Raw genomic sequence first — 69,656 nt, 5'->3', positions numbered from 1 at the left:
TGATGAGTACTTCCATTTAATACCTGAAGTACATTTTGCTGATAATACTTCTGTACTTTTACTTCAGGAAAATTTAGCATGCAGGACTTTTACTCAGAGTATTTTTAAAGCCTGCTATTTCCAGCAAATTGTCTTCAGTGCTTCTCCCACCACTACATACAATCTACCCGGTAATATTTTGGGTGAAATGCCTCAGCTACCCACCCCTAAAAGTATAACCGAATCCAAAATCTTGGTCAAAAGTGAGAAAACAAGAACAAACACGAAGAAACCTTGGCCTACATGTGAGCACCTATTAATGGACTAAAAGCATCCTTTCCAATTAGCCCGCTGTAATCCGCAGCTCATCCCTGTCTTACGCCCCACTTGTCCTACACCCGATACTTTGATCCAGACTTGGCGGCACCTGACGGTCTGGCCCTTTGTTATAGAGCACGCCGGGGCTAATCTCACTGACCCGGCGCAACCTTGACCACCCACTCCCCCGGCCTTGGGCTTGGTTCATCGCCGCCCCGGACACACAACACTTCCCGGGAGAGAGAGAGAGAGAGAGAGAGAGTGAGAGAGAGAGAGAGAGAGAGAGAGTGTGAGAGAGAGAGAGAGAGAGAGAGAGAGAGAGAGAGAGAGAGAGAGAGAGAGAGGGAGCCCTCTCTTGATCGTTTCATCAAACGCGTCCCTGCTGGGAGAGCATGTGCGCGCCGCCAACCGCCCACTCGTCCCAGCAGCGGGGATAAGGGGGAAGTCGATGCAACAGCGCCAACACAGTCAATGATCCATAAACAGGAGCCAATAGGCGAGCGGGTAATGAGGGACTTCATTTGAACTTTATGTAAACAATAAGGTGCAATACTTGACTTGCTGGGGAACGGGGCAGGGCTGAAGGTTGTAAACCCAGATAGATGGACAGCTAAAGCATAAATTGAACGGATCTGGAGTCTGCTTTCTCCGTGAGAGCTACAGGGGTTAGCACTATGGTGTTGCCTCATTTGCTTATGAATGCAAAGAAACTGCACTTATATAAAAATAAGCGCCCATTTTCAAGGCAGATGCTTCTGCTTTGAGTCCAAAGCCATGGGCAATAAAATACACACACACAAACACTTAAACTCAAACAGAGAGAGAAAGAGAGGAGAGAGAAGCACCTTTCACCGCCTCCCTCCTCCCCCCTCTATCTCTCGTTTTCACCCCCCCTTCCCCCTCCTCTCTCTTTCTCTCTGGAAAAAACGGCAAGGAGGCGCGACTCGCAGGGCCGCACATAGCTGATCAATATTCGATTTAGTTGCTAATTTAGGGCCTTTCTATAGCTGTCATCCCGTGATGTATGAGTCCTAACCCGAGGTCGCCGAGGAAAAGAAGAAGAAGAAAAAAAAGAGAAAAAAAATCAAACACCAGTCAACTTTTCACTTAACAATAGAGCGACTTGAATATTATTTATGGGCGAAAGACCCACTTTATGGGTGAATTGCTCCTATCGCTGGTGGGATGATGAAGCGCCTTGTAAGTACATGCCACACAGGCTCTGACACCGGCGTAAACAGACATGCAGGCAGGGGAGAAACATGTAAACACACGGGGAAGCATGCTGTTTTTAAAATAGGCGCAAACCCGTGCAAAGAGGGGAAATATTCATATCAACAGACGTCAATATCTCGGTCTCTTGGAGTTCACAATGCAATTTGAACGCACACATTTGATTAATGGCGTGTGTGTGATAAAGCACCCCCCCCCCCCCCCCCCCCCCCCCACACACACACACACACACACACACACAACCCAACCCCCGCAGTTACTCGCACGCACACGCAAGTTTGGGATGACACAAAAGATATCCTATTTGTCATGCGGACTAATATTATGTATTATGGACTTAATTGTTTTTGCACATTGCTTTACGCACACACGCACGCACGCGGGCGCCCATCAAATCTGAACGCGGCTGCTTTATTTTGCCACTTAATGTCTTCCCGATCGATCACTGTTCTAAGGATGTTATCAATAATTTGAAAGCTTGATTAACTTCAACGTTTCCATAACAATTCTACAACGTTTATCCTCTCTCGAATTTTTAATTAACGCTTGCTTAATTAGTTCGAGATCGTTTGGGAGTGAGATACTTTATTTTGGGGGGAGGAGGGGAGGAAATTAACATAAAAATCTCTGCTGATAAATTGATATATTATCAGGAAAGAAATGTTGTAGGAATTTCAAGGCGGAACGAGTCATAAACAGACATCCATCAAAATAAGACAGCTTGAGACAATGTATAATTCTTTGGCAGTATTTTTTAATTATTTAATGACTACACTATTCTAATTTCTCCAAATAATGAGGGTGTAAATTCTTTCTGCCTGAATCATTCATAGACAAAGAGACCGATTTATAACATGCAGCATAAACAGGAAACCAATTTCCTCAGGTGACAGAGTATTTTAAGGAGCAGTCAGCCTGGTAGCTACATATATGGCATGTATTATAGGTCTTGAACTTGCTCAAACCGGCATCATCTTGCTTAATTAAAGTGTGAGTTGTTGGGGGGGGAAGAAATAAAAAAGTAGGTAATCCACTGAAATTGTTGACAGAAATTTCTGTATATTTGTGTGGCAATTGATCCTTAAATGCAAGTAGTAGGCTGCCATGTAAACCATTGGATGAATAAAAGGCATTTTAATTAGAGTGATTAGTTAAGGAATCAATGAGCTGGCACTAGCAGAGCTCACAGGGAGACCTGAGATCAGTTAATGGAGCGGTAGAACACTAAAGTATGCTTTTACACCCCGGCTTTCACTACAACTCCATCTGTTATTGGCTGGTTCCTGCAAATGCAATCTTCAAATTCTGGAAGTAAGGGGTGTTGTTAAAAAAAAAAAAAAAGTAATTCAAGTGCTCCACAACACGAGTAATAAATATTATCAATAACGGATGAAAGCGTGTATTCCTTCTAGATTCCTTTCTCTAAAGTGTTTGACTAACAGATTATGCAGCTGTTTATGCTACATGAGCTAGATGTGTGATTCTCACTGAATTTAGAATTTTCATGCAGGCCCTACATCACAAGATCCAGTGTGTTTAGGAGTCTCTTTGCATATAAACTAGGATATGGGGAGTGGGAGTGTGTGTGTATTGGCTGCTGCCAGCTGCCATGCAGCCTCCAGGTTGTTTGGTGAAAGTGAGAGTGTGATTTCCCCAGACCCTGCTCTCCGGGGACGCCCGGCTCCCCCTGCCATCTCCCCAGAACCCCAACGGTTAAACGGACAGGTCATTGATGCGCCCGCACGCGCGCGCGCACACACACACACACACACACACACACACACACACACACACACACACACACACACACACACACACACACACACACACACACACACACACACACACACACACACACACACACAACCTCCCTGCTTGCCTTTCAATCTCCTCTCCCTAGATGGGCCCCCACTGCCATATAAAGGCCACATTTCCCTGGTCATTACCGGCAAGTCACAGAGAATCTCTCACCTCACTGTATGCACGATAATCAGATCAAACCTGGAATTACTGTCATTAGAAATACTGCAAGAGGCGAAACGTAAGGAAACGACCTCGTGAATAATAGGCCACACTGCCAATGAGAGTTGTAATTGTAAATCTGATTCTCCCCCTCAACCTCATGCTGTAATGAGCACCCAGCATTGTTTAAATGACTCAAATGAAATTGATGCCGATTCACCAAGCATGAATGACAGCTCATATGAAGATGTGTGCTGGGAATGAGATATGATGGGTGTGTGTGTGTGTGTGTGTGTGTGTGTGTGTGTGTGTGTGTGTGTGTGTGTGTGTGTGTGTGTGTGTGTGTGTGTGTGCACATTTTGGTTGCATGTGTCTGCATGTGTGGATGGTGGCAGCCCTTGAATTGGGTGTTTAACAGTGGTATTAATAATCTCCATGATCTATGAGCTCGTCTGGTGTCACTCAGCCATTAGAGACACAGTCTCTCTGTGTTCTCCACACCTCGTTTCCTCCCCCTCGCCCGTGTCGGACCCCCAAAATAATTGTGTGTTAATGGGTGAGGAGGAGGGGTAGGAGGGGTGGGTATGAGGGGGGATTAGAGTGCGAGGAAGGAGGATAGAGGGATTATCTGGGAGATGGGTCACTGTTAACAGAGGAGATGATTAGGTGTGATGACTGACCCTTCCAAGGCACAGAGACAGTCAGGGAGTTATGCAGCCATAATTAGGGGACAAACAATGGGAGGAAATGATGCAAAATAAACAAAAGCAGGAGGAGACACACCTTCAAGACAAGACAGATGTGAGTGTGTGATAATGAGACAGTAAAAGGTAATAGTTTGCCCGTAGTCCTGTGAGATGGGGAAATCCAAAGCCAGGTGAGGTACCCTAAAGCCATTTACAGGTCCTAATCTGGGTGGAATGAGCCGTGAGAGGAAGAAGGAACTAAAGTACACTGACTAGCAGGTCTCCCCTGACCCCTCTCCAACTCCCACTCTCCCACCTCTACTTTTCCTCTCCCTCGTTTCCTCTCTCCTTCCAAACCCGCTTTCCACCACTTCCATCTACAAAACAAACTTGTCTGGCATTGACGGGGCCCCAGAGGCTGTCAGCGAAGAAAGGTGGGAGTCACCCTCAGCCAAGAGAAAGAGGTAAGAGAGCGAATGAGGGAGAGGGAGAGAAAGGAAAGAGGGGGAGTGAGGAGATTGAAGCGTTTCTAATTTAAATAAACCCTTTGGCAGACTGAAACTGGCAGCAAGCTTCCCCTTTGCTCGCAAGGAAAGGAGGGAGAAGAAAGGAAAAGGGGAAAAGGAAAGGAGAGATAGATAGATGGATATAGAGATGTCTCCATGCTGGTTTGCTTATCCGCATGGGAGAGTTAGAGGCCAGAGGATGGGGAATGGGGGAATATAGAGAGTGGAGTGGGAAGAGATAGGGCACTAGATGGAGGAGAAAGAGAGGGGACACAAATAATGGGGGAAAACACTGACAAGATACAGGGGTTGAGGGAGGGGAGAATAGGAAAGAGCTGTGAAAGTTAGGTAACAGAGAATTGTGTGTGTGAATAGATGGAGGTGTGATCCATCTATTGGGAAGAGTTCATCCATCCTCCCCATGTGTAACACACACACACTCAAAGGAGGAGAGAGAGAAAGAAAGTAAAACAGGGTCTCTCAGCAGTGGGTCCGATCAGTCTCATCTCATCAAAACTTGGCTGAAGTTTTTTGGATGGATCCCAGCTCCAATCTACTTGGGCCGCCACACTCTTCTCCATCACACTGTCTCCCCCTGTCTGTCCCTTTGGCTCGTCACAGCAGCGGCCTGCTCACCGGGCTATACACTCCTAATAGGCTGCCATGGAGAGAGGAGCTGCAGCAACACAGGCTGTAATCTAAAGTCTCACTACTGAACGCCAGAGGATGCCCAGTTTGTTTGTCTGCTGGTTGTGCACAGAGGTGACAACAGGCAGACCATGAAGCTCTCAGAGTCAGAGAGGAGAAGTTGCTCCCAAAACACTGAAAAACTACAAAACAACAAATCAAAAGGCATAATCAGGGTTGTGTGGAGGGCAGACCCCGAGCTGGCACATCTGGAGATGAGCTGATGGATATTTTAAATCTGTGAGGCATCAAACTAATGAGAATGTAGTACATAAGACAGGTGTTAAGGAGAAAAGGTTGTGTGTTTTGAAACTTTTTGCTTCTGGTTTGTCTCACGCAGTCTGAAGGTCATCATCTATTGCCTTTTTATTTCCCACCACATCACTTAACACAATGTTTGATTAAGCACCAAGCTCATATACATATAGACCGGCTGTTTCAGGTATATTACCGAGTCAACAAAAGAATCGGGGCTTGACACGCCTGTTGACAAAAAATGACAAGATGCGATTACACAGTCTCTGGATTAAAGGTGTGTGTGTGTGTGTGTGTGTGTGTGTGTGTGTGTGTGTGTGTGTGTGTGTGTGTGTGCGTAAAGGCGCGACACGCATGTTGTGTATAGGCCCACAGGTAGGGGCACAGTCTGTAGGACGGATGGAGAGAGGGGAGAGAGAGGGAGGAGAGGCGGGGCGGAGGGGTGGGGGGGACTCCCGACCCCCTCCTTCAAACATACACACCGAGAACTGGCTCCAGCTCCGGCTTCGCTGGAGTGGAGAACCATAAATCTTCATATAGCGGCTGTTTTGATTAATGCAGCCGAGTCGAGCTAGGGGGCTGGACCTATCCCATTACGGCCTAATGGAAGATGGAGCGGCGCTGTCTCCACCACTAGGCCCCTGTCATTTGTTCCACTTTGCAGTCCATTTGGCCGAGAGACTACAAGCCACTCCATCAAAAATATTTTCAGAGTTAATTTCCGCCCGCTTAATTCGCCTTGATTCGGATTGCGTATCGAATGGCAGGATCGATTTTCGCCTGGCGTCTAAATTAAATAAAAGAGAGGGGGGTATACTTTAAGTCTGCGTTTTCTTTCTTTTCTCTTTTCCATTCCATTCTTCTACCTCTTTTCCAGACATCCTTTACCGTGGGCCTCATTCTTTTTTCACGATGCATCTCATTTCCTCCTTTTTCTCAGATTTTGATAGACCCGCGTTTGCAGAGACGGGGGTGGAGGCACAAATGTGATTGTAGTTACAGATGAAGGGAAACCTATTGAAAGAGGAGCTCGGGTGGATGGATTTATGGATTTGTCATAAATTACAAACAGACACATTAAGACTTAGACATGAGGGGAACACCTTTAATGACAGGTGGGTTAGAAAGACAGAAAGACAAAGAAAGCGAGAAAGATCCCATATCCTCACGTGACAGCTGCACAACGCGTAGATCCTGAAGAATACATTTGGAAAACATGGAGGGAAGAAGAATTGGACGGGTCTACACGGGAAAAGTGGGGTAAATTAGGGGCATCGGGGTATTGAGGGGTGAAAAATAATAGGGGGGAAAAGTACCAAAAAAGAAATGAAAAGAGGCAAAAAGCACAGTGACAAATTGGTCGAGTGTGTCGCGAATTCCCTTTTAGATTTAAAGCCGCGTGTAGCCTATCGTCATATCTTTCCAGAGTAATTTATTTTCTCATTTCTCTCTCTCTCTTTCCCCTCACTACCTCTCTCACTCTCTCTCGGTGAATTTATCTGGTAGTCACGTGGACAGAGGAGGCGGAGGGGGGAAAAAGTCAATAAAAGTCTCTGGCGACAACTGTTTCCCCAGTCGGTCTCTTGTCTCCTTCTTGCATTATCTCTCCTGCTTTGCTTTCTATTTGTTTATGCGCTGAAGCTGCTTTGCTCCTCCCCATTTCCTCCTCCATCGGCTGTGTTTCCTGTTTCGGATCCTCTCTCCTATCATAGGACTACAAGCTATACCTACTCCTCTCCAGAGAGGCCTATTGATTTTATTCTCCCACTAACAGCAAGCCCCACGCTTTGAAATTACAAAATCAGGAAGCTGTAGGATCCATCTCTTGTATCCAGCTCAGAAATGTTTCGATAAGCGTCAGAAAGTTCTCAGAGGCTTACAAGTTGGAGATGAAGGCCGGCGAGCTTTGGCCCGCAGACATGAAGCCACTTGTAGATTGCTAAAATCAACAAAGGAATTAAATTTGAATCAATCTGATTTTATTACACTCCGCCAAACCTACGAGCCCATCTACAGCCCTCACAGGCCAAAAGACAATGAAAGGAGGAAGGAATTAAGGAAGGGAGGATCATACATACAACGTATGACTGAGGAATAAATCCTGAAATCTGGGATCCACACTCCAAACCCCATGATATATATCATAATCCAGGGGATTGTGCAGATGCTGAACTGAATATCAAACATGGAAATCAGTGCCAATATTTTGACAATTTAATTTTCACTCAGTCTGACCATTGAGAAATTGATCTAATGCAGCCTTTAAAATCACAAAAGTCACTAAGATACGGTATATCACAGCATTACAGTCAGCAAAATACCAGTTGAGATAATGTCGCGCACTGGTGCTAGACCACTGTAGACCATTACAAGTCAAAGTCTTTCTAATTTTTACTTGTACTTCAGGTGTCAAAAGTAGAAGTACTCATCGTGCAGGCAGAACGACTCCTGTCAGCTCCATTTTCTTATATATGATTGGTTTGTTATGACTGATAGATGCGTAAGTCTGTTTGTTGTATGCTGATACAATACCTCCTGCAATTGCAAAAACGTGAGGGCAATCAAGGCCAACTTTCTAGATTAACCACTTCATTTTTCTACAAGAAACATGAGTTTAGAGAGCCTTCATTGTTTGTATATTTAAAAAAGAAATAATGGCAACAGTACAACCATAGCTTACTTTTTAAATAAACTTTAGAGGAAGTTTTTTAAAGAACCAACCTATCAGAACTATGTTTCGGGTGGTCTCCCTGGTCCACAGCTATTGTAAAAAGGCTCTGCATTATCAGCTGAAATTGCATTACTGGGATAAAAACAGGAATACATTTTCTCATTTATTAGCCAATAATGTATGAGCCACTAGTGCTTCCCCAATTACTGATGCATGAATGTATAAGCAGCTTTTTAATGTTCCACCTGGTGGTAGAGCGGAGTTAATTTGAACTATTGTAGATCCATATCAGCATATATGTCAACCAACCACAAGCTGCAGTAAGAAATGCCAAAGATGTGTTCGAGGTAATTCAGAAACAATGACACCGTTACGTAGTTGTGACTAAAGAGAACTAACAACTTTATTTTGAACTATAAAATGTCCTGCTCAGTATATATTCTGGATACAATTCTTAAATAAAACTAGTTTAAGGGATCCTTATCACAAATGCTTGTTTATGTTAAAAAGAATAGACTACTGGCAGATATATTATTATCAGATGATCAATTCTCAAATATGAATATCAACATCAAAAATCCAGTATCAGTGGGGCTGTTTATTTAATGTAGAGAAATGCATCATATATTAAATGCTCAAATAGGTTTTTTAAGTCTTAATACGCAAAGCACTGAGTAACTGCATCTGCAGAATAAATGCAGTTAGACGTACAATATTTGCATCTGAAATGTGGTCAACCAGAACTAGAAAAAACTGAAATGACATGACAGCATAAGTACCCTCGAACTGTACTCGAGCCAAGTACTGTCCACATTATTATAATGACATACTGCTAAAGTCCTTACAGATATGTGAGGCAACAACTAAGACATTACATACAGCATCTGACGGCACGTGCCGCTGTCCAGCCAAAGGGGTTGATAAAATTGAAGGGTCTCTGTGCTCTGGGTATCCTTGGGGGGTTTACACTTCCACAGCAAACAGGACTGATGGCCGACCCACCCGGCAATATGACTTGTTCACTCAGCCCCTCCAATATCAGTGTCTCTATTTCAGTCGCCACATCTGTTATTGTCTGATTCTTAAGAAAAAAGTGGCTGAGCAGAGGATAATGAAATCAAAGCCCAACACACACAGTCAAGAAGCCCCTGGTAAGAAACACACTGTGTCAATATTAATCTCTCTGACAGAAAGTCGAAATATGGCATCTGTCACACATCATCTTCCCTCTCTCCTGTCTTTCTGCGGAGTGGAAAAAGATGGAGAGGAGGTGGTTTTGGTGGGAGTGAAGAGGGGGAAGTTGTTGGAAATTGAGGACATGGACCGGAAAGGGCAAAGGATTCTGGGATTTTCAAGAAATATTTTGTTGTGTTTGTCTCCTCGCATTTGCTGTGGTATGTATTTGGAGCACTCAAACATTTAGTAAAATAAGTCAATTTGAAGGACAGTTGTGATGTGATGGCACATCAAGGGCACTTCTAACAAAACATAGTTGTTACAAGGGACTTAACCGAGTGAATCTAAACACAAGTAGAGATTAGAGTTTGAGCATATGTCAAAAAATAGACTAAACTATCTAAAATATGTCATATAAGCTCACATAAGCACACAGCTGTAATAGCTAATATAAGTTGCAGTTTTAATGTCAATTTTTGTGATCGATCTCTTCGACTAAGACTCAAAAAAGCTAAATTGATTTGCTTGCCACTGGGGGTGAGCCAATAATCAACACACAGTAACTACTGTAATCCAATGCATCTTGTGCGTCGCTGTCAGCTGGAGCTTCACTTTTGACAACCTCACTGAGACAGAAATTTGAAAAACCTAGAAATGGGCTTCAAACTGACTGGATCCTTTAAAAAAAAAGTCGGTATCTTTGGTATGCATTTGGTGGAAACTAGTAGTTAGGATTAACTGTATAGTCTTTTGTTAACGTTGACGTTTTTTAAATTTTAAAGTCTGGTGACATTTTTACAGTCAACAAATGCAAAGACCAAAACAAAGCATGACTTTATCCTACTAATAACTATTGGTTATGTAGCTACAACCTGGTATAGTTTGTTCCTCTGTGCCATAGAGCTCCATTGAGTACAAAACTATTACATCAATTTAGTCATTCCCTCATCCACCGACTCGGTGCCATAAAATATTCACTACAGCAGCAATTCACAACTAAAAACAGCTCCCTACAAACCCCAAACCAACACATTGTTGGATTCAATCTTTTCAAAAACTTAAGGTAAAGTACTGCCTTTAGGCACTTTCTCACCTGATGCCTCACTAGCACATAAACTCTAATATACATGACACAAACAGACTTCGTAATAATGCATGACCTCCAGATCCAAGCACATATCCTGCAGAGTGCACATTCAAGGTCAAAGTGTGAAAAGCAACAAGTCAGAGAAAGACGTGAGCTTCCTGACTGCAGGGCAGCAAAACTAATGTTGCTCTCATAACAAGATGCTTAAAGGCAGCGATCACAATGCAAGATAAGGTATAAGGTGAGGTATAAAATGTCCTCCCATATGTCGTCAGTTTTCCCTCTCTTGAGGTATCTCCTCCCCATGCACATCCGCTATCCTTTATCTATCCTTCAATCACGCAGGACTCTCTCCCCTTTCCAGCCTGTTATCTTTTTCTCCCACTCATTTCATCCAGAACACTTTCCTTTCTTTCATCCTCTTTCCATCTCGCTTCCTATTCCTCCCACCTCTCTTCTTCCTCCTCTTCCTCCCTGCCTGCCTCTCTCTGTCTTTTGGACATTTCTCTTAGTTCTTTCTATATCCCTTCAGCCTGCCTCTCCACCCCCTTTTCCCCCTCTTTCCCCTGTGATGAATGAGTCTGTCTGCTGGGTGCAGTTCATATTTACTGAGCAGGGGAGCGCACACTGTCAGTCTCTCGCGCCCTCCACATCTCTATCCCTCTGCTAAAGAGACAGAGAGAGCAAGAGGTTACAGTGGGATGAGAGGAGGAGGGAGGCCGTGGTCAAGAGATCCACTCCAGGAGTCACCACGACAGCGGCTGGCTTGGTGCAGAACACATTAGTCTTGACCAGCATAGTTTCTCAGTGCTAGCATTAGAGGTGGTTGAGGGAGAGAGAAATCTTCCTTACCTCTTGACCAACCTGTCAATGTGGTGATACTAATAGGGAATAAACAGTGTCTTTCCATCCCTTTGTGTGTAACTCGGCAGCCCACTCTCAGCACTCAATGCAACACAATTTAATGGTGTTTTCTCTCTCCTTCCTTTGTGTGAGCCATGCTTTTAGGCACATTTGGACTTGAGAGGGAGAGAATGTAAGAGCCGCTACCAGCTGCAGCTTACCAAAGGCCCACAAAATACCCAGTTTCATCTACGCCCACACACACCAGTGTGTTGCGGGGAGTCAAACGGTGTGTTTTGACCCATGTTTTGACCCCTTCATGAATAAGAGGAGTGGATGTGGGCCTGCCGGAGCCCAAAGGGACAGGCCAAGAGCCGTTGCAAAGCCCTGCAGAGCCACCATGTCTTCCCACACACTGACCTCCGAGGCCAGCCAACACCAAAACCACCGTAGCGTGACGACACCAGTGACACCAAGCGCCAACGCACACAATGTGTTCCTCTGCCAAATTGACAAAATATAGACAGTAAATACAAGGAAAATTGGATAGCTCAAATTACATCACAAAAAGAAAATCCCCTCAACTGGACTTTATAAGATTCAGTATGGGGTAATTTAATTCTCAGACTGCAACATAAAACACTACCAACTGCCTGTCAAAGGGGGCAGATTGAAAATGTTCTTGCCATTTGATTTTGGGGCAGGGAAGGCTAAATAAATGTAGGGTTTTATGTTTTGATTTGTGGATGATTCACAGTAGACTATCAGCCACCGTAGTGTATCTTTATCTGCGCTGATTAAACATAATGTCGCTGTAAACATTCATATCATGTAGCTGTATGTCAGAATGGACGGAGGAGAGTGAAAAAGAATCAGGGGAAAATAGGCGCAGGAGAGGAAAAGAGTGGAATGCTGCAAAGAGGAAAGGAAAGCATCACGCCATAATCATCTGAATATTAGGGAAAATTGGACACGGGAAAGGAGAAAATTGGAGATGGGAAAGATTTCTGAGGAGCAGAGAAAAAGCCTGAATGCATCAAATGTGGAAACAATGACCAGTATCAAAACGGCTGAAACAAATGTAGGCCCCTCTGGATAAATCACTGCTGTAAAATATCCTTTAGGAGGTTCTAAAAGCCATCGTCAGCAGACAAATGACAGGGTCAGAGGTCTTAGACAGGGAGCACTATCAGCTGGAACAACACTGTTTATGATGGAGGAGATATGATGTTGCTCTACGATGAGACATAAAAAAATATTTTCTATATACAACACTGACCACAGGCTTATTCCACATCATAGTTGTAACAAACTGCCCGAACTTCTGAGTGAGAGACATCTCCTGAGCTCGCCTATTCCCTGAAGCATCCTTTCCACAGCTATCCATTTCCCCCTGGTGCCTCAAGAGAGGAACTACTGCTGCTTCACCGCGGCCTTTCAGGGAGAATTCATCGGTCGACTCATCTGCTCCAAGGCTGATGTAGGCCTCAAACTGTGATGTATCCGGCTATCACCCACCAGACGATGAGATACATACACACACTGCATGGAAAGGGTAAACAGTAACACCTTTATTTGTCAGGATGCATTCTCTGCCGCCCGGTGTTTGTGTGTGGCGCAGCATCCCCCCCACACACACACCCTCCTCATCCCCAGATCATATTTGTCCATCTGCCTGCCACGCCGATGGAACATTCCAAAAACTGCTGCTGTGCAATCTATCTCAATTTTCCAAATCTATTAACTTTCTTTGTGCGGCTTGCCTCTCCTCGAGCCCGATCTTTAAAAACCGTGGTTGTTCAACAATTATGATAACTGCAACAGGGGGAATTAGAGAATCCACCCATTCATCTCTCTGCCCCTCCTCCGCACAGACATGACGCGGCTAAATGAAAAATGGACACGCTTTAAGAAGTATTGATTCCAGCTTTAAACAAAGGTACAGTCAATATTATTTACTACTAAATATATCTTTGTTATCTGTGCTGGAGTCGTAGTTACTGCTCTGTCCTCGTAATTGCGGACATAAAAATAATAGACCAATTCCCACTGAATTGACCGAGACAGGTTCGGTTGTGGCCCTTGTCCTAGTGATGCATATCCTGGGTGTAAATGAATGTGTGAGCAAGATTTTCCTTTGATGACTGCCTTACTAAAGGCAAATATATATTCTGCTCCGAACAGGAAATAAAATGCAAGAGACACAGTGGGATAAAAAATAAAATAAAATTGCAATGTTTTTCAAAGGTAACATGAAACACTGAAAAGGCAATTCATCTTCTTTCTATTATTGCTTTTCATGCATTTTAGAAATCGTGTTTTCCTCTTCAGTTATGTCATATAGAATTTTTTTTTCAGGCTTTTCTTCTTAGATATTTCCTGAGCCCCCTGGGGTACCTTTTCTTTTGTGGAAAATAGTTTTTTTGTTTGTTTGTTTTTTTAATAATACACATGTAATATTTTTGCACACCACCACCACACCAGACTTCCTGTCTGTTGTTCATGTTTGCACAGACACACTCATCTTTTTACTCATCTGTATAATTTATTGACAATTTTCAGAATACAATTTTCCAAAGCTAAAAAGTAGTACAGGATAATGTGGCTGCAACTAAACAAACATTAGTACCATACCAGTGTATAAAACAAGGAATAAAACAAACAGCTACTGAACCATCAATGAAGTTTCTTCACGTTCTTACCTTCAGAACGTGCAAACTGGCTTGCTTAGCCCACAATCACCACATTGGTACATTTTTAGAGGGAACCTCGGGAGATATTTCCAATTATTCTTGCTGATAAAGCTCTAATCACATTCTGTACAACTAAAGGCTTCCCCCTTTTAAATGGAGGTTTGTGTTTGCTTAAAGATCCCCTCAGTGCAAAGGTCTTCCCACATTAACAGCATGTCTAAGTATGCATAAAGGTGTTTATACTGATCTCAGAGGATTCTTTTTGCACACCTCACACTCATATGGCCAGATCTCCAGTACAAATTATTATGTTTGCGGATTATACTGCTGTCTGCCAGCACCTTTCCACACTCTTTACAGACATGAGGCTTTTCACCAGTGGGTTGAAACATGTGCTTCCACAGGCAGGTAATGTATATCAATATTTGCCACCCTCCTGACAATTTGTAACTACTGAAAGGGATTTGAGTGTTACATATTCAGGATGAGAAAAATTTGGTTTTGGTTTCCTTATCAACACACTAATGATGGCCCTGTCCCCAAGGCTTACAGAAACTCCTTCTAGAGCAGAAAAGGTGTCCCTTGAAGATATGAACTTTAACAGTGATACTAGGTTCTTCATATAATCAAAGCTGCGCGACCAGATTGGGCATGTGTGGAGTTTCTTGGGCAGAGCAGAAGGATGGGGCCCATTTCTTATGGACTTTGAGCTGCAATGGGGGAAGTAGCATTGCACAGGGGGAAGTTAATATCTGGAGTGATATCTTGAGGACACTTGTCTAACCATATCATAGCGCTGATCCTGGTGATGACACTTGACATACTGCTGCAGGAAGCCAGACTCAGAGAAGGAGTGTGGAGACGGGTGAAACTCAGGAGTCGTCTGCAAACACAAAACTGAAGAGAGAATAAGAGGGTACCAGCGAATAACTTGCCATTTAATGGACTCAGAATTTCAAAAATAAGTATTAATTAACGAATATATGGTAAAACACCAGGGAGTGGGCACCCCAGTTACTCATCTTGAAGAGTGAGTCCTTACTGCAGTGACTCAAGTTCGATTCCAGCCTGGGTCCATTAGGACTGTCATTCCCTCTTTCTCCTGCGCCCTTCCCTGTTTCTCTGCAGCTGCCATGAATATAATGAAGCACAAATATTACAAAATAAATCAAAAAACACAACCATACACACACGTAGGGAGCTGGGGAACAAATATTACAAAAAACACCTTTGATCCATATTTAAGTATAAGTCCCTTTCAGTTATCATCTTTGGCCAGTAGATAAACATCTAACCAAACTGGAAAAATACAGTTTTATTGTAAGTATGGCATACTGCATATTCTTGCTATTTCATATTATTATGCACCTTGGCATATCTGTCAGATTATGTCAGTGACTTGTAAGTGTCATTAACAGCGTGTGGGTATGTCTCCCACAAAACAAGCAGCAAAAGATGTATTAAATATCCCTTCTGTTGTAAAGTACCTGGCTATTTATAAAATAAAGCAATGTTCATTTTCAATTTGGGGAAAATAGGTGAGGTTGCCTACCTGTTCTGTATTCACATGAAACTTAAAAATCTTGGGATGATGAAATGATGAAGATGAGGTTCTTAAATTCTGAAGAATTTTCCAGTAATTCAGTTCTGATTTTTAACAGGGCAACAACGAGAAGAGTAGAGTAGTAGTTCAGTAGAGTCTAATGCAACAAAGACCGGGAGGAATTCTTGTTTTTTGGGTCAATAACAGTTAATTAACCCAGTCTGTGACCCTGCTGCAACTTCTATCTCTAGCAACTATAAAGTTTAGTCGTCTTAGTCAAAGAACCTTTCAAAAGCAGAGAATATCACAAGAAGAAAATCAAATAAACCACATGGTTCATGCTGAATCTCCACTGTACTAATCACTGCACTGTACTTTACAATGACCGCTTGTGAGGACGCATGCACCACAACCCATCTCTGTTTAGCAAAACAGATTTACATGAGCTCTTGAGCAAGTTGCCCATTTTTAGTAGTGATGAAACAGTTGAGGAGAAGTGACATTTGAGAAAGCGATTGACCAGGTATTGATGACCAACAGTATGTATGAATTCGCTCTGGTTTCACACGAGGTCACAGCAGGCTACTGTATGTGCCATGTGTCATTGACAGAGTGTATTTGAAACTTCATAGTTTCAGGTATGCAGAGATCAATTTGTGACACCAAGAAATGAAGCAAAAATAGCAGAAATTGCTTATTTATCTGCCAGAGATTAGCCATTTATTAACTTAGAACTTATACTTACTTATATAGTGAAGGAACAAGTCAGTGATGTTATAAACAACATGTTTTAGATATCGTTACCAGTATTAATTAGGTGTTTTTTAAACAAACAACAACAAAAAAAACATTCATGTGGGTTCAATAATCAATTAAAATTGTTAACAATAATTGCATCCTGAAGACAAATTTGTCCTGCTCCCAGCATAAATTCATATTCTAATGAGTAAAAGTGAGCTTGAAAAAACTCTTCAATGAGGCAGCTAGAGCACTGAGGAGGATTAGTAAAAGATTAGATGTGAGGTGGCTTACTTGTGTTGCTTTCCACTGCCTCAGCTTGTGGTGTCTCCTCATAGTGTCCAGTTAAGCATGGCTCCATCTCTCCCTTAACAAACGCCTCCAGGCCTTCGAAGTCCCAATTCCCAAACTTTGTTACATGGCAGATTTCATGTGTCTCAGGGTCTGCTGGCTCCTCTTTGACTTGTTTACAGTTAATATCATTTCAGCTCATGCTCTCCTGTTCATTTTTCAACTCTTCCTACATGGTGCAGTGCTGTTTTTAGGGCATCCTTGTCCTGTTTTTGCATACCTGATTGTGTTAATAACGGTGTGTCCTTCATTGGGCTGACAGGTGTTCTTTTTAGGCACCAAGCTGCCCTTTTGGTGCATTTCATTTTGCTTTTCAGGGGATTTTCTCTCAGTCTTCAACGCTTTCCTTTGAGGGCATCCTCATTTTTCACACCTGATCATGTTGTTAATAACTGTCCTTTATTGGGCTGTAAGGTATTATGTAATGCTGTCAATTTTTGGCTGTCGTCTTCTCCTTTTGGTAGTTTGACCTGCGTCAACTATAGTTCGGTTTGTGGACTGACCACATGACTTGGGAGAACAGATCATTCCGCTGGACAAAGATAGCTGTTCCTCATCCCCAGGTATGTTTTCAGTCTTTGGTCCCCCTTTGAGTGAGTGGATCCTCATCTTATCCACTACAGGAGTTCTCTCCTCAGTGTGTGCAGTCTTTTCAGGATCCTGAAGTCCTGTCTTGGCAGACTGGGTCATCTTACCTGCTGCCTCCCTCGTCAGCAGAGGAGAAATTCTCTGGAGACAGAGAAGACAGAAGCTAATGTAAGCTTGCCAAAACACCAGCTACTATGCAAATAAGAAAATAAGGAAATTAGGGTTCTTTGTGTTGCCCATTTTCTAGTTAAATTTACACTAGATTATACAACATTTCATGTTTTCATCATCATGCCATTACATCTCGTGCAATAATACTTGTTTCTTCAATATTAAATTCCTATCTTCTTGTATCAAGTCCATGCATATACAGTACACATTTTTCTTCTTTGTGCAATACTGAAAAACACTGTACTCTCTTGTATAGAACATATATATGCAGAGTTTAGATTTTTATTTTCTATGTTATTCCTCTCTATGTTTTTATACTTCTGATACTACTGCTGCTACCTGTAACTCCCAAATTTCCCCTATGGGGAAGTAATAAAATATCTTATTTTATGTAGAACACCAGTTTAGAATTGACTCTGACTACATATAATCTGTTCCCTGTAATGGCAGAATAAATATTTACTTTGCTAATGATGTTTGACTTAAGTTCTGTGTAAACACACTGAGGCTGTTGCTGTGTCACTTAAATCAAATGTTGTTTGTGAATAGAAATCACAGCCTCTCATAGCAGACTGATGCGTCCTCACATCATCCCTTCCTTGGTGTGGCTTGCAGAAATTACGTAAATGCCACTAGAGGTCTCTGTATCTGATGTTTTATGTTGCTGTAAGCTTGCTTTGGAGGCCACAGAATACTGCATTGTTACTTCTGCTAAAATCATTGTAATGTTTCTATAAGACAATACATTACAATGCATTCAGCTATGAAGGCCCCTCTCCCATAAGTGTGAACTAAATGTATTTCTATGTAATTAAAATGTGTCACTTCCCCTGAATTCATTTTAAATACAGAGAGGTTATTGATTTTATGACAAACTGAAGAGGCCAATTCAAAGTAAACATATGATGCACGACCACATACTAGGCCACACAATGATAACCTTAGATTTGTTTGCCAGTAAAGCACATGAATTACATATATTCCTGAAAACTGTTCTTTGAACTGTAATATTGACAGCAACTGACAAACAGAGTCAAATTCCTCAATAAAGCTGACTGTGATGCATATAGATATTTTTTCCTCTTTATTTTGTAAGAGCAGTTGTGTGCGTGTTGATTGAGAATGCAGAATTTGAATTCATTGGTCTGGTATATCTATTATTCAGCAGATAAGAAATTGTTTTTGAAAAGTAAATGTCAGTTTGTATAAAGCTCATGCTGATTCTGTAAACTGATGTGTAAAGAATAAAAGTGCTCTTACGTGATTTACTGACTTCCCTTAGCCCACCTGTCTACTGTAACATCAGCCAAAGGGAATGAGAAAACTGGACTTACTTGAGAACCACGTGTTCTGGCGTTCCTTGAATCGGGTAGGTTGGGTAGAGTTTAAGGTAACATCATGCTGTGTTTCCGCTGTACCAACACTTTAAACGTAAACTTAAAACTTGGTCCAAGAAGACAAGACTTTCCTTCAACCTGATTCTAACGGCTAGCTGAATGGTGCAGGTTTGTTGTTAGCTACGTTAGCGCTAGCTTGCGTTCGTACTGCATCAGCCTCAGTAGCTTCGTCTCAGTTAACTCAGTTAGTGACATGGTGAAGCCTGCTCAGGTTGAAATGTTTGGACCCAAAACTCACTGGTTTACTAACTCGAAAAGACCTCAGACTCTGACGAGTCGTTCGCTGTTAGCTGATTTTAAGACAGCGCACAAAAAAACTATGCTAACTCAATGCGCGCGCAACTTCAACCTTCAACCGCTTCCTCTGCCCGCTAAAAATAAGGGCAAGCGCGTTTTGTGTATTTGCGTGCCCCCCGCGGGCGGAGTTCTACGTTGGGAGTGAAGGAAATTCCTAATGTTTACTCTTCACGGTTGTCAAGCTAAAATTATGAATCCTACTCCTAAGCGCTGCCCCAGGTCTGACTTTTAAAAAATAAACAAATAAAACGCAACACATACTGATATTATGTCAGTTATGATGTCGACTGTTATTCTTATTATTTTTGTACAAGCAGTTCTCCAGTTTTCATTTTCTGGTGAAATATGGCCATCCTTATTGTAGGCATTTTACACTTTTGCAGTGACTTAACACGCAGTTTCATCACACACAGTGTTCATGCATTCATCAAACAATTTATTACATATTTACCAATAACACAACACTTATATGTGTGTGTGTGTGTGTGTGTGTGTGTGTGTGTGTGTGTGTGTGTGTGTGTGTGTGTGTGTGTGTGTGTGTGTGTGTGTGTGTGGATGTGGGTTAATCCATGATCTTAATGTCCTACTGAACTCTGCTGCCTCACAGTCCTTAAGCTTCCATTATAATAGTGTCTTGCAAAACCAGTTAGGCCTACCACTGGGAATAAAATAAAATAAAACACAAGGCCCGAGATAGTGCTGTAAAAAAGTTCCATGCAGTGTGAGTTCATGTGTTCATTTCACTTCACCTAATAAGTTAAAAGTCATCTGAGTCAAGAAGGTTACATAAAGTTCATATAAATAATTATATACAGATGAATTTTTTAGAAAAATGTAGTACTAGATGTATACAGCTCCTGTTATTACCACTTTAAATCAGCCTAGCAGCTAGCTTATTTACAGTCCTCTCCAGAAACCTCAGCGACATTTAGCCACGTGCCCAGAAAGATGATGAGAGCGCGCAAACCTGCGGAGGCAGTTGGGGCAGGAATATGGCTTCTCCCCTGTGTGAGTTAACATGTGTGTTTTCAAATGGCCTGACAGGCGAAAGCTTTTCCCACATTGTTGACATGTGTAGGGACGCAGGTTAGTGTGACTCCTCCTGTGCTTCCCTAAATCACCAGAGGAGGTGTAACGGCGGTGGCAGTCAGGACATTCAAAGGGCTTTTCCCCAGAGTGTATCCTCTTATGCTTCACCAAGTCGCCAGACTGCGTAAAACTCTTGTCGCACTCAGTGCATTTGTAGGGTCTCTCGCCGGTGTGGGTGCGTTGGTGGTTTCGCAGATGTGAAAGGCGAATGAACCTTTTGCCGCAGACTGTGCAGTGGTAAGGCCTTTCTCCAGTGTGTGTCCGCAGGTGTATTTTCAAAGCCCCCAGATCTCCGATCTTCAGCCCACAGTCCCCGCACTGGTGGGCTTTCTCACTGGTGTGGACTTTGGAGTGAACCCTCAGGTTTCTCTGCGTGTTAAAGTTCTTCCCGCACACATTGCAGTGGAAGGGTTTCTCACTAGAATGCGTCCTCAGGTGGTGATCCAGACTTGACTTGAATCCAAACTCCTTTCCACATTCAGAGCAAGAATATTCCTTCTTTCCAGAGTGTGTGGTTAAGTGGCTCTTGAGGTGATGTGCTCTTAAAAAGGCCTTCCCGCACACCTGACATTTGTGCGGCTTCTCCCCTGTGTGTATTTTCATGTGTTGCCTCCAACCACTGCGCTCCACGAACCTCCGGCCACAATCCTTGCAGACAAACGGACGGTCACCTGTGTGCGTGCGCATGTGATCCTCCAGGCTTTGAGGTGTGCAAAGCTTCTTGCCACATTCCGGACACTGCACACCAGTGTCCAGACAGACTGGCTTATCCTCATGTTCTGTGTTATCCGGTTCATGACACAAATGTGGTCCCTGACCCCAGGTAGCTTTGAAACTCTTCCCACAGTCCGCGCAGCTGAGATGCCCTCCTCTGGTTACCACAGACATGTTGTGCCATCGCTGGCAGTGATTCTTCAGATTCTTCAGGTACTGGAAGCTGCGTGCACAGGTTGGACAGGGGTGGAGCCTCCGGGGAGGGGCAGAAGGGTGGACCTCACGTACATGGACCCTAAGGTGAACTTTGGAGTTAAAGGTGCTGCTGCAGACAGTGCAGGTGTGTTTAGGGATGAGGCTTAGTGTGCGGCTTGAAAGGCATTTTTTCAGCTTGGCGAGATACTGTTTCTGATGGACCCACTTAACGTGCTTCTCCAAGAAGTCCAAGTCAGTAAAGGAGACAGTGCAGTGAGGACAGGGGAAAAACTCAGCTGATGACTCTAAGTAGGACAGAAAGACACACAGAAAGCAGAGCACAATTTTTTAAAAAAAGGACAAATTTATGATTTACACTTCTTCGTTACAAAGACAATCGAAACTATATTGATTTTAAGTTATCAGCTGCTATTTTTGACAGCCTAAACACCAACGGATATGGATTAATATAGTTTTTATTTTATATTTTAATTATATTTTGTTTAATAACAACATGTTGTGAATTTTGGAAATGCTCTGTTTTCAATAAACTTTGACTTTTGTACTTCAGAGCGCTCTGGACTTATTGGAAACTGGATCAGACAAGTCAGAAATAATCCAGTGCAGCCGCCACTGGAATCGAATTCTACAAATCATGTAGCACTGCTAATACCAGCATAGCCTCATCTTTATCTGCAACTGTCAAAAAAAACAGACGTTCTCCATAAACGACTGCCCCCTACCTGTGCAGACATCCTCCCTCTCCTCTGCCTCCTCTTCACTGTCTCTCTCCTCTTTAATCCACGACTCTGACTCCTCCTTGACAGCAGCTTCAGTGAATTCATATTCTGGCTGATGTCCAGAGTCACACTCCTCCTTTATGTGTGCCTGCTGATGGGGAACATCTGACCTGAATGTCACAGTGTCAGGCTTAGTGTCTAGGTCTCCATTGTGCTCCTCACTGATCGCCTGTGAATGCGGTTCCTCCTTGATTTGGATGTTAAGTCCATCTCCATTGATGTAAACTTCATGAGAGCCTTCCTCTAACTCAGATTCAGTTTTAACCGTGACCACATTTTGCTGTTTCTCTCCTCTCTTTGCTTTGTTTTGCAAGGACTTCTTCTTGGCAGATTTCACCTTCATGTTGTCAGCATTAGGACTGCATCTCTGTAGTGTGCTGTGGACCAGAGGAACACATTGCTGAGGTGAAGATATTAGAAGTATGGTGGCCGAATGAGATAAATGTATGCAAACAGACAAAATACAAGCAAATTAAGAAAACATGTTCATCAATTTGAGAACACGTGTGCAGAATTTCGAACACGTGCTGAAAATGCAGAACAACACGACAAAAGTGCTGCAAAGACACAACAAAACCAAACACAGAAAACGCATTGCAAATACACAAAACAACAAGTGTTTCCAGAGGACACTTAAAGGTACTGAATATGGAGCGCTCATGCTTATTGTTGCCATGGTTTGTAACTCGTGAAGGTATTAAAGTCAGTACGTGTGTCATCCGTTTATGTTGCAGACTTCTGCTACTGCTCTACTCGGCACATGCTGAAAGTGATGACTGCATGCACCTTGCAGGACCTTACCTAATATGTGTTTATGACACATATTAACCTTTACTATTCTACCACCACTGAGCGACGGCCTGTAGCCTGCATGATAATCATAGCATAGGCAACAGAAGGCCAAGCACTGTAATGCCAAAGTGAGAACTTCGGCTAGTGTTTCAAAGGCTGCACATCAGTATCACATTTTTTTAAGGAGGAGATTTTTTGACCTGTACATTGCCTCCACTTCCTCACCACCACTAATGAAGGAGAGGATGATCAGGTTTTGCTCCTGATGTTGGACTCTAGGAGTCACATTAAAGTGACTCAGTTACTAAAACCTGACGGGCTACGTTTTGGAAAGACATCCAGCTTTGGTTACTGTACTCTCACCACATCATGCAGTAATTATCTGGCATGTATTAAGTGAATAACGAAGCTGTTGAGCATGTCAAAATACATAGATATAAAGACAGGGTTTACATTTAACAGGAGTCTGCAGGCTATGTGGAGATGCTGTGGGGTCACTGTGTACAGTGGGACGGGTTTGCAAGTCTCACGGCAAACCGGATTGGCCTTAATAGTGTCTTTACCCCTTCCATTATAATGGGATTTATTTGAACTGAGAACTGAGAGCTGAGATAAGTCGTTTTCTCGAGATAAATTGTGTCGTTATCTCGAGAAATTGACCTAACAAGATAATCACCCCGTTATAATATTGTCATCTTGAATAGCGAATTTATTATTTCGTCATTAAGATAAATGAAAACACGGCCGTTCTCGGCTTCCGTACGCTTGTGCATTTGGTTGTGCTGTGTGTATTTGGAGCGCGTTAATGTATTTGCAGCATGTGTTGACTGATGAAGACGTATATTAATTTACTTGTATTCTGTCTGTTTGCATATTTTCTAAATTTGCCGTGGTTCCAGCTCTCTCGGCCAGCGCATAGAAGGCAAAGACAGCTATCTTAAGTACAAGCCAGTGTAAGCAATATAAAAATAAACAAGCGCTAAAAACCCTTTCTGTCATCTAACGTTAGCATCATAGCTAATCTACAGCAGCGGCAGCATTAGCGTAGCAGCAGTGCTAGCAGTTGGTGGCTCAGTTAACGCTACAGCAGTTTTCTCGGAGCTATGCATCTGTCAACGTCATTCAGCTTTTATCTGCAATAAGGGAAAGACTCACCTTTTGTAATTTATGAGATTCAGGCAATTATGCTTTTAAATATATACGATAAAGTTTCCTACCTGGCTGTTTTACTTGCATTAGTGTGCAGCAATAATAACACCGGAAGATTACGTCACTTCCTTTGGTTCTGGCCAACCAGCTCAGACCATTGATGTTCAGGTTACAGCCCACAATACAGTTAAAGTGACAGTAACAAAAGTCGGATCTTCAGACGACCTGCGCGGTATTAGTTATGATAAACTGACAGACTTGCCTTTGCCTTACACGAGATATGAACATGTCATACCTAGCTACAGTCAAAAAATCCAAAGATATTTAATGAGTAATTCATTTCTAGACGTTTTTCAAATAACCCATTAAATTTGGATGTCTCAATAAAATAGAAATTTGCAACTTATTATGTATTATCTTCACAATAAAATATTAAATCCAAATTCTGATCCTAATTATCTCACTTCAAATTATTTTATGTCAAAAATAAAAGGTTTACATTATGGCAGCTTCACTTCACTATTACCATTGCAGTGCTTGTCAACATGTATTTTCTTGATGTCATGTCCTCAGTCCTTTCAAATCACCTTCCAGTATTAACAAAACCACCTGCATGATTTTCTCTTCTGTACAAACACACTCTCAATCATGTTCCACAGACTTTATTTCAGCTGACTCAGGACAGAGAATCTTGACGCAATCTTCTTTTCAACACTGTTCCCTTCTTTGAAAGCAAGAAAAAATGTACAAAAATAAAGTATGTTAAAAAAAAAACATACACAAACATACAAGACAAAAAAAAACAGTATCAATGCTTATTTGTGGAGGGCTGTTATAAATAGTGACAGTATTTATTTGAGCTTTAGTTCACTTAACTATGCTGTGAGTATTCAGTTCATGACAAAACCTCTCATGATTTTGTCCATTTGATAAGAAGGCAGTAGCACCATTCTGAGTTCATCCACAACACCGTGTGCCAACTGAGGCTGGACGACATCCCCTCTTAGTGTTTCACATGAATAATGGGGCTCATTGCCTCCATGCAGTGCAAAAAGGAAAACAAGGAGAAAACAAAAAATACTAATGTCAACACCAAACAGTGAACAAGTAATTCAGTCTCACTGCAAATAAAAATGCTGTCAAGTCTTCCGAAAATCTCTCACCAGGAGAACGTCCAAATGCAACTCTTTCCATTATCATTGTAATTTCAATATAGTAACACTTTTCATGTTTGTTTGTTTGTTTTTTTAAAATTGTAGCTATGATTGGCTAATACAATCATCTAAGCAGGCAACTTGCCTGAAAAAAGCAGTCCAGCAAAACTAGCCAAACACGGACATACATTTCATGTCACCAAAATGTAATAAAATGTTTGAAAACGACACATAATTTCTTCATTTTTATGGACGAGTTCTGTTGTGTTTTACATTATTGTAGTGTCACAAACTGAAGACATATATTGAGAATATCCTTCATTTAAGAAAAAACAAACAAACAAAAAACAATTAATGAAACAAAAATGTAACATATGTTATTGTTATGTCCTCCAGGAGCTGCACCGCACATTTCCATCAACACAAGTATTAAGTGTAAGCCAGTTGACTCACAGACAAGGCAAGAAGTCAAGGCAGATGAGCAGAAAAACAATACCATGTAACAGAGCAGGTGAATGAATATGCAAAAAGATACTCAGGAGTCCATTTAACATAAAGCTGTAGCTTAGAAGCCTGCCATATACTGACTTATAATTATAAATCACTCATATTGACAATGATATAAAAACCATCTCACAAGCAACTTGGACTTTTTTCCTGCACTGAGCGGACAATCAAAATCTTGCACATTATGCTGAACCAATGTGAGTCTTTTGTTCTCAATGGCAACTTTGATTGTCACTTTTTGGGGTATAAAGCACATGTTGGTTCCATAGAGAGCGGATGTATTTTTTTTAACACCTCTGTTGGTCAATAGAAAAAAAATTCAGCTCCAGTCCAGCTTCAGTATTTGGATGAGACTGACTTGTCGAGCGTGCTCATACCTCCTTAGTGATCGCAGACAGGATGCAATATTTTTTTGTTGATACGTATAGCAGTTGTAGTGCATTCTAGAGACAGCTGGCTTGGTCATGTGAAGCAATGAAATACAGTATAGCAATACATAATACAATAAAAGACACTTAATAATTCATTATACAGTGTATGTACAACTCTGTTCAAAATGCTCACATTAACTGACTCTGCCATAACTCTTTCTTTTGGACTTTGTCTTTGCCTTGCGGCTTTCTTTCAAAAAATTAATTTATTATATATCAAACACTTTACAGATTTAACCCATCTCTTTAATCCCTGTCCTATTTAACTTATATCTTTGCTTACCCTACATAGCCATAGTGGTCAGGTGCTGATGCCCTAGCAGCCCCTTGCGCCCTGCTCCAGCCCCTGGGTGACCCCCTCCATTGCCATGGCCACAGTATTCTTGCAGGTTCTGACGCAAAGTAACCAGTGCAGAGCCCAGACAGGCACGATTTGGAGCCAAGACACCCCCGGGCAGCTGGAAGAGGACAGTGGCCACCCCTGCCATGCCGTCATCTGTGGGCTCCAGTGTGATGGGCCCGACCTTAAAGGTTGAATAGGAAAAGCCCATGAGCTGAGAGAGGAAGGGGTCGGAGCGGCAAAAGTGCTGGTAGCCGCTGTATGTGGATGGATGGTGATGGTGTGAGGCTGGGGTGCCAGCTGTGGTGCTGGCATAGTGGTGGGTGTTCAAGTAGTGCAGCGGCAGATGCTGACCACCGTTGCCCCCACCTCCCAGGGTGAGGTGATGGTGGTGGTGGGCTGTGGGTCCGGAGCCTGGGTCGTGTTTGTAGGAGACAGCTCCTGCCCTGCCCCTCTGGCCCACCACCACTCCTAATTTGCTTGTGCGGGCATGAGCAAGCGATACAGTGCTGCCCCCAACCCCTCCACCAGCTGAAGGGAGGTAGATGAGCTGAGGCTCCTCTGGCTCAAGGTATATGGTGAGTTTAGCAAAGGGCCTTGACGCCATCTTGGTCATCTCCTGAATGTGGCGACGCTGCTCTCGACGGAAGTCCAAGAACTGCTTAACCTTCCACAGCAGGACGCAGACAGACAGGAAGAGGAAAAAGCAGGAGAAGAAAACAGAGAAGAAGACAAAAAGATCAATGTGGGCTTGGTCCTGTCGCAGAAACAGCAGGCCCTGGGACTCCCCCTGTCTCTCGCCTGTTCCCACACCTCTCAGAGCGATGTAGAAGCGGCTGGATTTCAGGGAGTGCACCTCATGAGGAAAGGTGATGACCACACGATCTCGAACGGCGCGGACAATCAGCACTGTCTGCGGTTTCCACACAGTGATGTACGAGATGAGTCCTTCAGCCCGCTCCTCCCTAATTTCTCTCTCTGCCCCTGGTGGTTTTGCTTGGAGCTGCAGTGGGTTGTGGGAGAGTACAGGACCCCCAAGACTGGATGAGGCGTTGGCAAACACCTTTATAGGGGACGGAGGGGAATCCTTATCTGCACCAGTTGTTGTCCCTCGAGTCACTGCTTCCTCCTCAATCTTGATGGTGTGAATCCCTGTGGACCGGTCCACATCCACAATAAAAGTGTCATGAGAGTTGGACACATACACCTCCACCTCACCAAAAGTAACATCGATGGTGACCCGAATGTCCACGTTGGTGAACTTTGGCTGTGCAGCAAAAAACACAGTGCGCCCCTTGGGCAGGTTGCGAATGGTGGGATCATGGAAGCAGTTGGTTTGGGACGTGGGGTCAAAGCAGCACTCTGTGTCCACGTTGAACTGACGGTAGCACTGACGCCCATTCACCGGAGTGCCATTGAAGGAGTCTTTGCACTTGGCACACTAAAGAGAAAAGCACATCAAATACAAGTTGAACCCAGTAATGAATACAACAAAGTCACAACTTTACTTCGCAATTCTAAATATCGCTTTTATCAAAGCAGAGAAAGAAAATCCAAGGATATATTTTGCCTCCTTCTGCATGTAGAAAGTTGTCAACATTTGAAATAACCTCTTGCATGTGCATACCTGTTGCCTGTAGCAGTCTTTCCTGTCACTCTGAGGGCTGCTGAGACAGGAGGAGGTCTCTGTGTTGTTTTGGCAGGGGCAACCTGTACCATCATGTTCATTACACGTGTCTGCATGGCCGTTACACTGACACCTGCAATGAAGAGGAGAAACTCCAAACACTATGGACAAGAAATTCAAAACCCTAAAAAGGAGAAAATCTGAGTTTTGCTAAGTCTGCTGCATCTATGACCAATTTACTGATTGTGCTTTTGTGACATTTGCACATCCAGTTTATCTAATTTATAGCCATGGCGGCGACAGCGGCTCATGCACAATGCAAGGCTCAGCGTCTCACTAGAATTTGTGATATAGTTAATATTTTCATACTGCAGGGTTGACTACTGAGCAGCAAACACTACTCACTTGTCACACTTCCCCTGCAGCAGGAAGTATCCACTGAGGCAGCTCTCACACTTGTCCCCCACACTGTTGTTCTGGCAATTCACACACACAGCATTCTCCTCTGTGGGACCCTCAGACACCCAGTTCTGAATCTGACAAGACAAACAGAGATAGAGTAAGAGCACACTACTGTTGTATTTGCTTTTTGCAAATAATCAGAAGATTATTTGAGAGAGACAGCAGATACTTACGCTGTTAGGGTCCAGAGGGAAGAGCCGAGGGTTCTCAAGAGCCTTCTTATGTTCATCTCGGGATAAACACACAGCGCTGTTTCCCCTGCAAAACTCCCGGCATGGACGACAGGTGCCGCCCCCCTTGGCAGAGCCCACAAACAGCGGCTTACACTTCTCACAGTGCTTACCCTGGAAATGGAGTAAGGAGAAATCATCACCTGTGGACAAGTGGGAAAACTGTCTCCAATATTTGCATGTGTTTCACTGTAAGCACTTACAATGGTGTTATTGTGGCACTCGAGGCAAACATCTGGTTTGTTAACACCAGCGCAGTTGCTGTGTTTGTTACAGCTGCACTGTGAGGAACAGTTATCCCCCACAAATCCAAAGTGACACTGGCACACTCCTGGGGACACGCAAGTCCCGTTCACACAGCCTTGCGCACACACTGGCTCGCACTGACCAGAAATACTGTATAGGAGACAAACAGGAAGAGGAGATTTGGGTAAACCTTTTCCAGTTACTATGAAAAGTGTCTGAGGCATACATGCTGACTGCTCATCTTACCTGCTGAGTATGTAACCCTGTTTGCAGGTGCAGTGGTATCCCTGCGTTAGGTCGTGGCAGTCCTGGGTGCTATTGCAGTGGTGGTGGCCGTTGGCACACTCGTCCTCCTCTGGACAGTGGAGGAAAGACCAGCTGCTGTTTCTCTGGGGGCAAACGCCTTCACTCACACCTGGGAGACAAGGATGGAGTGGAAAAGCATAAATTTAGACTAACTGAAGACAAGCGTAAGTGAAAAAATGTAACACAGAACTGGTTATGCCCTGCAATGATCAGCTTCTCAAATGCATCAGCTGAAGATATTTCTCACCATCAAGTCCTCCTTGTAGGCAGCGTCCAGCCCCATTTCCTCCCCGAGTAGCACACCAGCCACACTGAGGCCTGGCAATGCACTGGGTGCACTGGGTGAGCTGGGAGCACTGGGGAGAGCAAGAGTCACCGCCAGAGAGCAGGCGACCACACTGACCCGCCTCACATCGTAGAGGCACGAAAGACGGGCTCATGCACTAGAGGAAGGGGAGAAAGGTTAGCTGCATATGAACATGCTTTAATTAACTCACAGAAAATACTCTGTAAAGCTCAAGCAGGGCAGTCTTACCTGCTGCAGAGCCATGCTCCACACACAGTGCTGCCAACCCCCATCAGAGCCTCTGGAGCCCAGACAGAGGCTGCAGTTCTGGAGACTGTGGCAGGGTGGAGGGCATGGCATGGGGGGAGAGGACTCCACCTGCATGGGTGAGACGTTGAGCAGGGCATAGCTGAAACACGTCCAGTCATAGGTGGGGTTCACACTCAGGATGCGCCTCGTCTCACCTGGAGAAATCACAACACAGCCAACTTTTTTGTCGTTTGTTTGATTTTTTTTTTTTTTTAGTGAAACACTTCATGAGAACAAGAATAGCCTAAATCTAAATTATCAAAACTCTGAAATTTCAAGGGCTATTTCATCTGATCTACACAATTATCTTCAAAATAATTAATCCATATGTTTCCAGGACTTTACGGACTGAAAATCAAAAAATGTAATAAAAAGAGGAGAAGAAAAAAAGGTTCCTCAACGCTATTGGCCATACCTGTGCGCTTGAACTGGCGAGTCCACATGCATTTTCCCGAAGCAGTGCACTTGGGGCAGTCAGAAGCCTCACAGCTGGTCTCAGTGCAGTTGCTAGACAGGAAGATCTCTCTCTGGTTGATGCGACAGTCATGTTCGGACGTACAGCTCACAGAGCTGCTGATACAGGCGCCCTCTGGACAGTTTGTGCACCACTTACACTGTAGAGCAGGCTGCGAAATTCGGTAATGAAGAGATTTTAGTTGACAAACAGTAGGTGTTTCTCTTTGAACTAGTGACTGTGTTAGAGCAGAGCGTTGTGCATGTTACCTGTGACGGACTAGAGAACGTCTTGGGGTGTCGGGCGAGGCACTCACTGCAGGTCTTAAGTCTGCGACACTGATCTGGCTGACGAGGGGTCGGGGAACAGGGAGACTGGCCAGTGAAGCAGCCCATTCTGATGGAGAGAGAGGGATGCATTTTATTTAGTAGCTGCGATAATAAGTAACTTAAAGCTCAAGAATATAATGCAATTTATTCAGAGCTGCTTTCAGCCAATGCATTACCTTTCAGCAGTGTCAGAAGAAGCACAGGTTCCCCTACACCACACACAGCTGCCTGTGGTGGTGTTGCAGGCCTCTGGTGTGGGCAGCAGAGCACAGGGGTCAGAGGGCACAGACAGGGTTAGGAGTCTGCCCAGCGTGACACCATTGAAGCCTCCTGACAGGAAGAGACGGCCACCCCAGCTCGTCATGGCAAGAGACACTGAACGATTTACTGGATCTCCTATAGCAGAGACTAAAGGAAAGCAATGGAAATTGGTTAGGTTATGGTATGACAAGTTGTGATTTGATCATAGTTGTAGCTGCACAAAGACATCACAATGGTCACCTGGTTGTATCCAAGTGTTACAGTTGATCTGGTACAGTGACACAGAGTTACTATAGTCCTCTGCTTCTGTCCTCCCCCCGACAATAACCATGGTGTCTTTGATCAGGGCTGCAGCGTGGAAGAATCGGGACAGGGGCTGCGTAGCGAAGAGATGGTACAGCAGATGTGTTATCTTTATGCAGTGGACTGATAGAAGATTAATGCTTGGCTTGTTGACATGAGGTCAGCCTCTTACCTTATTACCCTGTGAGGGGACCAGCAGAGACCAGGTGAGGTTGGGGTAGTACAGACTGTAGAGCTCGCCTGAGGGCTCCACAGTCTCGACGTGAAAACGGTAGCCTCCAAAGACATAGATGGCATCAGTCTGCTCATGGTAGACCGCCGAGTGGCCATATAAACCTGATTGAAGAACACATGAGGCGAAGCAGGTTTAACTGCATAAGAAAAGTCTGCTGCATTTGTCGAAACATTTTCAGAACGTAATACTGAATTTCTCTGTGGGGTAAATATTTTTGTACGTAAATAAATACTTTTTCACAACCCATAAAAAACAAAAAGGTCTCAAAAACCTGTAGGTGGTGTGCCAGTGTGGGCAGCAATGGTCCAGTTTCCTGAATGAGGGCTGAACTCCAGCAGGTGGTGGTTGAAGCCATTGTCCGGGGAGTAACCACCAATCAGCAGCACGGAGGAGTCTCGGCGTACAGTTAAAGTGTGGCCCGCCACTGGGGGCAGCACTGAGCTCTGTTAAAGGTGAAGGAAAATTTAATTTGCTAGAGGTAAAAAAAAACAAACAGATATTTTCAGCTATTTTGTATTTCCATGAAATGTCTGATCCTAACCGTGTGTTCTCTCCAGACCAAGCTGCTGAGATTTAGACTCCACGTATCCATGGCAACGCCGTTTTGAATGACACCGCCCACCACCAGCATGAAGTTGTGACTGGCTCCAGATCCAGACTCGTGAGTGGTCAGCAGAGAAGAAGCGTGGTGATAGCGAGGGCTCGGAGTCGAACCCTCTTCCACAGAGCTTGTCAACATTTGGGTCCAACGGTGCTCTGACACAGAATATCTAAAGCAACCGGGGACACAATGCGTCATTATGCACATACAGGACAGACAGTACAGCTGTTTTTAAAGACAAGTTTATGTCTGTTTAAGATATTTTAAGACCCAAAAACGTCTAAACAATTTCTTTCCAACAGGTTAATATGGGTGACAATTTTCTCCTTAGCCTTAAATGCACCATCTTCAATTCAATACAGAAAATAAAGACAATTTATAATCTTAATTTACTTGAAGGAGTTGTGGGAACCCTAAAAAGTGTCTTGACATTAATAATTCTCAGTGTAGTCTCAGTTTACACGTCCCTACCTGTAGACATTTCCCAGAATGCCCTCAGACAGAGACAGCCCTCCGTACATCCAGAGGTTGCCCTGAGGTCCCGACACCAGAGAGTGGCCCATCCTGTGGAGAAACCTGTGGGCCTGGTTCTGTGGAGGAACAGTGCATATGATGGATGTGTGTTGTGTGGGCTGGGGCGTAAGAGACTAAAACATTTCTTCACTGTTTGTATGTTGTGTCCTACCAATGTCAGCTGTGTGTCCAGCAGTGTTTCCCAGATCAGGCTGTTAGAGTCCCAGGGAACAGAGCAGTCTGAGCCAGCCCAGCTGTCTGAGCACACGCACACTCCCAGAGACTGACACACACAAAACGTGTTGGTTAGCAATCTAGGAAAATTTGCTCTCATCTTTTAGTATTTCAACAAGACAAATTATATCTTACAACTGTCATTTTCATATCTGACCATTATTTTGAACATGATCCATAGCACCCTTTTTATGGACATCCTCAGAAAGGATGATGCTTAGAAGGACAACAGGGAGCTGTTGGAAGTAAATAAACTGTCCTCCAAGAATATACAAACAAGGCTGACGACAGGTCAAGGTAAATCTCATCCACTCCTTGCACTGTGACATTGCTCATAGTATAATTGGTGCTATGGTATTGTAATAGTATTCAGCAAACATTTGATAAAATTGACATTAGTTATTCATTTCAAATGCTTATAGTCCCAGAAATATTTTGCCAAAAGGGCAACATGAAAAACAAAACCAGATGTAAATTTCTTCACATTAATCGTCAACTCTTACAGTGTTACAAGATCCTCTTCCTTCCGTGATTCCACAGTCCTGAGGGCACATGGGTCGGTCGCAGTGGGGTCCACCGTATCCCTGAGGGCACTGACAGAGCCCCCCTTGGCACTGGGCTCCACCTGGACACACAGGTGACCCCTCTTCTCCCTCATCAGTGCTCTGGTGACACCGCCGCACCCAGAAAGACGCATTGAAGCCTTGAGGTTTGTTTGAGGAGACGTTGGCCTCAAAGTAGACGGAGATCACACCTGGTGGTAAAAGTGACATGGTGACTTTGGATTGTGTGTTTTAATGGCCACTATAACTCGATTACTTTACTGAATGAATACACGAATGGATACCTGAGGTGGCCTCCACGGTGATAGGCTGGGCCCTTGTGGTGCTACAAAATGCCCCAATCAGGTTGTGATCTGAATGAACAACTCCATTCCCCAGGAAACGAGGAAGGCCATCGAACACATAGACGAAGGAGCTCTGTAAAACCAAACAAATAGGGGATGTAAAGAAACGCTATGGTGCTACAACACAGCTAACATGTTCATTTGTCAGTGTGTGTAATCAGGTCATGTTGGTACTCACTTTACAATGCGTGTGGGAGTCTGGGTGCAGAGTGAGGGCTACAGGGGGGCAGAGCTGTCTGGGCAGACAGGGTGCCAGGTTCTCAGTCACTGAAAGAACCCACAGGCAATGAGAAAGTCCTCCATTTCCCTCTGTTCCACTTCGCCACCCCAGAGAAGAGGAGAGAGGCATGGCAGAGGAGGAGGTGGAGGAGAGCAGCACAGAACGGCCCTGGCACTGGCGGTAGCATGTACCATTGCTCCTATTGGAAAGAGAAAGTTATTGGATTAGACTAGAGATCAATCAAAGACATTCCTGCTGTTTTCTATACTCATTAGTTTTGTTTTCAAACAGGTCACACACAAAAGAAATGAATGGTGTGATCTCCTTACCTGGGGTCTCCATAGTAGCCAGGCAGGCAGGACTCACAGTGTGGTCCCTGAGTGTTGTGTGTGCAGTAGCACTGGCCCGTCTGGTTGTGACAGTATCCTCGGAGCGGGTCGCCATGGCCGTTACACTCGCATGGCACACAGCCTCCACCACCAGCCAGAGCTGAGCCAAAGCTTCCTGGACGGCAGTGCTCACAGTGGGGCCCTGTAGTCCAATCTGAAAGACAGAGGAAGAATGTCAGCAGGGCATATTTCTAAAAACAAATTGTATGACTCTACCTCATAAACAGGCCTGGTTCAGCATGAGTTTAATAGATAGATGATTTCGAACAAGCTATTGGAATAAGGCATATAATGAGGTCTCACCCTGGCATTCGTCACAGATCCCTGGTGCAGTGATACACGTGGAATGGAAGTTGCAGCCACAATCCACATCACATTCAACACCACTGAGAACCAGAGTGGCGGGGTCAGACGTCCAGCCAAGGGAACATTCACACTCAAACCGTGGGCTGCCACTACACTGGCCCTCACGACACTCATTGTAGCACCTGTGGGAGGTGGGGGGTAAATTCCAAATTTACAAAAACAATCCTGTTGACTAAATGGGAAAGGTGAAAAGGATTTATAGGTTGTGAGAGATGACAGATGGATCGACAGAGAAATCCCTTTGAGGTGAACACTCTTACGTCTGGTTGCAGTGCAGCGTGCCGTCTCCCGTGTATCCTCTCTCACAGTGGCACTCGTAGGAGGTGGGAGTGTTGATGCAGGTGGCAAAGGGGTGACAGTTGTGGAGACCCAGCCTGCACTCCTCTACATCAGGGCAGGTGGGGTAGGACCAGATTGCATCTTGATCTTCATCATCAAAATGCTCCAGCTCCATCTCCATTTCCAGGGGTCGAGGCGGAGCAGAGGTCTGGGGCTCGGGACTGGAGGAGTAGGGCAAGGAGATGTGAAGTTAGACCAGAATACTTATCCATCCATATGCAGAAGCTCTGTTCTAGTTTAAGTTATCTGAAGGTTCCCAAAAGCAAAACCCTGGCATCAAATCAAAAGCACTTCAATTACAGCTTTTCTAAATGAATACAGCTGATGTTTTTTTTCAATACACAGACTGAGACAAGTGGATTTTATTTATCATTGAGTCTGGCAAATGTTTAAACTTGAACACAATATGCTTCTAAAATGTGTAAAAGGGAGGCCCTGTTAATATATACGAATTACCACTTTACACTCAATTTTTAAGGTATTTTGCCCTCATTATATTTGTAACTGTATTATGAAAAACAAGTTAAGGACCCAAGTTAAGTCATATGCTTACTGTATCAAGTCATGAAAATATAATAGGAGATATTTTACTTTGCAGCCCGTGCTTCAGCCACAGCCACGCTGCAGTTATACACCAAAGGGTCGTCCATTCCTGCCCAGTCTCCCCTCAAACATCTAAAAAGAGGGATGGAAAACATGAAATTTACATATCAGTAATTTGATTATAAAAACAATTTTTATTAGTCAGGCCTGTTGGCACTACGTGCAGTTTCTCCGTACAGTGCACTCATCAAAGTATTGTTATGTTTGTTAAACTTACTTTCCAATTGTGGGATTGTTGTAGTCACCACACCAGCCACACTGGAATGTCCGCAGACAGTCTGTGCACGTGTTTAAAGCTGAACATTGCTTACACTGGGGAACCGAATGAACACTGACGAGCAAGAGAATTAAGAATGGAAATTAGATTATCAATCTCAGGTTCATTTGACTGACAAAATATCCCTAATTGCACTGACACAGCTGATTTTTTTTATATTTAGTCCAAGAAATGTGAGTGCACTACTGCATGTCTCCAAGTTGAAATCACCAAAACAGGAAAGCAGGTATGTGCTAATGCAACTGCACAGTTATTCTGTGTTAATGCTCAGCTAAAATAAAACAAAGAAAGTCTTAAAAAGGTCCTCATTTTACCTGTCATACCAGTCCCTGCATTCTCCATAGGGGTATTTTGTGAGGTAGGCAGCAAAATAGAAGCAGGCCTGGGCTGACTCACACCATGCACACTGGCTGGAGTTAGAAAGGCACTCACCACACGTCCTTCTCCTTTGCAAGACAAAAAGATGACCAGAGAGGGGAGGACAATGAGGCTGAGCTGTAGGTTGTTGTTGAAATCATGCACGATGTGTATTTATCTGTATTAAAAATATAGTTTTTCAGCTCACTGGTTGCAGACTTTAGGACACCCCCTTGGGTCACGTATGGATCCATCTAGTCTTCCCCGTCGACTGCACTGGTAGTCACCTTTCTTGCTGGAGTTTATCTGCCACTCGCAATAAGGGTCCTGCGGCCAAAGATAGCTTTGCATGAGTCAGGAATACAGTGGCTCTAATTTAATCTGTATATTATCAGTGACAGAGTAGCACTCAATGTTAAAACCTTTTGACATCTGTATACCTGAGTGCAAGCAGAGCAGTCTCTGTACTCTTCACACAGGGTGCAGTGCTGGGGTGCCAGCAGCAGATGGCGCTGACCGTCTCCCTTGCCTTCCCCTTTCTCTGCCTCAGGGCAGGGCTCCAGGTCTGGGCTGTCCCGGAGTAGGCAGCGGGACAAAGATGGGCACCAGCCACAAGACTGGTCTGACAGACAGGCCAGACAAGACATGTACCCCGAGCAGGAACCTGAGCGGAAAGGCTCCAAGAACAGGAAGGAGATCTCCTAGATTACAGAGAAAAGAAGATATGAGGTAAGATGTTTTGTCTCCACTGAAGGAAACTCATTGTGCATAAAAATGACAGAAATGTGCAAGAACAGCAAGAGCTTATGCAGGTTAAAACTCTCTGCTTTTGTAAAGAAGCACAGGCACTCACACTCCCTCCAGGCAAAGTTCTGTTCCAGATTAGGGCCATCTCACTGGTCTGTCCTGAGCCCGAGTTGTTCAGGTATCCTTCAGCCTGAACAAGGTAATGGTTGCCCCTGGTCAGGTTAGAGAACAGTCTACTCCCATCCGTGCGAGCCAGCAGCTTCAACTCCTTCTCCTGCTGGGCTGCCCAACGACCCACCACCTCCTGTTCCGATTGTTGAAAGACGCATAGAGAATTAGGGATAAAGAGGAAGTGGAGAAATGTTAAGGAAAATGGAAAGAAATGACTTCAGTTATTTCATTTTAAACACAGAGGACCAGAGATGTAAATATGTTGGACATCAACAGATTTTCAAAATGATAATTACCAGAAACTAAAACGCTGCCTGTCAATACTTTCCAATTTCAGATGAGCAATGTGTTTTAAAATTAGAGTAATAATGAACAAAAACACAATCTGCACTTCATCTCACCAGTTGGCTGGAGTTGGGCCCGGATGCCATTCGAGCCTCAAAGTGGAGCCTCTGGATGCGAGCCCACATGGAGACAGTCTCGGTGGGAGCGGGTGCAGGTGGAGGCGCTCCCCACAATGGGTGGATGAAGCCCCTGAACTGTAGGGCTACGTCCATTTCTGTGGTGGGGCTAAGGATGATGGTGGTGCTGCGGAGGATGGACACCTGGCGAAGGGGTGTTGAGGATGGAGGATAGTGGAGGATGGATGGGAGTGGAAACACATCAACAGAAGCACTATTCTCTACAAACTGCTCCACAAGTTTGACAGACTACTTGAAAAAGGACTCTTCTCTACGAGCCAATTGCAAAACAGACAGTGAAAGAGAACAAAAAAAAAGAGAAGTGAGGATTTGAGTCAAGAAGTTAAAAAAGCCAACAGCACAAGGCAGAAATGAAGGAGAAAAGAGAAACAATCATAACATTTCTGTTGGAGAACTGCAGTGGAGTCAAAGTGTCACAGCAATATTGGAGGGAGGAAGGAGGGATAAGTATAAGCAGAGAGGGAAGTAGTTACAACCACAACTAGCACAGTTAGCACTTGAGATTTGGACTCCGTACCTTGTCAGGCTGGGAGTCGTTGCGGGGGTGCTGGAAGGTGAGCAGGTGCAGTCCCGGGACATAGTTCTCGGTGCGACAGGAGTGGAGGGAGGTTAGGAAAAGGGTACGCTCCCCCCACCAGCCGTACGCCCCTGAGATCTGGTCCACACGGCACGCACTTCGCTCTGTGAGACCGAGAGGGAGAGGTCAGCACACAATGAACACATCTGACCTCTGAAAATCTCATAATACAGCAGTTTCCTAAAGTGCACTACTGTACTGAAACGAGTGTGATCTGCGACTTTTGTGTGACGTGTGTTCAAAAAGAGTAAAACGACATGACCTCGCTGCACCAAAGGAAATATGCGATTGCACAGGCGAATCAAATCATGGTCTGAGTAGCCTGTCCAATCTCAGCTGAGTGTAGTCAAGTCACTGTGCTCGATCTCTGAAACACGCCCAACATAAGTCTAGTCCCTCCCATGTCAACTCCCAACATCCCTTTTTCAATCTGAGGCTTAGCCCTTCTCTTCTGCCCTCCTTCCTCCCTCCCTGGGTCTCACCTGACACTGGTAGGCAGGACTCATTCTGAACACACCAGCCAAATTCCCCAGGGGCACGGGCCAGAAAAGCTGGGGTGCCACTGAACACCAGACAGGACTGGCAATCAGACAGGAAGCGAGCCAGGCCCAGGCAACCGGTGCTGCCACACTGTGGATGCAAAACATGGATTAAGCATTGCAATAGTAATCTTGACTGATATTTACACCAACACATCAAAGCAAGACAAATGTTTTGGTTGTCTCACAATGTGGGAACAGATAAAACAACAAAGGGAAGTAGGCAAAGGGAAGTGTTACCGGATTAGTGGGCTGGTACTCTCGACAGCGGCCTTCACACCAGCTGCACTCTGGGTTCTTAAGGCACATACTTTCGTCTAGCGCCTCAGCACAAACAGCATCCTGGTAAGGCAACACAAACACAAAGAGGCTTTTCACAAAAGCTCTTCTTTTTTTAATCCGTCTCTACACAGCTTCATTTGATATGAATACAATGTGACTTCCTGGTCTCTTGGTTTATGACACTTTCACTCACCCTGTCACCTTGATCACTACTGACAAACAGTGGAACTTTGTAAGCCACCAAGTCCCCACGGGCAACACCACTGTAACCCCCCGCAACCAGTAGCACTCGTCCCTCCATCACAGCAGCAACATGCGAGTAACGCCCCCTCACAGCATCACCACCTTAGAAAGAAAAATCTAAGTTTTGTTGCCACTGTAGGTACAGATACACAACCATCTGTGTGTGTGAGCTGTGACAGGAGACAGTCTACAGGAACTCACTGAGTAACCATCTCTCCCCAGCAGACACCCATTGGTGACAGCCCAGATGATAAAAGAAGATCTCCTCGTCATAGCACTTCTCCTCTTGATAGTGAATATGTACATTCCCCCCTGGGAGAAAAAGGCAGGAAGAAGGCAGATAAATACACACGGGACTGCACTGATTAAAGTGGATTATGTCTACTCGTTTTCTCAACACTCACCGTAGACTACCATGTAGTTTCCGATGACAGTTGCCGAGTGGAAAGCTCTCTCTCTGGGGCCTGTCGCTGGGAAACGGGAACGGAACGACGTCCAAAAACGCCTGCCCACGTGGAACACGTCGGTGTTGTTCACCCTCACACTAAACCTTAGAAAAATAAAGTACTTTAAGTATTCATAAAAAGATGCTGTATATGTTTTTATTTACTTCTTGTATTATTCTCAAAATGTTCTCTGGCTAACAAGTTGTTTTATTATTTCAAATTACTTCTTCCTTCACTTCCTTGCTTCTTATCTTTCTCTTGTATTGGAGTGCTTAAATAATTTACTCAAATGAAAACAGTGCAAAGACAATATATTTAAAGCAATGCCTCATCAACTTCATTGATTTTTCTACATATCTACTACGAATTTGATGCAGCAACACATTTCAGACAAGTTTCAGACATGAGCAAGTAAAGACTGGGAAAGTTGAGGAATGCTCCAAAAACAGCTGTTTGGAACATTCCACAGGTAAACAGGTTAAGTGGTAACAGGTGATAGGATCATGATTGGGTATGAAAGGGGCATCCTGGAAAGGTTCAGTTGTTCACAAGCGAGGATGGAGCGAGGTTCACCACTTTTTGTTTTGATTGCTACATGGGCTCAGGAGCATGTCCTAAAATGGTCTGGTAAACTCTGTTCATGCTACGTGTGCAGGAATAGACTGAAATGTCACATCTGCAGTCCCCAAGCAGATACACTCTGAAACTAGGTTGCAAACTGTTCCCCTTTCTCATTAAGAACCACAAAGAGAGAAGTGAGTGCAAAATGTCACCACATGTGTTTTCTCTCTTTCTAGCTGTGTGTGTATTACTGCATGCATTATGCTCATGTGCAAGAGGGTGTGTACCTAGCAGTGGTAGGCCTGTGGCCTCCGTAAACCAGCAGTGTCCCAGATGGGCTGTGGAACACCATCGAGTGGCCAGCGGTGGCTGGGGGCTTCCCACCAGTGGGCTGTACAGTCTCCCACCGTCCAGAGCCATGCAAGTCAAACCGATACAGAGAAGAGGAAAACATGTCTTCCTCAGTGCGACCTGGGAAATAAGGAGACCAAAAAAAAAAAAAAAAAAAAAAAGATGCTACTTAAGTACAATTTCTCAATGAATCAATCTTAGCCAATCTGAACACAGACTGCAAGGTTACAATGTAATGTGAAACCCACCTCCAAATACATAGAGATAATTGTCTACTACAGCTGCAGCGTGATTGGCCAGTTTAGGAGCACCATGTGAATTTGAAAAGCCGAGCTGCTGCCAGTCATCTTGGACCGGTCGGTACATCCAGACATCATTGGCCAGGGAGCCATTGGCTAGCTCTCCTCCAAAGATAACCATGTTACCCGTCCACTCTACTGCTGTGTGGGAATGACGAGCCATCTGCCAACAGAGGAGGACCAAACAGTGCAAGACAGACGTGAATGAAAAGCAAAAGTCAAATAATAAAAGGGAGAACTGATATTAACAGGGACTGTGTTTACACATAAAACAGGTGATTGAGAGAAATCGGGAAGTACGGCAACACATTCATACGCAAAGCTACGGTACATTCTCACACTTCAGGCGTATTTGAAGCGTATCTGTCATATGATGCTGTACTGAACAACACAGAAAGAGGACAGGCTCCATAATGAAAACAACGTACACTTGTATTTTACAAAAGATCTACTGTTCAGCTGTGGAAACCAACTTTGTAACATTTCAGCTTGACTTTTCTTGCTCCACTTAGTTGCTACAACTAATCGTGTTTCCTTTCATCCCTCTGCAAAGAAATAAGGTTTCTCCAACAGAATCGCAGCTGTGTTGACGGAGTTTCTCTGAAAACATCTTGTTTACACGACATCTAAAGGATCACATTACTGCAGAAGGTTGATAGTAATAACCTGCGCGAATGTTAACAGTATATGAGATGCAAGAGCAGGTGTGTGTGTGTGTGTGTGTGTGTGTGTGTGTGTGTGTGTGTGTGTGTGTGTGTGTGTGTGTGTGTGTGCGTGTGTGTGTGCGTGTGTTCATGTGAATATCCACAAACCACTTACAGGAGAGTGACCATAAGACCTGCTTTCCCATTGGTTTAATGTGAAGTTATATTTGATCAAGTCACCAAGAGCTCTGTTCAGGTCAAACCCTGGAGGAAAACAAGAAATGATCAAAGACACACACGTCATTAATCATCAAAAACACAGTCAGATAAAACAGAAGAGTAAAAGTCATTTAAGGGACCACAGCTAACATGAAGACAGCAATATTGGTGTTGGTTAAAGTCTACAATAAGGTTAGGATATCGCTTCTTTGATGTCACTCTCACCGCCAAACAAGTACATGGCTGCAGTTGAGGACAGGTACACGCCAGCAGAACCTGTCCTGGGAGGTGTGTAGGGGTTTTCCTCACTCACGCGCCACCACTGCCCTGCCCCACTGTCATCATGGAGAGCGAGCTGGCAGCTGTGACCCATGAAGCCTGGGTTACACACACAGCGCTCTCCTTTCTGAGACAAAACATGGAGAATAACAATAGCTTAAGACCATTAATCAATGCTTCAATAAACTGCACAACCGGAATAATTAAGGCTCATTCAGGGAAGGGTGACTGACCCTTTGGCTGAAGACTGTTCGCTTTGTGTGTTCATTAAACCTTCCCGCTCCCTACTCTTACCTTGTCACACTGGCCATTCACAGAACAAGCCTGGGAGCACATAGGGGTTGTACATGCTGCTCCTCCCCACCCCTGATGGCAGTGGCACTTTGATGTAGAGGGATCACAGCGGCCGTGACCACCACAAGCTCCAGGGCACAGAGAGAAGGTGTAGGTTGCATTGAAGCCCAGGAGGTTGTAATTCGCATCACTGAAGAGATGAAGCAGCATCTGGAAAATGGAAATCAAATAACAGGCATGAAGTTAACATTTGCCATAGTTAGAATGCTACAGAGTTTCTTTCATTATGTCTTAATTGGTTACCTTCCCAGACTTGGCTTCAATAGGCTGAGGAAGGGTGTTGCCACTCAGACTGGCTAGGAGGGGGCTCTGGTAGGAGTCTCCATCATACACAAACAGGTAATCATAGGTACACTCTGTGTCCATGAAGGTGAAGTTTAAGACAATGCGGTGACTGTTGCTGGGAGCTGAAAGATACAAAAAAAAGGTAGGAAATATCAAGGCATGTATCCGCAATATCAACAAAAGAGTGAAAAGTAATACAGGCAAGCAGAAAAGAGTTTCAAGCTGCAACACACTGCAACATCAACAACACGCCCACTCGCTGGCTGTGAGTTTTCCAAACACTGGCCTGCTCTGCTCACACATAGACTAAATTGGACATTACATGGACTTAATACTAGGGAGCTGGCAGGTTAAAATCCGGTCAATGTCTGATTCAACTGATTTGGACATTTGTGTTAACACATGTCCAGGTAATGGCTGGGAAAGCTCAGGGTAACTGTGCACATGTGAATACAGCTTCAGTGTAATGACAATTGGCTGCATGTTACTTGTTTCATTGTCAACTTCCCTGTGCATAAGACAATATCTTAATTAATTATACCTTTGATAAGCCACTCGCAGTTCCCATTGACAGAGTAGTTTCCTGGCCCATCTGTGACGTAGCCTGGTGGTCCCCTCAACACCTGCCTGTGGCCTTTACAGTCTCCTGCCTGGCACTCAGGCGACTCAGCCAACAGCAGAACCACCAGGATGAAGAAGACAGGGACAGGGGAGGCCATCACTGGCACCGCCTGAATGAAAGAAAGCAAGAGGAGCGAGAAAATCATTTGGTGTCGGTCCAAATAAATGCATTACCACCAGAAATATGCAGACAAACCTTCTAAATATCATTTGGTTCAAGCACTTGATCGACCACATAAGATAAAGGAACTGTGCTGACAGACACAGATGATCCTATGGAAATGTAATGGTCAAAAAGGTTCGTGTGGCCCTTGCAGTCCGCTGTTCGTTCGCATTGATATATTCTGCTGCCTGATGCCAGGCAAGATTTCAACTGAAGTATGCATGACTCTTGTGTAAACTGCAATGCCGTTTAAGATGCAGAATTCAAGACTTAAAGGTAGACAAATTACAATGCTTGGTGTGCATTACGCACTCGGAGGCATCTCCTGTTTCTGATGAAGCTAACGCTGTTTACGTTATTAGGATGTACAGTAACGTAGCTCACTCACTAACGTTACCAGTGCACCAATCGCACCAACATAACTGCAATGTTACACGGAGGTTTAAACACATGCAGTGTTACACACAAACAACGCTATACTATACTATAGGTTATATATTGCGTTTCTTTTGGCTAAGAAGCTAAAGATTAAACCACCTAGTTTCGGCAACAAGGGGCTCTACGCAGGCTATCACAACAATGCTAACGTAAAGAGCTGCTAAGCTAAGATAGCTGACCGAACACCGTCAATGGCCAGGGGCCGTTAGCTGGCTAGTTCTTCGTACATTTGCATAATCGTACTCACCAGTTCCCGTCTCTTTGGCTTCATTGCAATTTACATTTTCGGTGACCCTTTAATGCGAGCTACCACATTACCTAACTTATCGTTAGTACGAGCTCTGGACTGACAGCTAGCTGAATTAGCTAGTAGCCACTGATTCGGAATCCCTGCAGAGGACAGCGGTCTGCTAGCTTGTTCGCCAGCTAGCAATAGCGGCTCAGCCAAATCCAGATGCGCAATCGTCAGCGGCTGCAGAATCTACCTGGATAAGTCATTCTTAACAGCACTTAATCGTTGTCTATTTACGGACTTATGCCTCCAAAACTCGACCATTACACTAGCAGGAAACGTTGCTAGCTAACAACAACGCCTTTTAAATGTGTCGACCCGACTCCTGCTGCTAAGTGTCCAGACAGATGCCCGTTGTTTTGGTGTTTATGGCTGGCGAGCAGTAAACGATGGTTGCCAACACAAAAGACGGCGCCGCGAGTGGCCTTTCCCACTACTGCCATCTAGTGGAGACGAGGAATAACGTTCAAACATCTGGATATAGTAAACCAAACAGAAAATAATTAACGATATGTCAGGAATATATAATAAACCTATATGGTGAGAGTAAATCAGAGCATTTTTAACTCAAAATAAATTTGGCAGCGTTGATATAGTTTGCTCCATCAATTACCTACATGCAATCAGCATTCCTTTATTGATCCCCGAGGGGAATGTAATCATCTGTGAAGGCCGTTCTGTGATCTTCAGTCAAACCTGTGCCCCAAGTGCAGTTCCTTTAACTGTACCTGGCTAGCAATAGTTTTTGGTGGTTCTAATTCATGAAACAAAACAATTTTGATTTTAACATAGTTTATTGATCAAGTGTTCATATGGAGGCGGCATATTCAGATTTGTTGAACATGGCTTCATCCTGACCACACTCTACAGTGATAAACAGCAATCTGATAAAATGATCCTAAAACCAACAAAACATCACGGTAAAAACTCTACAGAGGACAGCATTTGAGCAGAATCAACAAAATTATATTAGTGTAGTAAAGCAGTGAATTAAAGCACATTTTCCAGGCATAAATGGATCATTTTGATTAAAATAACTCACAATGCAGCTAAGGATACTGAATAACCGCTTTCTTTGGATCCCTATTAGCTTCCACAATGTGGTCACTGGTCTTCCAAAATCACAGCATCAAGAAGACGAGAAAATGCAACGTAAGCCAAATATACCCAGTTAATAGCTAAGTTACTTCCTCCAGCTAAGGCACATTTCTTTGATTCATTCATTGATTCTACTTGTCCCAGCCTTTCTTTCATCAGCATTATACTTTATATTTATTACAAAGCATTATATTGATGTTTGATTTTTGATCTCTGAAAACTTATTTTTGTGAAGCTTTTACTGTCTTTAATATTCTTCTAGTGATCTCATTATATTTTATGTCCAGTTTAACAATTTTATTATGTTTCCTTTCTTCTCTTTGGCGGATTGATTGATGTCGATGTTCTACGCAGATTCTGAATTCATCCTTGTCTGACTGGTAAAGTGTTGATGAGTTTACCTTGCTTTTAAAAAAGCATTTTATCTGAAAACCAACCAACCGACTGGCTCATCATGAGGTGTGCACAGCTATTTTTCCTGGAGCCAGAATCATTGGCGTAGTATGAAGCCCAGGGCCAAAAATAGGAAAAATCTTCTCATCAAACTTGTGTGTTAAAGTGACCAGGTGCTTTGCTGTTGCCCCATCCCAAAATGACACCTCTCCCTTATCCATGTTTAGCTTGACGCGGATCCTCTCGGGACGCTGCTGCACCTGCAGCTCTGTACGCTCAGATGTTAAGGCAGTGTACACCCCTTTGCTCAGTCCTATGGACCACACACCGCGGTTCACAGAGACCGTGAACTTCTTTTTACGGGCCACCGATTCTTTGCACACTCCCACAATCCATTTGGGGTTGTCACCAACAATGACATCCCATCTGTGTTTCCCAGAGGTGTAACCTTCCACACCCAGGACGAAGACGCAGGGATCAAAGCGCTCCGGGTTGTCAGGGGTGGTCAGCCGCTCTGGACTTTCCTTCATACTGGTCAGGTCAGCACTCAAGCACAGCCACGGAGAGGCCGTGTTCGGGTTCAACACCACAGGATCTGCACACAGAAACAGGCGAGATGCAACTATGTTTCAGCGCTAACATTTGTTGAATATACTAAGAATTTCAAGCCACAGTGCTTATAGGATGCTGGTATATCAAAGCAGTGTTTGCCCAGATCACTCAATATCAAGCATATGGAACAAAGAAACACAAACAGGTCCAACTCTGGTATCGATTCCCAGTACTTAAAACCACAGGGCCCTCCCATCTCCCACAGAGTACTTACCAGCTGTAACAGTGTGGCTGGTATTGTTTCACATTGTGAAATTGTAGCGGGAAGAACCACAGATGTGGCTTTGAGGGCTTTGCCCGGTGTTTATATACCTGAGATGCAGTCTTAAAAGTGAGCAGGTGTGTTACTGAGGTCAAATGAAGGCTGAGTGTGAAGACTGGTGTGTGGTCAAATCAAGAGCACCACAAGTAAGGGGGTACGACGTAGACCGCATGCCTCTGGCCCACATTTGTGTTAAGTTTACTTACTGTATTTGACATGGGCCTGCATGCTCTTCCAGATCTTGAAGCTTAAAGCACCAACATGGTCTCCCATATTCAAAAGAGAGTCGTCAGAGAGGCGAGGGTCTTCACGAGTCCACTGGGCTCTGGAACAAAGACGGCAAGAAGATGGTGAAGTCACCACGAGACGTTTTAAATCAACAAAACCCAGCAGAATAATGCAGGATAATGGATAATGCAGATCTTCATCAGAGATGAATGACAAAAACATGTTAACTATGCTGTGACTATGCAAATGAAGTTGAAATATCCAACAATCATGCAAATATATGGTAAATATTTGGTGAAATGTACTTCCTGGTATGTTGCAGTGGATATTTATGCTCACAGATTTTACGGCACAGTGAGATTTGCGGTTACTTACTGTCGTTTTAAATTCTGGAAATTCTAAAATAGAAGAGAGAGAAATTGAGATTAGGTTAGTAAAGGTCCTGAAAATGCATAAACATCAGAGACAAAACATGGTCCAGTCTCATGAGTGTCAGGGACGAGCTGCCTTCTCTTACCCGCACGAGGGGCAGATCCTCATTGCCCATCTCTTTCTTCAGAGTCTCAATGAGCTTATTCAGAGCGACTACGTCCTTCTCTGTGTTGGCAATCAGCTCCTGTATGGCTGCGATCTTCTGCTCCTCCTCAGTAGCCAGGGCACTGAGACGCAGAGATTCTTCTCTGATAAGCACCTCGCGAAGCCTCTCAAACTCCTCCCTGATCTGCTTCTCCGCCTGCTGGGCTTGATACTGCATTAAGCGAGGGAACAGAGTGTGTGTGAAATAAAATGAGCGCAGTCTACAGTGCGTTGTATGTCGTGGTATGTGTGGAAGCTTCTTGTAGCTGGATGAACAACGTGAGACGTGACAGTAACTTTACCTTGATGTGTTCCACTGCTTTGTTCAGTTTGTGCGTCATTTTCTTGTGTGACTCCACTTTCTTTTCAAAAATCTGGACTTTGAAACTCAGCTCCCTCTGCAGGGTGAAAAAGCAGCACATAACATTTTATGTTATTAAATAGTCCTGTGCTTTTCCTGTCATGACAAGTCAAAAATATATGCGGTATCAGGCCTAGAAGTCACCGCCAATATCAACTATATAGTAACAACAGCCTTATAATAAACATAGTAACCAAACAGTATCTCTGTAGTTATTGCTATGCAACTCAAGACATCAGAGGACCCAGGTCAGGAGCAGGACTACTGTACAGCAGCTGACCTGCATGGACCCAGGATGTGGTATGGAGCAAAGCAGTAAGAAAAAGGGGCAAGAAAAGACAACAAAAGTATCGAAAAAGGCCGAAAATGAAACCAGAAGAGAGGCCACACAGAAAAATCAGCAATAGACTGAAATTATGCAGGATGCACTGCAGCACCGAATCTACAAACATGTTAACAACAATAAGCTGTACTCTAACACACAACTGCGTGTTACTGAGGCTGTGCCATCGAGGAAAACATGTGTCTCTTGAGGGAGTATGTCTACCTTACAAATTGGCGCTCCATCCTGCAGGGACCACAGTCTGTGTGTGTTGTGTAGGGTGACACAGTCCACACACACCGGCTCCTCGTCCTTCTCACAGTACAGACTCAGCGGCTTCAGGTGCAGGTTACAGGCGTCCCCACTGCTACGCGTCTGGTTCGGCCACAAGTCCGGATGCTTGAGGAAGGTGTCACAGGCGTCGCGGAGCGCGCGGTTGGAGATGTCCTGGCCCTCCTCAAACGCCTTCCTGCACAAGGGGCAAGTCCGCTTGTACTGCAAACTTCTCTGCAGACACTCCCGACAGAAGCTGTGGGTACACGGCAGCAGCACGGGGTCCCGGAAGATGCCCTGACACACAGGGCAGGTCAGGTCCTGCTGGAGAGCAAGAGGCTGCTCCGGCATGTCTTCGTCCATACTGTCAGCCATGTCTTCACGGGCCCTCCTCACTGTACTTTCGCTTTTGACAAAACCCCAAACCGACGAATGTCTGTAGAAAAAAGACACACTTGTCTGTGTGATACGTCAAGGCGTCACTCAAAACAGGAAAAGACAGGGTCGAGGACAGGGTTTAAGTAAAAAAAAAAACCCCAGAAGTGTTCGATCACAACGCGCTGCCGGTTTGTTTCCGTCCCACGCACTTCTTTTCCGCGCCTCAATGTCGCAACAACACCGAGCAGGGTTCGTGCAACACCGCCCCCTAGTGGATCTGGAGGTCGTAACGGGAATAATTATGATCGCTTCTTCTGTGGAGGTGAGCGCACGTCTACACTTGTCCGCACACCTGCAAGAAAGAGGGTGTTATAATTCCTTCAGACCTTTATTTAAACTCGAAAATCATTTACAATGTCAGGTGATAATGGTGTATAAACAGACATAATTAATTACAACGCAGAGACACACTTTTACTCTCCACATTGACATTGGTTATGTACTGTGCATTTTACTTGAACAAACCCAGACTTTTTATTAAACGCTTAATATATTTTATGTTTTGCATAGATTTTTTTTGAATGTTTTGTCAGTTTGTATATCCTGGTCCTGGAGGAAAAAAGGGTCTCTCAGCCATAGTAAGAGTAACAAATAAGCTTACCACTATAGTTTATGCCTGCACAGGGAAGACCATGCCAACTTGTATTCCTGCTGGTCTCAGATAACTCAACAGTTGCTGCTGTCTGTGCTCCTCTCCCAGCACAGCACAGTGAATGAAGGCACCAGCTGGATTCTCTAACTGGGCTTTTTGAAAACTCACTCGGCGAAGCTGACCTGTGTTGGTTACTTCTATTCATCCTGCAGCTCATGTAATAAAGTATTTCTTCTTTTAGGGCAGCATGCATTAGATTGCTTTTTTTAAGCCTTTGGTGAGCCTTTTAGATCAAAAGCTTTCTGTTATCAGCGTCCTGTTTGCTGTGGCTGCTACTGATATTACATGTGCCATTTAACTGCCAGCACACCAGAACTTTTTAAACCCTCTTGCATTATTTGGCACACAAAAATTGAAGAGTATTTTGCAACAATGTCTTACATTCATGAAAATATGTGTATACTCTTTAAAAAAAAAAAAAAGACAAAATCTTAATCATCTCACTGACTGGCCCACATGGGTGTGGTGAAGTTTAGTCATACAGAGGCCGTTTTATTGAAGAGCACGTTCTGGGGTTGCACGTTCCAGCAGATGGAGCCAGGGTGACATTATGTAACACTGTGACTAACGTGATCACCTGTTACCTTGCAAGAACAAAACAGCCCAAACAAATCACATGCAAGGTTACCATGACATCAGGTGTGATGGACACGTGTTGTTTGTTTGTGTCTGTCCCTTAACGAATCTTTGCAACCATGTAAAACATAAACCATGAGTGTAGCTCAGATAAATCCACGTCCGTTGTCTTGGACGGTGTATGTGATGCCACCTGAAGCCATAACGAATGGGCATGACAGAGGCTGTTGAAATTTATAAATATTATGCACTAAAACTCAGACACCCCAAAATAAAGGACATGTCTCAAAAAAGGAATTCTTTATTCATTCCCTCATGAGTTTGTATTTTCGCCTCTCTAATCAAAGTCTACATCTTGCATGGTGACTCACGCAAAGTGTCTATAGACTTTGATGTCAGTCTGATAGAGGTATCAGGCTTTTCAGTGGTGCAGCTCCAATATGCAGCCATAGCACCAAATCTGATGCTACTGATTTGAAAATGTTCAGTTTATTCCTGTCACAAAGCAGTGAGCTCTGCACAGTTAGCACAAAATGCATGAAGCTACATTTCAGTCAGTTCATCCTTGACGCTTGTGCTTGTTCCTATCAGGTAAAAATCACTCAGTATTTTTGTTTATCATGTTTGATAAACTGTGCATGCTGCTGTGCTTAAAAAAAGGGGCGATCATATGATTTATGATAGTCAAAGCAGCAAATGTCACACAGGAAATCCACAAGGGCGCTGAGGGTTCTCTCTTTAAACAGTTTAAGTTGCACAAATCTGTTTCCGTGCGAGTCTGTCCCTCCCTTGGGGCTTTACAGCAGGGGATGTTTGTGATCTTAATGTGGGTGTTGTGCCTATGGGGAACTGCTTCACGAATACACTAAACTGGCACTCACACTGACACTTACTCTGCATCTCAATTGAAGAAATGTTTTTATTGGAAGGATCTGACAATGTAGTGGCAAGAGATTTTAAAATACCTTTTATATCCTTTTAACATCTCTTGGTGTATTCTGCCACTGTGTTGCAAGTGAATGAACAGATTTTCCAAAAAATATACTATATCCTGATTATCTGTATTGCAGTATAAAATTACATGTAAGCGTCACAGCCCAGCTTTAAGCTAGACAAAGGCAGGAGACCACACATACAGTAGATGCACCTAAAAATAAGCTTATTATTCAGCCAAGAGTCCTGTAACAAGAGAAAAATGTTAATACACCACACAGTCCACAGCTAGAATTCCACGCTGAGCCACCTAGTCCTTAGTTTTTAGTTCATTTGAAGCCAAAAGGTTGAAATGCATGTTTTCCGATCCCTAAACAAAAACTCCTCCAGCCATCCTGAAATGTCTGAATCATCTTTAAGAGCAGACAAGATTATAGTGGCTGTAAGCAGAGGTAAAAGGTCAGAGCAAAAACTGTGTGACAACATAAAAACAATCGTGTGTGTGTCAAGGCCAACTCCCTGACTCCCCTTCACTTACACAGACATCAGGAAAATTCCTGACAATGTAACACATTTAACCAAAAAATCTACCTTTGATATGAGGCAAATGTGACAAAAATATTGGCTTAAGTATGGAAGATATATTGCTTTTATATTTTATTTGCAGTAGCTCAGGTGACACAGACTTGGCTCAGGAACAGGAGGTGCTCTGCAAGGCATTGGACCCCTAACTGCTACGACCTGCGACTATATGGCAGCCCTGTCACTCTGACACTCCTCCAACTCTGCTATGTCTATAGACCCCATGTGTGTGCATGCATGTGTGTGTTTTGGGCCTGTGCATGTAATGCAAAACAACAGAGTAAAAAAATGTAATTTTCCCCAATGCAAGATTAATAAAGTTTTTTTTTTTTTGTAAGTGCACAACATTAGGGTGAGGTGGCAGCATGTGGATGGATTTTATGTTCTCCATCTTTACTTTATTTATGTTGTTTCATTTATTTTCTTGATTTTATCTCTATGAAGCCACATTATTGAATTGCAGTTTATCTCTCTTTTTGTAGTTATATGGGTGAGGGGGGAGCAATGGGGAAGGACATAAGAATATGTTTGTACAAGGGATTGTTGTAAGTCTAAAAAAACATGGAGTCTTGGTAAATTATCATACAACTAACTACATGAATCCAGTCTCCTGGCAGCTACTTATGGGGAGTGCTTAATCTCAGCAGAGGAGATCAGACTTTCGTTAAGCAGGAAGCTTGTAACAGCCAGATTTTTTGTGTCAGGACTGAAACATTGCGGTGCACTACCACTATCTGCATCATATTTGGTTTCTGATGTTAGTGGCACACTAACCTACAATGTCGTCAAAACCAGATGCTGCAAAGGGAAGGAGGGGTTCAAACTGAAGGGGATAAAAGAACTTTCTGCAAGTGTTCAAACAGCAATGAAAAGAAAATCTTCTCAAGGTTATTTGATATTCTGTTTCTTTATGTCATTGACATTCATTCATTTTTTTTTTTTTATCTCAACACCATCATTACAGGAAGTTGAAGGCAATGCACTACTGAAAGGTGAATGTACGTGTTGAATTGGCACACTGTCTGCAACTGGCTGTGTAAAATGCTGCTTCTGCTATTCATACTTAGCAATGTGATGCCCAACACTACCGTAAAAGATTATAGGAATTAAAACTAGCTGAGTTTTTTTCTTCTTTTCAGTTCCTCAAGTGACACGTTTCCATAGTTTCACAGTCTGAGGTAGATCCTAAAAGTAGGGTCACCATGCAGACGCTTTAACAGGTGGTGATGCAAAATAAAGACCCTTTTCCCATCTAAGACTTATTTAGTTAGGAGAAGAAAGGCCTATGACAATAGATTTTGTCTAGCCTTAAAGTCTGTTTTAGTATTAAGTCCCAAAAATCTCAGAAGCAGCCACACAGATGCTGCACATGCCTCTGCAGTTTTGGTATTCAACCAAAATGTATTCTCAATGATATCAAAATGAAACAATACACTTCAAAACCACAATGATTTTATCGACATTTCCATGCTTTGTTTATGCTTTCAAGTAATAAATCATCTTCCTACAAACAGAAACTGTATGGCACATGAGGTTTTTTGTACTTTAACCCCACCAGTCCAACACACTGCATTTCACAGCTCAACCCTACGTTAACATTAACATCAGGCATGCACGCTGTCTCCATTTCCTGCAAAACGATTGGTGTAAATGGCAATTCAGCGAGTTTCAAGTTGTGTTTTTTTCTCCGGTTGTGGGCTGACAAAGTCACCAGTTTGACTTTGATGGCCAGATGCTTGCACTTCCAGCGACATCTCTCACCACAAGAACTGCATATAAACACTGCAAAACAGAAGAGGAAAGAAAGGTGTGAAAAAAACAGGAACACAATGTGAACCTTTTGTGCTGGAGATGGGGGAGACAGACAGTTAAAACCCCATGCTGTCGCAGGTGTTGTATTTGCATGACAGTGTGCATGTATGCAAACGTATGAGATATACCGAGAAAAAAAAAAAAGGTGTGAAAAAGTCTTGAGGTTTTTGGAGAAGATCGCTGCTAATCTGAAACGGCCGGAGAGATTTCACACTGATATGAGGTATATAAATAGTATCAAGAATTTTGTAAGTTGTACCCAGGAATTATATTTACATTCAGTGTTAATTCCCATAATGCACTGTGTGTATCCTGGAAGTCTAACAAACATGTCGCCTGCATTTGCATCCTCATAACATGTGCACAGCTGACTTTTTAAGTATTTGTCCAGCATTGTTTACATCTGTGTTGCAGTCTTCTCTGTGCCTGCATTGTTGGCACATTGCTGCATATCTTGACCTGTTACGACACCTGTTGATCAGTGGATCAAGCTGATAAAGCAACAGAAAGAAGTTCATTCATTATTTTCATTCACTCTGAATGGGAGCGAGTTGCTGGTGTGTTTGCGTGTCTGTACTGTTCCAATACATCTGTGCTAATACAACAAGGACAGCTGTTGTTCTGTAAACTGGCAAGCAAGATAATAAAGGCGAACAGCAAAACACACATTTCATTGCTCTGTCTCTTGCTCTTTGCTTGTCTTTGTCTTTTTTACAGGTGGGTTTACTGGTCTTGATTTCAGGTGCATTATCCTTTCACGTATTAATTGCTCCATCGTAATTACACTAACTTTAAATCTGTTGGCTAAGCTTCTGTCTCTTCTTTAAATATGTACTAGTTCTGTGTCGTGTCACTGCTGTTATGGCAGTTTCATATGTTGTCTGCTGTGACCTTGCACCTCTTTTGCTATCGTGCACGGGAGACAATCCTGGGGGTTAATAAAATGATCTAATCTAATCTAAATGCGCAATGCAGAAATGTAATTAATGGCTTCAACATGTCTATTGAATGCTACATTATAAATCTTATTAAATTCTACTCATCGCACCAGCGAGCTGCGAGCACACACGACTGAATGACTTGCATTAATGTGTACATAAGTAAAACTGAAACACACAGGATTGATCATTCATGCATTGAATCTGTTCAAGTGGCGTGATGGTGGCTGGTCTGTAATGTGGTTCATAAAGGAAGTTGAAGAGCATTTCTGGAAAGTGATCTGAAAATAGTCCAAAAGGTCTCATGCGAAAGTCAAACTTTCTGCACACTGTTGTTCAGAGTCCAGAATAATTGCCTCTGTTCTTGAGCTTGCCAGTGACACTGAAATGATAATGAACATAAAGTTTAGTCACAACATACCTGCACACACCATAATCTACAAAGTCAGCACTCAGCACGCCGGGTTTCTTTTCAGCGCCAGCAGATTCTGAAACACATTATGCAAAACTGTATGAAACTGTGCTTCCATATTCAGTCAGGGTAAATTCAAAGGACTGTTATTCATCAGTTTCTTTGAAACAGGCACCATCATACTCACACACCATGACGTCTTCCAGCGCTTTCAGCATATTCATATCTTTACACTGATGTAAAGCACCTTTAGCAACACAAGACAAGAAGGCTGCATGAAGAGTCAGTCAGAGCAAAAAATAAAATAAATAAATAGAACAAAATAAAAATAAATGCAGCTTTATGAGGAATTAATAAATACGATTATGCTTGTTGTGGTTTTGGCTGCAGACAAGATTTCTGGTTTGTTCAGTGATTCAATAACTGAAGTGAAATAAAGTCTTAAATGTCTTTGTCAGTGTAAAACTTCATCATCAGTCACAAATATATGTTGTAATAATCAACTATCACATACATATATATTTAAAGAGAATAAAATAGAAATGTGAGGTTTAAATCACAGTAATTCTTTAATACAACAATAACAACAGTTTCCCTCATTTTCCCAAATGAGATGCATCGGTGCTCTTTGTGAAACGCTGAATGTTTTCACACCTCATGCGTGGTGGGAGGCTGTTTTCTCGCCCTGTCTTGTCTGTGGGCTTCCTCTGCAGTCGCTCTACAGATGCCGTTATTGGCAAAGGTGGATCACTAGGTAGAGAACGTGCTGCCAGAGGGCTTCGGTACGGTAAGTTATGAGCCCTATTCTCGCCATGATGCATCTATTCTTCTTCACGAGGAAGATCTTAATTCACGTCCGTATATCATTTATTATTGCTGATTAGATTTTTTAATTCAAATCTGTGAATGACACATGCATAATGCACTCAAACTGCTTTTGCTCCTCTCTGTGCACCTGTTCCGTGCACGTGTGTCATTTTAACCTTATTAACAAGTTCCTGATGAACATACGTTGAATTTTGATGGAGCACATTTGCTATTTCATTTGTTCACCACTTTTTGCTATTTGTTCTTACACCTTCAGTTGACAGTAAGATAGCAGAGTGTGATAGACTGTGATGTGGTTTGTAGCTTGACAACATGCCACTACATCAAAGTGCCATTCAGTAAAAAGTGGTGGCCTTTTGTGGAGGATCAAGCCATGAGACAATGATGGAGCTACAGCCAACATTACGTGGAAGCTAAAAAATTCGGTTTTTGAATTATTTAGCATGACCCAAGGATCATTCACACAAACTACAGACACTAGTTAATATACTGCATATTATTATAATTTATTTTTTAGAATTGCTTCCTTTAGCACATGTGCAGTTTGAATTTTGATTTCAGGATTCTTCTATTTATTTCAAAAATATTCCTGCTTAGTATTCTGCTGCCTGGTATTCTGTGTGAAGGAGCGGTATCGCAGGTCATTCCTTCCTGCAGCTGTCAGACTATACAACAAAAACTGCTCCAAGCAATCTGCAAATTATCTGTAAATCATCTGTAAATTATCTGTGCAATAATGATGTGCAATAATCTGGGCAATAATTGGTGCAATAACCTGTGGAATCCATCCTGTACATAACAGTCTGCAAATACAATTTATAATTTAAGATAATGTTTATTTTTATTACACTCTATTGTATATACTTATTGTTTTTACTTATCTATTTACTTACCTATCTATCGGAATTGAATTGAATTGAATTGAATTGAATTGAATTGCTACATGGACCGTGCACTGCAAACGGAGCGCTCAGGACTTCCTCACACACCAAATTAACATTTTCTGCCATTAGATCGAAATGCTTATGATGTTGGCCTATGCTCTTTTGTTTTCCATATTTCATTTGTCTGTTTTTGAACTAATATGTTGCTCTGACATGGTCTGATTCTGGAGTTTGTTATTTTACTGTATTGAGCAGAGCATTTGATTGAACTGTGAGAAACATGCTTTAAATCTTATATACAGAAGATAGATAGATAGATAGATAGATAGATAGATAGATAGATAGATAGATAGATAGATAGATAGATAGATAGATAGATAGATAGATAGATAGATAGATAGATAGATAGATAGATAGATAGATAGATAGATAGATAGATAGATAGATAGATATGTCGAAAGCTACACAGCACCCCCATGTGGTTGACACAGACTGCACAGGTCAAATGTTCAATCCAATTAATGTATAGATTTCTTCTTCTTCTTCCTCTCATGCAGAGTTTAACGATGGATGAAGACAAGATTATACTGTCTGGAGATGACTTTAATTACATATTTGAAAACTACAGTTATGAAGACAACTCGACCATTGACATGTATTGCTGTGAAGGGGGTGATGTGTGCGACCTGCAGGAGAGCATGAAGTTTGAAGCAGTGTTCATCCCAGTTCTATACTCTTTGGCGTTTGTTGTGGGTATCCTGGGGAACGGGATGCTGCTGGGAGTTCTGGTTCGGAGCAGGACCTGGAGTGTGACAGACACCTTCATCCTCCACCTGGGTGTGGCAGACATCATGCTGCTCTTTACACTGCCCTTGTGGGCTACGCAGTCTGCTCAAGATCGTGGATGGACCTTCGGCACCCCCCTCTGCAAGATCACTGGAACTGCTTTTACGGTAAGCGGGACAGATGCGCTAAAGTCTGCATCAAAGTGCACGATAGTAAAAATGAGCTGGTTGCAAAAAGATTTTCAAATTTCTTTGGCTGATTGCTTTGTACCCGCAGGTCAACTTCTACTGTGGGATCTTTCTCCTGGCCTGCATCAGCCTGGACCGCTACCTGTCCATCGTCCACGCTACCCAGATGTACTCCCGCAGGAAGCCCTGGGTCGTTCATTTCAGCTGCTTGGCAGTGTGGCTCTTCTCCCTGCTCCTCTCTATCCCTGACTGGATCTTTTTGAAAGCTGTGAAGGACGACAGACGAGAGAGAACAGAGTGTGTTCGCAACTACCTTATGTTTGGCCATGAGGCAGTTGCTGTCTGGCGGCTGGCATCACGGATGCTCTACCACACCGTGGGCTTCCTGCTGCCTTCAGCTGTCCTGATCTTCTGCTACTCCTGCATCCTGCGGCGGCTGCGGTGTGGCTCCCAGGGCCTCCAAAAGCAGAAGGCTTTCCGGGTCATCGTGGCTGTGGTGGTGGTTTTCTTTCTCTGCTGGACGCCGTACAACATCACACTCATCGCGGACACACTCCATTCCAACGTCACCCAGGAGACCTGTGGAGCCAGGACATCCCTGGAGAAAGCCAAGATAATCACCTCCTCCGTGGGTTACCTCCACTGCAGCCTCAATCCCATCCTGTATGCCTTCGTGGGTGTGAAGTTCCGGCGTCAGCTCCTGGACATCCTGAGGTCTCTGGGCTGCAAGCTGAAGATGAGCGCCCAGTTCCAATCTGCCGTGAGCAGCCGGAAAAGCTCCTTCTGGTCCGAGTCCGCCGACACCTCCAACTCCATTGCTATCTGAGAGAGAGAGAAACAAACCTGACCAAGCTCACAAACTGAATTCTAATGACATGAGTCATATAGATGAGCATACAACATGTGTTTCTGTACATTTGCTGTGTTATATAACCTCTAACAGGCTATGATCTCTTCGAATTTCCTGAAGTTCATTGTGCATTAGTAGCTCAAGATGAGCCTGAGCACTGGACAAAATCAATTTGTTTGTCCGGCACTTGAGGTCACACAGCCGCACTTGTAGGCAGCAGATCTACTTTTCTTGCATAGCACAAATATAACACTTCCCTTTTCTGACACTGTACCATTAATAGCCAGTATTATTACCATCTCACTTGCAAACTTTTAAATAATATATATTTTATACCACAATTCTTTTGTATATTGCATTTTTTTTATGTGTTCAAATAAAATCCTAATCATAAACCAGCGTGTTTTCAACATTACGTTACACCAGCACAGCCAAAAGGACATTTGTTCCACTAAATGTAAGAACATGTTACTGCTTTTAGGTGAAACAACATTCCTGGTAGTACAGAGAATTTAAAAAAGTTGTCTGAGTTTGGTTTCTGGTTAGTCCAAAAAGCTGTTCCAGTGAGTAGAGGGGTATTATACACCAATATGAGGTCTTGCCTGTTTCTACGTGCCTTTGCTCTGCTTATTACTTCCACACCAGCTGCACATTTTTGATGATGGCGCAATGCAGCTTCCACTGTTACTGTAAGCAAGGAGGCAGCCAAGATGCAATGCTGGGGTTTATCTCCTGTTTGTGTTGCATGTTTTCTTTTCTAACTATGAGTTTGTTTTCCTGTATAGTCCAAAAAAAGTCACTTTACTGTAGGCTTTTTGAATGAATGTAATCTTTACTGGCTGCTAAGCAGACTTTAGCACAATTCGCATTATATTTATGAAAGTATAATGTGTGCACGGCAAAGCATGTCATTGAGTGGGGAAATAGAGGGTAGATAAGTTTGTAGTGTGAAAACCTCCCAATTCAAACCTAGTTAGACCTAGTTAGATTATGCAACATCCCTTTCTATTTCCTCTCTTCTCTCTGTGTTACACTTCTGAGACATTTTAGCACCTTAACATTTATGGCACACTCTGAAATGTTCCCTGTGATAAGGTGATTTCAGACAAGAACTGCAAACCCACATGTAGCGGTTTCAGTGGAAATATCTTACATCTTTTTGACAGGAAATCGAAACAAAATGATATAAGGCAGCCGCATACCCTCACACACATGGCTCTATAAGAGAAGAGGCGGAAGGTGAGCAAACACGCAGAGAAATGCTGTGACTCACGGCAGGCTTTCCCAAAAGGACCAATATGGACGTGATTGACCACAATGTGCCACCACTGCTAACACCTCTGAATTTAGACTCAAGAGGCAAATTTGAACTCAACAGGGTGGTGCCGGTGTGAAGAGAGATGATCTCTTCATGTGTATCTACATGATAAAGCGTTTCCCCCAGAAGCAGCAGTTCTACTGGTTCTCAAACCCTCACAGCGAGCAAAGGGCTTGGCTCCCAGCACATTTAAACATGCTGAGCTTTGTGTGGTGTGTGGTCGAAAGACGCTCGCCGTCGCGATACAAAATATCTTTTATCCTTGATTTTTAAGGGGGAATCAATTGCCATTCTTGTTATCTTGAGACAAAGAAACAAAGTCTGTGTTTGCGCCGACAGCAGGTTTCTCACTCACACAAGAACAGCACACACTATCAGCTTGTCTATTTTAGTTACCAGATAAGCTCTGACGCAGGAAATAACAGCTCAATTTGATGCAACACTTAAACCTACTATGCTATAAATTTGACGTGCTGCGGCTGTTAGCGTCACTGGCATGTCTCAGATTAGAACACATTTGTGGCTCCAGATGAACTTCAACACCATTCTAGTTAAAGCGGAAACACATTTCAATGTGTTAGCTCTTGCCTTGAGCTCAGAAATCAGGTGCTCCTGCCAGGCCATAACCTGCACAGCAGCTCGGAGGTAAAAACACAGACTGAGTGCTTGGCACGGCATGAGCTGTAATCATTAACATAAAATTTGGATCTCCTCTTCTTCCCTCCAGTCGCCACCTACACTTTTTTTTCCCCAGTCAACTGCTCTCACAAAGCACGCCACTGTTGTCTCTTCACCAAACAGACGAGCCTTTAAATGCGTAATGAAAAGGCCACGGCAACCAGAGCTTTATTTTTCTCTCCTCCTCCTCCTCTTGTCTCGCTCTCTGTCACCTGACTGATGACCTCAGCGCCTGTTTGTGTCATCCTGTCTCCTTCAGTCCGCACATCCATGTTGTAACAATGAGGTCAGAAAGAACAAGGCTGTGGGATTCGCCGAGGGGGAATTCCCTCACTGTGGTGAAACAAAAACATCCGCACACTAACTGTGCAATCATCAAGATAACTTGTTAAATGAGTCTCTTTGTGATATGTTATCAGCCATAAAATCATAAACTGTGTCGGACTGTTTAATGGAAGATCATAATAGCACTGACAAGGACAACAGCTCCTGTTTCCCCCAGTTTCAAACATTGTGGCGTTAGCTTTATGATGATTGTTACAGCTACAAACTGGTCACTCACATAACAGGATTTTCACTACATAGAAAATCATGAAAAAACAGTTTGATTTCAGTAATAATAAAAATAATAATAATAATTCACAATAAAAATACAGGTATCTACAATTGAGTAAAAAAAAGCTCATGATTTTTTTTTAGCGTGACGAGCTAAAGTTGTGCAACAGTGATTACAAAATAAAAGTACAACAGTGTGTGACACCAGTGGCATGGCTGTGAAAAATTCACATGAGGGAGTCATGCTTATATAAATATCTATTTCTCACCATTAGACAGAACACAGTCATTTGCTCCCTGAACCCATGACATGACTTCACACTTAACTCCCTCCGGGGTGGAGCAGGTCACTCCTGAGGAGGGTGTTTTTGTCCACTCATCAGCACTGAGCTGTCTGCACCTGATGATCAACATCTGTCATCTGCTTCAACTGTTCCCCCTCAGGACCCTGGTCAGGCAGGACTTCCTCGCCCACGCCCAACTCCCACAGCGAGCTCTTAGTTTCAACTTCAGTACGTTTCAGCATGGCCAGAGTCCGTTTTCTGAAGTTTCCACACAGGCCAAGATAGAGCAGAGGTCTGAGGCAGGCGTGAAGGCAGCCCAGAGCAGATGTGACCATCAGAGCTGTTTTCAGGGAACCTTCAGGGTCATCAGGGTTGCTTCTGATGGTGTCCACGATGAGTGTGATGTTGTATGGCACCCAGCAGAGGAAGAAGACCCCTACCAGGGGCAGGAAGACCATGATGGACCTCTGCTTTTGGAGGCCTTTAGAGCTGCTCAGCAGCCGTCGCAGGATACAGAAGCAGCAGATGATCAGGGCGGCGGCAGGCAGCAGGAAGCCCAGCATGTGGTGGAGCAGGCGTGACACCAGCTTCCAGTCAGCCTGAGAGTATTTGTGAACACACAGTGTTTTCGGCTCCAGTGTCGATGTTTTCTTGGCCACCATGAAAACCCAGTCAGGGATGGCAAGGATCAGGGAGATGAGCCAGACCAACAGGCAGCTGATATGAGCTAACTGGGGCCTCTTCTTGGAGTACAGCTGGGTGGTGTGGACGATGGACAGGTAGCGATCCACAGTGACGCAAACCAGCAGAAGGATCCCACAGTAGAAGTTGATCTGTTAAAAAAGGAAAGGAACATTTAAGTTGTGATCTAGTATAAGACAGGAAATTCCAGCCATCTTTAAGACTCAACTTTCACTTCTCCCCTCCTCTTGCCTTTTCCCAGAAATGCTGAGATCCGTGGAGAACTTGCTCAAGAGTCTTGACTAAACAGGGACTGATGGCCAAGAGCCAAACACACAATCCATCCAAGAACAGCTCTCTGATATCTTCACTGAAAAGACCTCCCTACACACCACTCAGTACTTACATTAAAAGCAGCTCCACTGATCTTGCAGAGAAAACCAACGAAGCACCATCCACATGGCCGAGCGGCCTGCGCAGCCCAGAGGGGCAGCATCACCAGCAGCAGGATGTCCGCAACACTCAGGTGGATGATAAAGGTGTCTGACATACTCCAGAATCGCCTCTTCTGTACCAGGACGGCCAGGAGGAGTCCATTCCCCAGCAGACCTACAACAAACTCCACTGAGTACAGAAGCGGGATCAACACCGCTTGACTGCCCCTTGACTCAAAGTCCTCTTTATACATATAGTCCTCATCGTAGTCATAGGTGCCATTGTGGAGAAATAATCCATCGAGATCCACATCCATGTTCATCTGCTGTGGAGAGACACTGGTTAAACACAGCGAGAAAGCAACAGCGGTGCCTCAGAGGCCAGATGTCAGAAAGCACCAGCTTATAAACTTTCCCCCTTCAGTGTGTGTCGTCAGGCAGCCATGTGAGGGTGAATTCTTGAAAATCTCCCGTTGGCAAACCCGGCTGTGACTTTACAAAAATACTCAAACTCACATAGCTCACATGGTGCAATGTCAGTGCATGAAGCAACAGGGCAGCGGACTGAAGCGGAAAGCACGGTTCCGCCTGGTAACACACACACACACACACACACACACACACACACACACACACACACACACACACACACACACACACACACACACTTAAACTTTCCGAGGCTGTTTCATGCACAGTCTCTATGAGGTATTGTCACTTTTTACTGTCGGTGGAATAGATGTGCTAACACACCGCGAAACCAGAAGCGCCGATAGGTGCGAAGATGAGGCGCATTTCTAAGAAGCGTGCGCAGATAAATGCGCAGCAGCTATCCGTTTCCAAACAGACACTCGGAGAGAAACAGAAAGAGAAAGGCTTGAATGTAACGATGCATCAAGTCTACTGTTTTATCATTACAGTCAATAGTTTGCACATTTATTCTCTCACTTACCACAAAGGGCTTCAGCTGCAAACTTGGAGGACAACGAACGTCTCTGCGCGCTGAGGACGGATGAGACTAAAAAAGGAGACCGCGACCTGCACGTCGCCCTTCACACCGGGGTCAACAACCTCGGACGAAAAACCACCGTCGTTGTTTGTTTCTGGAAGGAAGTCGATCGATCTCCTGCAGCTTCCGAGCCCAAAAGCTCAGTAGAAAAACGCATGCAAACTTCAGGTATCACCACAGTCAGATTTGAAGGAAGGTGGCGTGTTGGAACTGACTGAGGGTGAATCCACCAAAACACACCCGGCGGGTAACAGGGCGAACTGAAAGAACCGACGGTGAGAACAGCTGCGCTTCATCAGCTGGAAGTTTTACCACACGGACGCACGTCGCGCACAGGCCGCCATCGAACAGCCTCTTTCATACACGGAATAAACTTACATACACTTTGTGTACTTCCCTCCTGGGATGTTTTGGTTTATCAAATGTCACCCTTCCACATTTCTCCACCTCTGTTAAATATGCCAACTCACACGAAAAACCGCGTCGCACGATGAACTTGCCTTTTCAAAATAAAATAAGTAATGAAATTCACCGCAGCGCCAACAAACACAAAGCCAAGAGAAAGAGGTTGAAAAGAGACACTACGCTTTGTTTTTCAGTAAGAAGTACAGGATTTGATAAAAATTGCAGTCTCCGTTTGACCACGGCTGTTATTGTGGAAAAAAGTTGCTTTATTTTGAAGGCTGCATTGTCTAGCTTCCGCGTACCCACTTTCCACGCCTGACTTGACGCGGGACACAAAGCAGAGTCAAACAAAGCGGAGCCGCTTTCCACTAGATGGCGCTAGTGTATTTGTATTTCCAAACCGAGCAACAGACACGACGACAGGCCTGTTCCAACCTGCAGGATAATTAAAAAAAATACGCAAGAAGTCTGTTTGTTGCCACTGTTACGTCATTACATTTCATACTACAATATACGTATAAATAATAAGCTTTTAAAATACACTTCATTGATAAAGATTAAAGCAAAACATCAGCCTGTATTTGGGGCCACATGTTCCAGATGTCAATGAGTAATTGACAGTTTCCACCAAGGTGACATTTCCCCTCTAAACTTCTTAGACGGATTCATTAAAATAACTGTTTTTTGGGAGGGCAACATTTCTACAATATTTCATGCACACAAGAAGATAGAAGAAAAGTTCAAAACTCAGTACAAATTTGTGCAACAGAACTTTTTTCTTCTTTCCATTAATCTTCTCACAGCTCCTCAGATTTAGCCTGTGGCCCTTTGGAGGGGTCAGAGCCCTTGGTTGGAAACCACTGGACTAAACTAACTTTCACATAAAGCAGTTACACCTGTGGATGCTTCAGTATTAGCAGTCTAATAGGGGGCATTGCACTGCAGAATGAGCACTTTTACTTAAGCAGGATTTTGAATGCAGGACGTTGAGTTGTAATGCAGTACTTTCAGAATGTTGCACTGGCACTTCTTATTTTATTTGACTTGAGTAAAAGATGTGAAGATGTTTTTCACGTCTTCTTATTTGAGCTCCATTCTTTGACGGCAAGAGTTACTAGTTAAACACATCATCATCTTATTAAAAAATTATGTATTGTGATAAACAATGCAACCTTATATAAACAGTAGATCTTAGCTCAAACTTGTTCAGGTTAAACATGTAAAAGCCACTGATGTATCAAGGCACCAGAAATGATAAAAGACTGATTGTAATAATGTAACAATATTCAAGAGGCCATTCTGAAAAATAAGAACTTGTACTACAGTATAAATACTTGTAATTTAGTCCTTTTTACATTGCAGTATCACTAATTTTACTTAAAAATCTGATCTGAACACTCCAGCCCTGAGTTTGATTTTGAATTTCTTCCAATTTGAATGATAATCTCAGATTAAACTCCACAAATTTACAGTCACTGGTACTTACACTAACCGTGAGAGCTGTCGGTGCAGCTGCATGTCGCGCTGGATGAAAGCAGTAAACTTGCAGAGAGAGAGCCTGAGATGTTGACGAATATATGAACATGAGACTATATTTTTATTTCAAAATATTTATCATAAAAAATTTTGTACAGAACAAATAAGATGGGTTTTATGAAATTCAAAATGAGTCATTGCATTAATTTCCTCTTTTTACAACACAGTTTCATTTTGAAGCACGCAGCTGAGAGAAAAGCTGTATACAGATGATGAAAAAAGAAAGAAAAATTCGATAACTTTTCAACATATATACCATTCAACATACAACCATTGTTTTACAAGGCAACCCTTACTTTTCCTGCAAAACATTTCCTGTGAAATATGACGTCACAGACGACTTCACGTAATTGCTGAACAAGCTTTTCTGTGAGTATGAAGAAACCTAAATGTTTCACAAGGTTTTTCACAATTTTTACCAAAAGGATAGCATCAGCATGTGGAATGTGGACTTACTCTAAGCCCCAATCTCACGTAATAACTGCACCACAGTATTCTTGAAAAAAGAAAAAACATGTTATGAGCTGCACTGTGCCAACAATTAGATGGCAGGCAGAAAACCTTTCCTGCTGAGAACGTTTATGAAGTCTTAATTAAAGTGAACTCTTCCTTCAGTTCTTTCTACTTTTCTCTCACCACCAACCCCTTTCACACACGCACAACCACACACACACACACACACACACACACACACACACACACACACACACACACACACACACACACACACATCTCCCTCTATATCCATGTCTCCCTAAACAGTTTCATACCATGACAGAGTAGGAGGTGTTCTCGCTCTCTGCAGAGCTGAAGGAGCCTGTGGTTCTTCGACTCCTCCTCACCTTCAGTCTCTCCATCCCCAGCAAGCCTCTCTGTCCCAGCAGCCCCTTACACATCCTGACCAGTTCTCTCCTGAACTTCACCCCGACGAAGCCGTACAGCAGAGGGTTCAGGGCGCAGTGTGACAGACCCACGCTTTCAGTGATCAGAGTCCCAATGTCCACCACGTGGCCGAACTGGCAACTTCCAGTCACCACGCCCAGCCTTTCTAGACTGTCTGCCAGCTGGAAGCAGTTGTATGGTGCCCAGCAGATGACAAACACAGACACCAAGGAGATGATGAGGCGGAGAGACTTGCGCTTTTGGCGGCGACTGGCATTGCAGAGAGACTTGAAGATGCGGATGTAGCAGTAAAGCATGATCAGCAGGGGGAGCCCAAAACCCAGAATCACACTGACCAGCCGCTGCCCCACCTGCCACTGTGTGGAGTTATCAGTGAACCACATCCGGCACAGGAGCGTCTTATGATGGCCTATAGTTTCCACCTCCGCCACCTGTTTGAAGGTCATTTCCACTCCACTCAGGCCCAAGCAGGCCACCCAGATCAGGGCACACGCAATCTGAGCATGGCAAGTGTTGCGCTTCCAGCCAGAGCTGACAGCATGAACGATGGCCAGGTATCGGTCAAAGCTGATGCAGGCCAGGAAAAGGATGCCACTGTAACGGTTCAGGGAGAAGAGGGCCCCAGAGATCTTACAAACAGCCAAGCCGAACACCCACTGGTGAGCCCACTGCACTGCGAACAAAGGCAGGGTGAAGGCTAGCAGCAGGTCAGAAATGGCCAAGTGAAGGAGGAAGGTGTCCGTGAGAGAGAAGGCACAGGCACCTCCGCTCTGAGAGTTTCGGTAACGCCGGATCACACACAGCACCAGCACGTTGCCCACGACAGCCAGGAGGAACACCAGACTGTAGACAGCAGGGGAGTACATCTGTGCAAAACTGTAGATGTCCTCCTGCGAGCATGGGGCTGCACGACTCTTGCTGATGTCAGGGGACGTGGTGTAATTGTCATAGTCCTCAAAGCTCTGCAGACAAGAGAGAGGAAAAGAGTTCTGTCAAACTCTTGAACCAGAGGAGTTACTCAATAAAAGTGTACTTCACAGCATTTCAGAGACTTAATAATGTGGAAACCAATCATTTTCTATTCCATTTTAAATTTTACCTGAGCCTTGCTAAGGGCAGTTTTTGACATAAAAGTCATAAGAATGAGAGAACATTAAATATAATCTACTTCAGCATTTCATTGATCAAAAAAGGAACTTTAAAGATAATTGATGTACGTGCCAGATACTGTACACCAGCTGAGTACCTCATCTGAAAATATCTGTTGGTGGTTCTCGATAACTGGTTAAACTTGCTTGTGTTGTAGAAAATAAAGTGTAAACAGAGACAGAAGTCTCAGTTGGGATTGTAAGAATGTCCACTTACCCAGTAGTCTTCTATGGTTGGTGTCACTTGATCCATATTTGTTGCAAACAAGGAGGCAGCAGAAGACCTGAAAGCCTCCAACAGTCAAGAGAGCGCACTCATAAAACACATTAGCTAAACATCCTTTTTCACAGCCTATCTGTGCCACAATCCTCCACATGAGGGAGGATCAGAAAGAAGAAGTCATGATTTCAGGAACTAAACCCTAGCACATTTGTGACCAATGCAAACCTATGGAGGGAACAGATGAGTGTCAGGGAAATGATGACAAATATATTCAAAACATGGCTACAGGCAGATATAAAGTCCCATCAGACAGACAGTGCATGACTGGGGTACGCAATGCGGAAAAAATATTCTATTTTCTATCGTCTGGATCGTGCGCTCAAATCTGCTGCAGGTCCAAGTAATTTTTGATTCAGTGTATAAAACGTTACATATTATAATATCACAAGGGAACAAAATTTGTTGGAATCTGACTTTCAAGAAGGAGAAATGGGTTTTAGAAAACAATCCTCCACAAATGGGGAAGGGAAAGTGCTCAGTTGACAAGAATTCCATCCACAACACTACGCTGTTCTTTACGTTCTTGTTTTGAGACACTAAGCATAACACCCTGACTATATTGTAGTAACTTGGTGAAGACTTGCAGTGGCGTTCTTTGATGGTCACAAACTTAACAAATGTCAGAATGTAAAAAAATAGAAAATAGTTTAAGGAAAAATACAAGCACAAAACACTTGGGGCGAGTTTCTGGTTTTGACTCCAGTGATTTTTAAAAAATTTTTTTTAACTCCAGGTCCTTTGCAAAGATTTCATTGTAAATCAAGAGGACAAGATTTACTTACCCTCAGATCTGATCAAGATGACAGAGTGCGAAATAAGGGACTTATGTATAAGGCAGACTGCATTCTATATATGACTGGATGCACTTTTAAAGAAGATAACAGGAAATGAAGTTCATCTTGGTGGTTAGAAACTCTTAGGAGGTAAACAGAAACATTTTCTGAGTGCTCATTAGTTTGGACAAACCGATGCCAAAGCGGCATCTGCAAGAATGTAGAATGCAGTAAATGAAGTGCATTTAAATTTCTCTCATACTCTGTGAAAGCACCATGAAATTCTTAGAATAATCTCATGATAGCAGATTGACACCGGATGCTTTATCACGGTAGAGCGGAAGCCTTTTGCTGAAGCTGATAGTCTGCCAAGATTGCAAATAATTTTTTCACCTCTAAAGTGTGGAGGGGTTTAAGGTGTTGCTTAGCAGTTTTAACAAACACATGAAGACTCAGCTCAGGAGCGCTTAAATGCTGGTTCAGGGATAAAGTGCAGTGATGAGTCACAAAACCTTTTTTCGCTACTTCCCCAGACAGACAGTGAGAGACAGGATGGACAGAATGTGATGTGCAAAATCCCCTTTCGGTATTACTATATGATTTCTTTTTGAAAAACAATTTAGCATTAAATGTGTGAGGAACTGACCACTGTTGCGGTTACTTGTGTCTCGACTGAGGGTCTTCTGGAAAGTTCCTTGGTTGTGCAACATCACCCATGTTTTGCTTCCCTCTGCCATAGTTGACTGATGAACAGTGTAATACATACCACAGAAGCATACTGTTAACGTTAGCTACACATACTGTTTGTCTGTATGCAATCTTGTGCACACATGGAGGAGCAGGAGGGGATCTAGATTAGCTCTTCTGACTTCTCCAAAGTGCCTATTTAATGGGGAAAAGAGTGTGTCTGGTGCCATAATAGCACACTGCCATGCATCATTTTCAAAATCTGTGGCAGTCAAATGCCTCTCTGGCTCTCTGATGTGACCTGGGGGCAAATGAACCCTCGCCCTGCAAGCTGTTTTATCTTTTGCCTTTGTCCTAAACAATGTATGTGTATAAGAAGCTGTAGTCTGACCAATACTGGATTTTTGTGTCCAATGCTGATGTCATGTTATATCAGCTGATAGCAATTTCTTAAAAACACATGCCATAGATTTTCTTCCTCCTTTTTTTAGTTTTGTATTATACTAAGTGGGACTTCTTACAGTATAGGCACTGCTGGTAAGTGCTCTCTAGTGGACAAATTATATAATGCTAACATTATTCCTAAAGCAACTCAAACCTACTTGGCCTTTCTGAACTGCAATGTCTTATTTTTCAGCCAACTTTTGCACCTATATCAATATCTATTCATTATGCTAATATCAGCTGGGATCATGATTTAAGGCAACAACTCAATAACCTACTTCAGTGTGTGACTTCATCTGAGTGTATCTAGTAAGT

General features: G+C 43.5%; 6 protein-coding genes across 7 annotated transcripts; 1 reads left to right on the top strand and 5 right to left on the bottom strand.

Annotated features, from left to right (window-relative positions):
- Positions 1 to 19,450: 19,450 nt before the first annotated feature.
- Positions 19,451 to 24,043, bottom strand: LOC139333269 (zinc finger protein 436). 2 transcript variants are annotated; one of them, XM_070965535.1, is made up of 3 exons: positions 23,989 to 24,040; positions 21,923 to 22,356; positions 19,451 to 21,484 (listed from the first exon to the last, which is right to left on the bottom strand). In XM_070965535.1, exons 2-3 carry the CDS (start codon positions 22,320 to 22,322, stop codon positions 20,100 to 20,102), a joined length of 1,785 nt encoding a protein of 594 aa, XP_070821636.1. In that variant the 5' UTR covers positions 22,323 to 22,356; positions 23,989 to 24,040; the 3' UTR covers positions 19,451 to 20,099. The 2 variants fall into 2 exon arrangements, with proteins under 2 accessions (XP_070821636.1, XP_070821635.1); XM_070965534.1 differs by having other exon boundaries at positions 19,599 to 21,484; positions 23,927 to 24,043.
- A 523-nt stretch (positions 24,044 to 24,566) lies between these two features.
- Positions 24,567 to 44,561, bottom strand: megf8 (multiple EGF-like-domains 8). Its single transcript, XM_070965919.1, has 44 exons — positions 44,155 to 44,561; positions 43,227 to 43,416; positions 42,644 to 42,807; positions 42,341 to 42,550; positions 41,993 to 42,173; positions 41,724 to 41,812; positions 40,854 to 41,067; positions 40,542 to 40,725; positions 39,652 to 39,797; positions 39,449 to 39,559; positions 39,198 to 39,349; positions 38,963 to 39,064; positions 38,666 to 38,813; positions 38,124 to 38,287; positions 37,526 to 37,729; positions 37,060 to 37,257; positions 36,647 to 36,907; positions 36,415 to 36,533; positions 36,164 to 36,295; positions 35,790 to 35,903; positions 35,561 to 35,644; positions 34,891 to 35,130; positions 34,568 to 34,752; positions 34,205 to 34,418; positions 33,834 to 34,074; positions 33,596 to 33,728; positions 33,252 to 33,502; positions 32,687 to 32,797; positions 32,473 to 32,591; positions 31,942 to 32,170; positions 31,672 to 31,843; positions 31,338 to 31,501; positions 31,103 to 31,238; positions 30,778 to 31,009; positions 30,542 to 30,668; positions 30,234 to 30,444; positions 29,759 to 29,973; positions 29,471 to 29,666; positions 29,164 to 29,332; positions 28,875 to 29,067; positions 28,615 to 28,785; positions 28,385 to 28,515; positions 27,980 to 28,112; positions 24,567 to 27,793 (listed from the first exon to the last, which is right to left on the bottom strand). Exons 1-44 carry the CDS (start codon positions 44,176 to 44,178, stop codon positions 26,297 to 26,299), a joined length of 8,661 nt encoding a protein of 2,886 aa, XP_070822020.1. The 5' UTR covers positions 44,179 to 44,561; the 3' UTR covers positions 24,567 to 26,296.
- A 1,039-nt stretch (positions 44,562 to 45,600) lies between these two features.
- trim35-28 (tripartite motif containing 35-28) lies at positions 45,601 to 48,930 on the bottom strand. The gene is made up of 6 exons (XM_070967441.1): positions 48,277 to 48,930; positions 47,671 to 47,766; positions 47,310 to 47,540; positions 47,168 to 47,190; positions 46,771 to 46,889; positions 45,601 to 46,285 (listed from the first exon to the last, which is right to left on the bottom strand). The coding sequence occupies exons 1-6, from the start codon at positions 48,697 to 48,699 to the stop codon at positions 45,750 to 45,752; spliced, it is 1,428 nt and encodes a 475-aa protein (XP_070823542.1). The 5' UTR covers positions 48,700 to 48,930; the 3' UTR covers positions 45,601 to 45,749.
- A 7,970-nt stretch (positions 48,931 to 56,900) lies between these two features.
- On the top strand, positions 56,901 to 58,595 carry cxcr3.1 (chemokine (C-X-C motif) receptor 3, tandem duplicate 1). Its single transcript, XM_070966521.1, has 2 exons — positions 56,901 to 57,332; positions 57,442 to 58,595. Exons 1-2 carry the CDS (start codon positions 56,901 to 56,903, stop codon positions 58,177 to 58,179), a joined length of 1,170 nt encoding a protein of 389 aa, XP_070822622.1. The 3' UTR covers positions 58,180 to 58,595.
- A 2,035-nt stretch (positions 58,596 to 60,630) lies between these two features.
- LOC139333790 (C-X-C chemokine receptor type 3-like) lies at positions 60,631 to 63,630 on the bottom strand. Its single transcript, XM_070966439.1, has 3 exons — positions 63,106 to 63,630; positions 62,126 to 62,479; positions 60,631 to 61,871 (listed from the first exon to the last, which is right to left on the bottom strand). Exons 2-3 carry the CDS (start codon positions 62,474 to 62,476, stop codon positions 61,134 to 61,136), a joined length of 1,089 nt encoding a protein of 362 aa, XP_070822540.1. The 5' UTR covers positions 62,477 to 62,479; positions 63,106 to 63,630; the 3' UTR covers positions 60,631 to 61,133.
- Positions 63,631 to 65,170: 1,540 nt separating this feature from the next.
- cxcr3.2 (chemokine (C-X-C motif) receptor 3, tandem duplicate 2) lies at positions 65,171 to 67,524 on the bottom strand. The gene is made up of 2 exons (XM_070966703.1): positions 67,372 to 67,524; positions 65,171 to 66,968 (listed from the first exon to the last, which is right to left on the bottom strand). Exons 1-2 carry the CDS (start codon positions 67,405 to 67,407, stop codon positions 65,868 to 65,870), a joined length of 1,137 nt encoding a protein of 378 aa, XP_070822804.1. The 5' UTR covers positions 67,408 to 67,524; the 3' UTR covers positions 65,171 to 65,867.
- Between the last annotated feature and the right edge of the window lie 2,132 nt (positions 67,525 to 69,656).

Source organism: Chaetodon trifascialis, chromosome 7 (assembly GCF_039877785.1).
Source record: "Chaetodon trifascialis isolate fChaTrf1 chromosome 7, fChaTrf1.hap1, whole genome shotgun sequence".
NCBI lineage: Eukaryota > Metazoa > Chordata > Actinopteri > Chaetodontiformes > Chaetodontidae > Chaetodon > Chaetodon trifascialis.
The sequence above is the reverse complement of the archived record's forward strand: the minus strand, read 5'-3'. Positions and strand labels throughout refer to the sequence as shown.

What these genes read in the sequence shown, in the direction of transcription:
- LOC139333269 (XM_070965534.1), bottom strand. Translation starts at nt 22,322, where the DNA reads ATGAAGGTGAAATCTGCCAAGAAGAAGTCCTTGCAAAACAAAGCAAAG. An exon ending in GAGGGAGGATGTCTGCACAG is followed by an intron (nt 21,485 to 21,922) that starts GTAGGGGGCAGT and finishes TGTCCTACTTAG; the next exon opens with AGTCATCAGCTGAGTTTTTC.
- megf8 (XM_070965919.1), bottom strand. Translation starts at nt 44,178, where the DNA reads ATGAAGCCAAAGAGACGGGAACTG. An exon ending in TGGACACACAGCTGACATTG is followed by an intron (nt 32,592 to 32,686) that starts GTAGGACACAAC and finishes GTTCCTCCACAG; the next exon opens with AACCAGGCCCACAGGTTTCT. An exon ending in ATTCTGGGAAATGTCTACAG is followed by an intron (nt 32,171 to 32,472) that starts GTAGGGACGTGT and finishes CGGTTGCTTTAG; the next exon opens with ATATTCTGTGTCAGAGCACC.
- trim35-28 (XM_070967441.1), bottom strand. Translation starts at nt 48,699, where the DNA reads ATGGCTGACAGTATGGACGAAGACATGCCGGAGCAGCCTCTTGCTCTC. An exon ending in AAGCAGTGGAACACATCAAG is followed by an intron (nt 47,541 to 47,670) that starts GTAAAGTTACTG and finishes CGCTTAATGCAG; the next exon opens with TATCAAGCCCAGCAGGCGGA. An exon ending in TTCCAGAATTTAAAACGACA is followed by an intron (nt 46,890 to 47,167) that starts GTAAGTAACCGC and finishes TCTTTGTTCCAG; the next exon opens with AGCCCAGTGGACTCGTGAAG.
- cxcr3.1 (XM_070966521.1), top strand. Translation starts at nt 56,901, where the DNA reads ATGTATAGATTTCTTCTTCTTCTTCCTCTCATGCAGAGTTTAACGATG. An exon ending in TCACTGGAACTGCTTTTACG is followed by an intron (nt 57,333 to 57,441) that starts GTAAGCGGGACA and finishes TTGTACCCGCAG; the next exon opens with GTCAACTTCTACTGTGGGAT.
- LOC139333790 (XM_070966439.1), bottom strand. Translation starts at nt 62,476, where the DNA reads ATGAACATGGATGTGGATCTCGATGGATTATTTCTCCACAATGGCACC. An exon ending in TCAGTGGAGCTGCTTTTAAT is followed by an intron (nt 61,872 to 62,125) that starts GTAAGTACTGAG and finishes CTTTTTTAACAG; the next exon opens with ATCAACTTCTACTGTGGGAT.
- cxcr3.2 (XM_070966703.1), bottom strand. Translation starts at nt 67,407, where the DNA reads ATGGATCAAGTGACACCAACCATAGAAGACTACTGG. An exon ending in CAACCATAGAAGACTACTGG is followed by an intron (nt 66,969 to 67,371) that starts GTAAGTGGACAT and finishes TCTTGTCTGCAG; the next exon opens with AGCTTTGAGGACTATGACAA.